Source organism: Phallusia mammillata, chromosome 5 (genome assembly GCF_965637545.1).
Source record: "Phallusia mammillata chromosome 5, kaPhaMamm4.hap1.1, whole genome shotgun sequence".
Lineage (NCBI taxonomy): Eukaryota > Metazoa > Chordata > Ascidiacea > Phlebobranchia > Ascidiidae > Phallusia > Phallusia mammillata.
Window position 1 is genome coordinate 1,333,264 of NC_137256.1, and position 71,017 is coordinate 1,404,280.

Genomic DNA, 71,017 nt, shown 5'->3' on the forward strand with positions numbered 1-71,017 from the left:
TTATTATTGACACAATATATCATTCATAGGGCTCTATCGCGTAACAATGGGTTAGACAACTTGTGTTTTGTATATATTTGGGTCGCAACTGTTCGGTTTTTGATTACCGGTATTGCATCACAATGATTAGATTGTGACACGAGGTACCAAGCTGTACTGCAAAACATGAGCAACATTGCGAACTAGAACATAAACGTATCAATTTTTTAGGTAATAAATTTAAACGCCAGTAAATTGAATTTATAGCGACCCCAGAAAAAGTTTAGGCGACCCCACTTGGGGTCGCGACCCACAGGTTGACGACCGGTCTACCTTGAAGACCACTGTTGTAGAGGTTGCGCTGTCAGTGAACTTTTCATTTTACATTATTTAGCCCGCTTTTTACTGTTGTAATTGGCCCATTGCCCAGTTATTGTTAATCGAAAACATTTAAGTGAAATAATTAGGTCGATATGGTGTGATGCTCAACACACCTCAAAACGTGTAAATTCTTTGGTAGGTCCCAAGTCATTTTACGGCAGCTGCAGGTTAGGTGCAGCTCTTGCTTCGGTTTTGCTTTAGATACTTCATGTATCTTTCGTTGAGACAAATGTATTAAACAATTTTTGTTGTGTCTTAGCTGAAGTTTTTTGGCAGTGATTTTTAATTAGCTCATTTCCCTTTTTAGAATAGGTTAGGTCAGGGGTGGCCAAACTTTTTTACCAGAGGGCAAAATTTGCAACTATCTTGCCACTGTGGAGGGCCGGATTAAATGAGATTTACGTAAAATTTGTCGTAACTGGTTGCCATCTTTATTAAAATATGTATTATTGTAGTAGAATAACAATAACAATAAGTAGGCCAGGATGTGAAAAAGAGCACATACAGCTATGTTAGCTACTTACGTCATGGTTGACAGACTGTTTTAAAAACAACGCTGCAAGGGTATTTATTCTAAAAATAACAACGCTTGCCACAAGCTACTGCTAGTAGCAGCCAGCGCTGTTGCACTGCTTGTTCACAGTGGTAAATATGGTGCTTGAAAAAAAACCAGGCAAGGTGTTTGGCGGGCCGGATGAAACAGGACTGTGGACCGGATGCGGCCCGCGGGCCGTAGTTTGGCCACCACTGGGTTATGACTATGTTCAGATTTTTGCCCTTCTGTTAGACTTTTGTACATTCTTTCGCTCTAGTTGGATTAGCCTACAGCCATATTTTAACTTTTTGTACAATAATGTGTAATTTAACTACTTGAATTCTTCATAGGTCAAAATTTTGATTTTTCAATTTGTAGGTCAAATTAATTTTTTCTTGGTCAAAAAATAATCGCCCTAGTTATAATATAATACTATATTACTTAACGCTACGCGCTCATGACACATATGACGCAAGCAGTGTTTTTTAAGGTGTTTTGGGGAACCGTTTTGGTCTTCTCTCCAGCGTTTTCCCAAAATTCCCCAAAAAACAAATATGGCTATTTTTTGGTATTTAAATGAAACACTTGTGGTCTCTTAAAACTACTTAGCGGTCACCCAAACCAAACCTAAAAAAAACTGGACGCAAGCAAGTTTTTGAAAATTGAATTGGTGCTTCATGGAAACGATATGAATCTTTAGGAAAGAGTGCACACAAAAATCCGCGAATTAGCCAATAAAATGGCCTAAAAATGTTTGTGAAAAACAATACAGTACTTTTTTCGCTTTAATTTTAATTACCCCTCTTACACATTTATCCAACAACGTTAATCAAGTAAATTCAATTAACACATAATTAACATTTTACTCACCGTTTCACATTCCCACCCGTCCTCCGTAATCTTGTTGGTTGTCGAACAGTCGATCTCGGCGCTCACAGTTCCACTGTAAACAATCACACCACCACTTACATTGTGTAGACATGGTAGAATCGAATTTGTCGATTACTGGGTTGACGCGAAACAATTTAAGCGTTCACTTTCTAAATGCGCGTTTGGCCATCGAGCGTTTTCTGCGTTTCCAGCTGCTCGGGTTTACGCAGGTCGCTCTGTGCACTCGTAATGTTCAGGTTTCGTGTAAGCAAAACCGTTTTTATTGAATACAACAGGAGTGTCAAACATGCGGCCCGCGAAGTAACTTTAAGAAGTTATGTGTTTTATTCAGGCGGAATACCCTGTCAAACCAATGAGTTTATATGATACATTCATTCTTTATTAGAGGTAAATGCAACGTTTTAAGGATGATCAAAAGTACCCATCCTTAGAATAAGCAATTGCGATTGTTGCGTCATTGTATGCCATTGTTTTACTCAAAGCATAGTTGATACACTCTGCTACAATGTATATCTGTTTGTTGTTTATTACAATACTAATATATTTTTTGATCTACTCAATAGTATTACTGAACATTTTACTCTTTAACCGTGCAATCTTTATTGTTGTCATGTTACATTGTTACAAATGTTTTGATAGTACGGCCCTCGACTTACTTAAAAGTTTATATTTGGCCCCCAAAGTTGTTTGAGTTTGACACTCCTGAAATACACCATGTTATCATGTAAATAATATATGTCAACGCAAATATATGCAAAAATAATATGTTAATGGATTTTATTTTGGTTCAATTTAAGTTGACCAAAGTGGTAGCAAGGTAAGGAAAGATAAAGCGACAATATTAGTCATTAATAGACGGACTAGTTCCGAAAAATACTCGTTTCAACCTACATTGAAAACGTTCCGCAACCTGTTGGTTGTTTTGTCTCACAAAGACACTCATCACTCATATCAGGACAATCGATGACGTCATTGCATACACTTGACCTTGAAATCACCGTGGGGTCATTTATGCATTGGAAGCACAAAGAGTGATTAAAGGTGACAGACGGCAAGCGGCGGATGTCTCTGCAGGGCAAAATTAAATTTGAAAACTATGGTTGAAACATCGGGCATTGTGAGCGCTCTAACATACCTGGGATCCGACTTCATCATTTCATCAACCGATGTGAAGCAGAGATCAGCGAAATTGTCGCAGTCTTGTACGGCGTCCCATAGCAACTGCTGGGGCAACGTGCAAGTTTTACCGTTTCTGGTGCACTTGAAGCCATGTCCGTTCGGTCGGGGCAGCGCGGGGCAGTTGTTGCAGGGATCGCCATCACACACCGATGAACGCTTCCAGCAAACCGATTCCGAACACCAGAAGTGGGAAGGGCAGAGATATTCGCACGGGGAATTTCCATCACAAGGCGCATGTGATTTGCAGACCTCATCTTTTGTTTTTGGACAGGAAGCGTTGGTTGGATCCATTATATTGCGACAAACTCCATGAATGTCGAAACAATCGCATCGTCCCGCTGAGCTGGGTTTAAAATAGTTACTCTATGGTTGCAACAATAACAATAGCTCCTAGAGTAGGCGCTGTTGCCCCGCGCGTTGACAATTAAAAGCAGCACATTTGGTAACATCTGCACATAAGAGTACTGAGTAAATGTTTTCATAATTTAACATGAATCCCGATGTTACACTGGTGTCAGTTTGTCCACCCTCAACCATTATTGAGATTTGGCCATATTAAGGATCACGTGTTTAAACCGTCAAGCTGTTAAAGCAATACAACAACAGGTTACAGATACGTTTGTTTAAAATAATTACTTTGTTGGAACAATCGTTTATTCACAAAAAAATCAAGTAAACCTACCGACGATAACGTTTTGATTTGTCACACATTTCGGGGACTTTCCCAGTACAATTACATTCGTCGCTCATATCAGGACAATCGATGACGTCATTACACACACTTGACCTTGAAACGATCATGGCGTCGTTTTTGCACTGGAAGCACAATTGATTGTTGAACGAGGCTTTGGAGGAACGACGGACTTCCCTGAAAACGAAATAAAGGTCATTCAAGTATCACATTACCTCAAGATAACAAAACAAACGTCAAATGACTTTTTACATGTTGCTCTCTGAAAACGTTGCACACCAAAAATCTAAAAATTGCAAGTTTCCTTTTTACCAATGTGTGTACGCTTGCATTATGGTTACCAAAACTTTTGTGTCTCTACGTTATCACTTTTTTACATTAGTCGCCTGTGTCTCGCATTTCTTATATTGTCTTTAATTTACTAGGCTAGTTTATCATAATTTGTTTTCTGTGTGTGTGCTTATTTGCCCAAAACGTGTTTATCTTAATTTCACGATGTGTCTTTTAATGTGTTTTACGTTAATCCCTTTTCACATCTTTTTGTCACGTTCACGTTTACCATTTTAACTGTTTGATTGCCTCTTATAAATTTATTTCCCGGCACACTTTGCGCTCACTACATCTTTGTAACTCCTATCCTGTCGTGACCTTTCGCAGCATTTCAGCTACAATTTCAGGTGTAACCAACTAAAGATAGCCGTTAGGGCGATGATAATTGGCCAGGGGGGTTTCGACCACGTGACTTGTTTTTTTATTAGTTGTTTTAAGTTTATTGCTGGTCACGTGCTGTTGTGAGAAGTTCTTCTCCGGCTGTCGTTGTCAACTTGTCTTAAATTTTGTGCTGCGCAGACCTTGCCAATATCTTACAGTTTTATTCAGTGTTTTTCAATAAAGACAGCAGTGCTCGAACGCGTCTAAACCTAGAGTTTTTCGTGGCTAGACGTTAGTGCATTTTTCGAAGAAAACCAATAAATTGGACGCCACAATAGTATTTAAAACTCAGCTGATGTATGAAGCACAACCGACCTAAAAACATATACATACCTCACATCGCCATTTTCGGGCGTGTAGCATAAGTCAGAGCCATTATCGCAATCTTGTACGCCGTCCCACACAAACATTTGCGGGAGTAAGCACGTACGGTTGTTCTTGACACATTTGAAGCCGTGACCGTTACTCCAGTGTTGAAAGGCAGGACAGTCATTACAGGGATCGCCATCACACACAGTTGAACGCTTCAAACAAGTCGAATCCGGGCACCGAAAGTGGGAGGGGCAACCGCCGTCGCATAGAGTTTTGTTCTGACAAGTGATTTCGCCCTTGCAATATTCCTGCCTCCGTAGCGCACACACTTTGTTTATTGCCCAAATATCATGTATGTTGTCGCAGCTGTGAAAGTGGAATCATTATATTTTGACTTTTATAAACACAAATTAAAGTGTAATCAGCAACCAACATTCTGAAGTTTGGCTGCGTGTTGTTGCTGGTAATTACCCACCCACATAAGGGTATTTCCCAGGGTAAACGACCAAAAGTATCTGTACTATCGGGTTAATAAGGAATTTTTTCATTAATGAAGTAATAAACGATAAATTATTACAACGCGTAAAATAGATAAGACTGGAATGAAGAAAAATATTGCTAGTTTTTCGCAAGTTTACACGCGTCGCGCAAACTGTGCTGTTTTATTTCACAGGTTAATCATGTTGTAGAATTTCGAAGCCAGATGCTGGAATACAACAACAACCACGTTTTTATAAAACTTTGTTCAGTGTTATATCTTCACTGTCAAACATTTAAAGCGACAAGTAGAGTAAACAACAACATAAACGTCATTTGATAACCGACAAAGTCCACCTGATATAGCTGGATGATAAGTTAGCAGGGTAGGTGGGAAATGTGGCCAGTTTCTCGTCGCTTCTGTCTCTGCAGCCAGGAATATCACTGCAAAAGTTCCTTGAGTCAACTATTCTCCCATCATCGCAGGTAAAATCTGCAATCAACAATCACAAACATATAATTGTGAGTCGTTTTATATTTGCGTCACAGTGACAGTTGACCAATGCGCTACAAGTGAACTATTTAAAATCACACCAGAATTTAAAAAAATACTAAAACCTTCATATATCTTAGTTAATGTTACTAATTAACTTAGTTTTAAATAAAGCGTTGGTTTGTTGTTTAATAATTAAACATTCAAACTTACTCATTGCTTGGCATGAAGCCGGTGCGATGAACCAAATCAAGGTTGCAGCGAAAATCATCATGATGAGGTTTCTGAAGGAACACAACAGGGGCGTTGTAAAGAAATACACTAGTGACAAACTTAAACCTGCGACTTCCCTGAGCGTGTGCTCATAATATACTTTATATGTAAGATAATTTGCTTACCTTTTCAAAAAGTGGTGCAACATTCTAATTTTTTTAGTCGAAGTTTTCTCAATAAACAACTAAAATTTCTAAACTTTCTAAACTGTGAATTACCTGAAAGAGGTAAACAGGATTAACCAGTTTGTTTAATTAACCCGAAATACTGAATTTCTGCGTTTGCGGTCAGAAAGGTTTCCAAACGTATTTTCCGCTTTCAGCAAACCAGGCAGATGATTGTCACTTCCCAAGCCCCGCACGTCAGCAAGACTTCCTGTTACGCATAATCAAATTGTTTCCAATATTTGTTCCGCTGTTTACATTCTCGGGCGAAATTAATACGCAAATTAATTTCTGTGCACAAAATATTTACGCCAAATGCCGCAGAAGTGATGGCTAATACTTTTTAAAGCAAAAAATAGTTTTGTAATTTTTTGTGGTAGGCAACTAGATTAAACTCAAAACACAGTTTGCAAACCAATTGTTGATTGCAGCAAAAATTTTGCAGCTTGAACTGACATTGATCACAACAATAAATTCACAGAAATCCCGCTATTGGTGATATTGATTGACGTTTTCTCGGCAGTATTTGCACACAAAAAATTCCAAATCCATTTTATTATTGATTTTATTTAAACGCATGTGTTAATAATAGAACATTAAAATAAAACGGATGCAAAATATAATAAAATACAACCAAGATTTCACAATTTAAACGCAGATCTTAATATTTTTTTAGAACTAAATGGAGAAAATTTTACCAGCTTTTTATCTTATTTGGAACATGTTCTCAATTTGAACCTGTTACAACATTTGAAGCACGATTTTTGTTGCGCAATACGAACACTTGTGACGTCACAAATAGGTTTTTGAAGCACAATTTCGTATTTATAGGTTCAATGCTTTTTGCCTTTGTTCATGTCCCAACTAACAATGTGAGGGAGTTTAGTTCGCAAATTCGCGCGAATCACAACCAAGCACAAACAAACGTTTCAGGTTTCGTCCTTCACTGCTCCACAAACCAGTCGTTGCCAAGAAAAGAAAAGTGTAGTATTTTTGTGGTGGTTGGTATAGCACAAATGTTTTTATAAAATGGCCCCGTTGCTTTTTGCCTACAAGGTTGGGAACGAGCGATCTAAAAACTGTTTTGCTTAATTAGACCTACTATACGTCCTCTTTTTGGAAGACATGTTTTACGCAAACGCAGGGCTGGGGAAAAATTAACAACAGTTTGCGCCCTACCAGGGTGGATCATGAAACTTTTCGGGCTATATGCAAAGCCGGTTTCCTCTGACCCACGAGCCTGGACCTTCATTGGAAATAGCGGTGTCCCTACTCTATTTCGTCTACACCGCGGCCAATGCAATGCGGTGGAGGCCATGTCAAGGCCGTGTTTCTAAACGCACCTTATTTTAGCTAAAGCCATTTAGCAACGCGCCACACCTAGCTAAAAATCGTTCTAAGCTAAAATCCCTACGTGGCGCGCGAATCCAAACGTACCCCACCTATGTTAGGCTAAATTTTACTAGAGCATATGCCTTGCTATTTTTAAATGCTTGGTGATCGGCTGATTTTGTATCACGCCTTCAATGGGCCTGGCGTACTGTGATTTATGTTTTGTTTAGCTAAAATATTGTAGGTTGCTGTGGAGTATCGTAAATGAATTCACCTATATCAACAACACAAGGTTCAATTGAAAACAGCCATCTGAAAAGGGGAATTAGATTCGGCTGAAATTTTAGGTCTTGTGGCTGAATATTCTGTTCAGCAATAATCTTTTATGTCTGTTCGGTGCATCACTACTTAAAACACTTTCTTTGAATTTCTACCTCTTGTATTGTCTCAAAGTCGTTCAACACAACCACCTCGTTTCTTCCAAGCCTCACACCCATTATCTTCCCGTACTTCTTGCTCCAATCACGGAAAGTTCTTGGAGGAAATTTTCCCAAAATGGGACCACTCCAAACACGGGTATTCCCCTGGGGCCACGGGGAAAACCCGGGGGTTTGGTACCAGTAGTGGGTCAATCTAAACACGACGAACCAAAGTAAAAAATCGGTTTGGTTTCATTTTAGAAAGTTAATTGTATCAATTATATTGTTACCAGCCAAATTCATTGCGCACTGTCAGTAATACCCCGTAAGCCCGCCAGAATATGTGTGAGAAATCAGATTATTTAAACATATGTCGTCGAACCTACATAAAACTCCTAACACCTGAAGTCATCTCGCCGGTTTTGCTCCTTTCCGAAACAATAAACTTTTGCAGTGCTCTACAGCTCATATAGTTTTGTGACCCCATTGAGGTCACCAGCACACGCAAATAGTTCGTTTAAAACAGTTGTTACATCGCCATTGTACATATTATTATGTTTTTTATTTTTCCCGCCAGTGGCCTTGATTTCTGTGTATGACGCAATGTTGTGCCACCTGGAACATTGTCTGTCACACTATCGGTGCTTATGTTGTCACAACCTTGGCATTGTTTTACCGAAGTCACGTCTTGTAAGCGGGGCTGCCTCGTGTTTATTAGTGACTGGAACTTACCGCGTCTGCATGCGTTTTTAACTGGTCAGTTATGTTTGTTTTTAAACGAACAGGAAAGTTATGCTGTTACAAACTGCACCGTCCAATGTGTGACTTGTACATTTAGTGACCGACGTGAAATCCGACGTCGTCCACCCATGTGTTTTTCTGAACGGAACTGTGTTATTCCGGTAAGATTATTGTTGCTTAAAGTTTGCCGTCCGTCACTAGTGTGATTAAGTGATGTGTATATGTGATGTTATTAGATGCTGTGTTTTCAGACCTTCTACTGATCGCTTGCATTTAAACGAGTCCAGTCCTTTAATAGTTTGGTAAGCGTAATGTCATTGAAATTCTGTCTCTTGCCTTGTCTTAATTTGAACCTGTTTGCAGAAACCGCCTTTTGAATCTTGTACTCGCCCTGCTGCCGAGCGCCATCATTCGGCCATATTGTAGAATAAAAGAGTTCGTTATATAGCTGCTGGCGTCTTGGAGTTTGAGCGCAAGGAAAGACGCGTTAAAGACAGTTTTGGGAACACAAGCGATCGCCCCTGCTGTGATGTCTGGAGGCGCATGGAGTCACGCCTTCCGATAATTAAGACAGCGCAACAACTGTTTCTAACACGAAAACTTTCTAACACGAAATGCAGGGTTGACAAACTGGTTTAGTGTGCAATCGTAAACTTTCATAGGATTTTTTCCATTAAAGTTGCCGTTTTTTAATCAACAAAATGTAGGGTATAGAAAATCACTTAACCAGGCAATAGCTTTAAGTAATAAAGTAAATAAGCTGACTAGTACTTAAGCCCTGAGTATATGGTATCTACAATCATTTGCTTGTGATTACACAGCCTAGATGTAATATGTTGCTTCCCAAGTGTTAAACTCTCCATTTCTTAATCCATTTAATAAATTCCAAATATGCATGCGATAAATAAACGAATACAAACAAATTTTCGGTTCACAAATTACATGTAAATATTCTGTGCAGGAAATACAAGGCAAAAAATCCACCTAACAACTCTTCCTCAAAACAAAATTGCCAAACAACATTTAAATGGAAAAATTGAAGCAGAAATTGCGTTCGTTTTCTTCAAGGTATATTAAAAGGTGGAAAACCATTAAATTGTACAAATTAATAACAAAAAAGTCATTTTAACCACTAGCGTAACTACGTTACAGAGTATTAATAGCAAGGTATTTGAATAGGCCAGTAGTTCTCAAACTGTGCGTCGCGACGCCCTGGTGCGTCGTTTCAATTTTCCAAGGGCGTCGCACAATATTCGTTTCGTGGCTTTTAGTTACTGTATCAATAAACACAACTTTATTAAAAAGCTTTCTGATTAACTTTTATTTGCTGGTGCGTCGCAAGTCAAGAAAACTTTTCCAGGGGCGTCGCAACAAAAAAAGTTTGAAAACCGCTGGAATAGGCAATAAAAAGAAGCACACACTTAAACTCACTGTTTCACAACCAACACATGTTGCGGATTCCGAATAAACTACTTCTTAGTTCACGGCACATTCTGCAGCCAAAACAAAAAAAGAACATGGTTAACTTAACAAGCTGCAACTGTAATGGATGAATATAAGTAAGGCAACAAACGTTTTGTTTTTAGGGCCTAAAACATGAAACGACAGTTGGAAACTTTAAAGTAGGATTTTGTTTCTAGTCACACTTGTGTTCCCTTAACGCAAGGGCACACCCATTAAACTGATGGACACATATGAGGGACACAACAATAACGTGACATCAAGTACAGCTTAGTCGGTTAATTTTAGTAAGGTGACACAAAAACAAAATTGTTTTATCGTTTCAGAAAAACAAACGAAATTTTCACCATATTTTTTCTTAAGGTATATTCTCAACAACTTTGATTTTCAAAAAACACATTGAATTTAAATGTCAGTGTCAACTTTATTTAACGATTTCAACCACTCTGTCGCCTTCTTGGTTTATCTCGGCGTTGTATCTCACTGCTAAATCCGATGAGCGATTTATGGATGCTCGCAGTAAAGATATTTTTTCCCCAACGAATTTCTTTGCTTTAGACAATTGATCTTCAACTGCCTTTGAGTAAAGCAAGGGATTGAGGGCGCTGTTGATTGGAAGCAACAGACAAGCACTTAACACGTAAGCATCTGGTGGCATCTTGATTCCTCCAACACTCAAATATCCCATGACACAAATTGGAATCCAGCAACAGAAGTCGGTCAAAATCAACCTTGAAATTCTCTTCTGCATCTTGGAGCTGACATCAGTGCTCCTGGACCCTTTCATGCTATTGCTCTGCTTGTAGATAAGAACATATGCAACCACCATGTAGATGAACATGAGAAAGTTGATTGTGATGAGGAATGTTGAATATTCCCAAGCAAACTCACTGGTTTTGGCAAACAAACGTGGCATACAGACACTTGTTTCTCCATAATATCCAAACTCTCCCTGAACAGTATTTCGCGGAAAGGCTGTTTTGATTGCTTGTTTTACTTCGCTCCAGCTTTCAGGCTTCACATTGGTAATTCTTTCTGCAAGTAGAGACATGTTTTTCCTTGAAACAAAATCACTTCCAAAGAAGTAGTTTGGAAACCAAACATCAGTTACAAAATATTCAGAAGTAACATTAAGCAAAGGAATGGTTGCCAATAGAATAGATGAAATCCAGCAAAACACTTCAGCAAGTAAAACTCTTCTCACATCAACACTTCGAATTACAAATGGTTTAAATGCTGATACAAGGCGAAATGTGGTCATGGTTGTCATAGTAAAGGCAGAAGCTTCTGAAGACAAAACTGCAAGCGCTCCAAGTCCTGAACACAAGCTACTTGATCTCCATTCCTTGTCAAACAAACAATACGAGCCAGAAAATCGAGTTCCTTGCACAATGACAACAAGCAGATAAATGCCCATTAGAAAATCAGAAACACTCAGATTCAGAATAAAAACGCTGGTGTTTATAAAAACGTTTTGGTCTTTTCTGGCTTTTTGTAGGCCGCGGATAGTTGCAACAAACACAAATGAATTTCCTCCCAATGCTAACAGTCCCATTATCCAGAAAATACCTCGATAAAACGAATTTGAAATCATTTCGTTGACGTCTGCAAACGCATCACCAGCCAGATTTACACATTCGTCACTTCCGTCCGAACAGTCCTGAATTCCATTCTGCACGAGTTTCAATTCAATCGACAAAGGCTCCTTGTTTGTGCAATAAAATCTTTTCTTTTCACAGCGGCATCTGCTTTCATCAGATTCATTGTCACAATCAATAATTCCGTCACAAAGAGTTTTTCTGTCAATTGATATCCACGAATCACTTTTGCAATAATATCGAGTTTTGTGACATAAAGCAGAAAATTCATCTGAACCGTCGTAACAGTCAACTTTTCCGTCGCATACCTCCGTGCTTTTCAAACTAAATCTAATAGTGGAAAAACAATAAAACGTATTTGGACAATTTATTTCGCCAAAATGCCCAAGTTTGTCGCGTGTAGATCCGTCACATATTGATTCCAACAAATATCGGGCTTTGTATCCTTGACTTAGGCCCCACTTAACCTTGGTTCTCAAACGCACATTGTCTGTTTTTGCACACTTAAATATTTCGTCAAGACCGAGGCCGTCAACGTTTTCTGGTAAACATTGGGTTTGTCGTGCTTCATCCGAAACGGAACAATATTTAGTGTTAATTTGATCGACACACTGTACACTAATGTTGCACAAAGTCTCTTCTTGGGAAATGCAAGTGGAACTATTGTGACAATGCATCTGATTTTTGGGACAATCTCCTCTTATTTTGTCACACAAACTCTGATTTGGACATAAACATTCATCAGAAATATCAAGGCAGTCCACTATTCCGTCACAAACTTGCTTGGGTGATATGATCAACTTTCTATCTAAGCACTGAAAACATTTGAACTGTCCATTAACAAAACAACGATCAGATTTGTCAGAACACTGAGCCTGTGAATCGTAAACGTTGGCTTGGGGCAAAACACAAACATCTTGTCTGGATGTTCCAGAGCATTTGAAGCCGAATCCTCCTTTGTTTTCGTCGCTTTTGTCATTGCAAACGCGAACCGAATTGACAATTCCATCGCAAAAGTAATCGTTCAACATCAGCTGTTCATCTTTGCAAACGAACATGTTGTGACAAAAATTAGAAGGATTTTTACATTGGGCGGTAACACAGATCACTTTCTCTGTTCCGCAACTGTTGATGTTATCAGCGCATGAACGTTGAACAACTGAATTGCACACAGCTGGGACTGTTGAATGTACAAGATACCTGGCAAGCTGTTCAACTTTACAAGTTATAGCAAGCATGGAGCAAGATCCACATGTGATGTTATGGAATGTGCAGAATTCGTCACTTCCATCGAAACAATCTTTAACGTTGTCACCTATCCAGTCAAAAGGTATGCATCTGCCAGTAGATGGGCAATGTTTGTTACCAGGATCACACGGACATCTTGCGTAAACTCCAGAGCAGTTACATGTGTGGTGTGTCTCGTCACTTCCATCAAAACAATCACGATTTCCATCACACAACAAAGATCGGTCAACACAACTTCCCTCTTTTCCAATACATTGTTTTGTTCCAACACACGCACATTCAAATTTATCAGCTGGACAAGTGCAATTAACCTCATCGCTCCAATCTTCGCAGTTTTTTAAACCATCACATCGCGTAACACTGGGAACTAAACCTTGACCAGGACAGTTCTTGTTTTTGTGACACAAGCATTGGATCTTATCAGTTGGATAGGTGCAGTCTTTTTCATCGCTCCAATCTCCACAGTCATTTCTTCCATTGCATTGTGCCTTTCTACTAATACAAACTTTCTTAATGGAAGAGCTACAGTTGTTTGTTTTGTAACAAGGGCATTCAAAGTTATAATCAAGATTGCAAGTAAAAGTGCAATTAAGTTCATCACTCCAATCTCCGCACTCATTATTCCCGTTACAAAAACGCGATTTTCCAATGCAATTAAAGCGATTACAGCTGTTTGTTTTGAAACAATCACATTTAAACTTTGTTGCTGGACAAGTACAATTAACTTCATCGCTCCAATCTCCACAATCGTTTTTTCCGTTACATTTGGCACCTTGGCCTATACAACCTCTGGCAAAAGTACAGTTTCTACTTTGGTAACAAAAACATTCAAACCTGTTAGCAGGACAAGTACAATTAACTTCATCGCTCCAGTCACCGCAGTCATTCTTACCATCACATCGCTTTATTTTCTTGATGCAGCTACTACGGGAAGTGCATTTGCCTGTTTTGTGACATTTACATTGAAATTTATCAGCTGGACAAGAGCAATTGACTTCATCACTCCTGTCTGGACAATCGATTTTTCTATCACATCGCAGGCTTTGAGTTAAACAACCATATCCACCTTTACAAGTGGTGTTAAAGCAATCACACCGAAATCTGCCTTCAGGACAAATGTCACCAAACTCGTCGCTCCAATCCTCGCATTCAGCCCATCCGCTATGTACCTTCGACATCTCAATGCATCCTGGTTTGCGTTCGCACCGACCGAACTTTTGACAAACGCATTCGAACATTGAAGAAGGACAGGTGCAGTTGGGATCACGATACGGTTCCTTGCACACCGTAAGATTTTCAGGTCCTGTAAAGTTGTTTTGTCAGTTGCGTTTGTGGTTCTAAAACAAGGTCTACTAAACTTTACGCCATTTTTAACCAATTATGTTTTCAAACAAACAAGGATTTAGGTACAAAAGTTTAATTTGTCAATATTTCAATCCTTACTTGTGAAAAGTCGAGGAGCAAGACTGAAATCCTCACCCGGACATTCACCTTCCGCGCATCCGAACACGAACCATAGAAACAATAACCACAACATTGTTGTTTATCTATGCAACTCTGAATGAAAACAACATTTGGATCAAACTTTTTCAGGCATCTAGATAGCATAAATCATTTTCGTATGAAGTATCTATCATTGATCAGTGGGCACAAACTTGAGTTACAGATATACGGATTGTATCACAGCAGTGGTATAGAAAAAACCAACCATTCAAATTTATTTAAATAAACTCAAATGCTTCAAAACGGCAGACCACGAGAGATTCCGCAAAGAAACTTTTGGGCCTACACCCATATTTGGAGATGTCCTAAATCAGGTGTGGGCAACCTTTGTAACTGTGGGGTCAAATACAACTGCGATAATTAGATCGCGGGTCGCACCTTTTTATAACGCAAGGTGATTTTACTTCGTTGCATACCAAAAATGCTTTACTACAAGAAAAATTCGCATTTGATTCTCGCAGCATATTGTCAGGTTGCAGAAAAATAGCACAAGGCGCACTAACCTGCTCAAAAATATGTAATAATTGGCCTTGTTTGCCAGTACTTTTGAAGTCCAAGTGTCTCTGCGGGCCGCGCAACCTTTAATCAAGGGCCGCATGTTGCCCACCCCCGAGACAATAGATGATAAGCTGCAGACAGTGCAAACTGTTTCGACCAATAAGGTCTCATCAGTGCAGCTGGTGACGAGAGATCGGCCGTATTGGCTAATGTCATCCAACGGCACTTCAGTTTGTGAAAACTGTTTCACAATGGCCAAGCAACTGTTTGGGACCCAAAGTAAAGTTTCCTCTGTGCTGTATGGCCAGTTGTGGCACCGAACAGAATAGGTGAGGAAATGGGTTTTTACCCTGTTGCTCCCAACAAACTGGAGTGCCGTTAGATGGCTACACTAGCCAAAACGGCCTATCTTTCGTAACCAGCTGCACTGATCGGCCTACCTTTCGTAACCAGCTGCACTGACCTGAAAAGTTTCGACGTACCACAGTTTGAGAACCACTGGTCTAAATTCTATAACAACCTAAAATCGGAACAATCAAACATCATCTTACGATACATCGGTCGTTGAGCACTGCGCTTGACGTTAAGGAACAACCGACATTTTTCAAAAGTGCAACTTAACACCAATCACCCCATTTGCCTGGTGATCTATCAGCGGTATATTATTTTTAGCAATTCAGACCTCAATCTACAAACAACATATCACTTTATAACAAAGTATTGCTCATCCAGCAGTTTTTATTATAAATAATCGACGTTTCGACGTCCTATACAAGACGCCTTCATACAGTATGCCTGGCAGCAATAGCCTATTTCAACATATCACTTTGTTGAAACAAACGCATTACTAAAACCTACATATAAACAAAAATGCAATGGGAATAGAATAAACGGCGCCATGCTTCTAGATCAGTGATTCCCAACGTGGGCGATACCGCCCCCTGGCGGGCGGTGGTGTGTAGCAAGGGGCGTTGTGATTTCTTTTTTGATTTGAGGGGCGCCGAACGTTCGAAGGGGGCGTTATTTATAACATAAAGTCCTAAAAAAATCATGAAAGCTGTACTGTGTAGATAACACTAAAATACAATTCTGTGTACTGTTTATCCAAAAACACTAGCCAACATGTCAACTATAGTGAACGATCGTTGCGTATATTACGTCATTAAACGATTTTTGCGTAAAAATGTCTTATTTTAGTCAAAGTTGGTACGGTTATGCAGTAACTAATTGCCAGGTTGCGCTTTTGTCGCCGAATCGGGCTACTTTGGACGTCGAGTTGCTTTTTTCATGAGTTGCGGGTTGCGCCTTTTTGGGCGGGTTTGTGAATGGCATTTTCCACCCTATGACGAGTAATGATTGCATTATTATTGTGACGTCAAAACCGTTGTAAGTTGAATTTTGACAAAAGAACTAATGAAACTGCCCAGAGCATCGGAGATTCAACATCCAGCTAAGCAAAAGAATGCTTTCAGCCCAGGCAATGTAACGTTCATTTTTCAAACAAAGAAATTAAACTTTACTTTCTAGCTTATATATGGCTGAGCGCGGTTTTAGTGCAGTCACTCAGCTTTTAACAAAGCAACGAAACCGTTTGGAAATCACTAAAAGAGGAGATTTGAGAATCCTTCTTAGCAATATCGAACCAAGAGTAAAAGACTTGGCCGCTAAACACCAAATTCAGCAATCTCATTAGATATTTGCTTTTATGTGCAGCGAAGTGTGCATTTAAGCACAGCATCACAGAAAAAAAGTGTTCTTCACTCATGCCTCTGTTTTTATTCCTGTACATTTTTGTTAATACGGTGTTTGACATTTCTTGCTGAGAAACGATTGTTTTGCAATGCGTTCATTTGCATTAAAAACATTGCTTACATCAACATTTTGTGTGTATTTTAATTTATGACAAAATGACATCAAACTCTACGTTGGCTTTTTAAAAAAATCGGCAATGATTGTTGGACCTGGGGGGCGTTGTAAAAAAATCGAAAGCGCAAGTGGGCGTTAGTACAAAAAAGTTTGGGAAACACTGTTCTAGATACTACCCTTATTATTGATTCAAATTTATTAAATCATTAAGATGAGCTAATGAATCAATAAACATTAGGTCAGATGCAGTCTTCATCTACCAAGCAATCAGCTGGGAGATTCTGGTTTATAATTAAATATACTGTATTACCCTTAATATTGCTGAAACTGCTTAAGCGACGTTTAGGTTATGAAAGCTGCTTTTTCAACCGTTTGTATATCGAGTTCAGGGAGCAAAACCAATATACAAGTCACTTTATTGTTCGTACGCTTTCATAACGAGAAATCATTACAGATATAGTAGCGTTTTTCAACGATTGAGCAGAGAATGTGTTGCTACATTGTGTAAAAAAGGCTAAACTTACGGCTAGTCGGGTTCAAACAGATACACCAAATCTAAATTATTTAAAGCAATGATAAACTGCACAAACCTAAAAAGACCTTCCTAACTGAAAGGGGTTTACTTTTACAAGCGACAAAGTGATGCCACAATCCCACACACGCTATAAACAAATTCATCAGCATTATCCCTGTATTCGACCAAACAACTGACTCTTTCACTGCAATAGAGACTCTGACTTTAACTCCAAAACAGTGAGGGTTTTTATAATGATTTGTGGGGTTTTTAACCGGGAAAATAAGAAGAATAAGTTTCGAAAACGTGAATTGTTACAACAAACTACAAAGCATGGATACACGAAATGCGCTTGATGGAACTTTATTCGTGAAAGTGCCTTAATGGAGTTTCGCAACGCATTGTAGTGTTTAAGCATTGTCCGCATTATGAGACACAGCAAAACGGAAATTCTATAAAGAAACTTTATCCACAATCCACGGACGCACAAATCCCGTGTATTGAATTCCAAGGATCAAAACTGTCACGTTGTGCAGGGAGCAAAATTCACGCAATTGTTAATTATCTCCTTGCTTATCGATGCGCTGCAAACCTTCCGCTCATAAAAGATTCGCGATTAAAAGCATTTTACTCGCATAATGACAGGATAAGCGTTTTGCACCCTAATGCAAATGCTTTTCCTAAATCAAAATTCTTAAAGTTAGGTATAAATAAGCCCATTATAAGCAAAATGGTTTGAGTTCTGGACCGAATCTGTCAACTTTTCACTTAAGTCAGAAAATTCCCGGAAAAACCTGGCCTGACTTAAAAGAGTTCTTGCACAAAGGCCATCGATATTATATTTAGATTTTGATCCGCTAACCTGTGACAAGACCTCCAATAATCACTTTCCAGTTGATGGGCGTAACAATTGTCTATGATTGGATGTCATTTAACATTAGTAGTCTTGAATCCTAAAATTAAGCAAGTATGAAAATATACATGGCAAAACACATACATGCAATACATTCTATGATAGACTTGTCTTATTTTTATTTTGTATTTTTATTAACAACTTTAATCTTCTGTTAATTTTTCGATTAGCCTTATTTAAAAAAAAAAACAGAATAAAAAACTTGCATCTATCACAAAAATATGGAATTTTTTTCACAAACCTGGTTACTGAGGACCTACCATTTTGTATATCCGGGTTATCATTTGTCTTTCTATCAATTAATCCACCAACGTTGTGCTTGATCTACTGAACAGGACATTTTGTATTGGGAACTTTTTCCACTTTGATTTGCAGTTGTAGTGTTTCTTCATGAGTTTACTTAACTGTACTAGACATATTTTTATCAAAATCTTAGCTTTAAATCCATGTAGTTAGAAACGGTAACTTAACCAATTAGCCTCATTTCTGTCTAACCCACAGTGCACAGTGTAACTGTCGACATTTTTATCATCATCAAAACAAACTGTGCAACTTGAACACCTAAAATGTCAACTGCCTGCTTTACTACAACGCTGTAAGCAATCAAGTAAATAAAACTGCAGCTTGCCAGGAATAATCTTTAAACTTAAATCGCTCTCCTCAATTATTCTTTTTTTCTTTACACACGTCGCAAGTTTTCTTTACACACGTCGCATCACACAAACTTAAATCATTTGACAAAGTGACAACAACTGCGTTCGAAAGTTACTGATTTTCTTTTTTAGTAGAAATCTGCTGGCTAAGAAAGTTTTATCGTTTTTTCATGTGGTTTGAACACAGGACCCTCCCGCGCCTTGCATTATTCGGCCAAGATCCTGCACTTGCCCAATTTTACGGTTTACTGCGGCACCCCCGGCTTCATCTTGCGACACACCGGATGTGGAGCACTGCGCTTGACGTTAGGGTTTCAAGCAACTTTACGCCAATCAGCAATTTGCCTGGCGAGCTATCAGTGATACAGTATGATTATCAGTGCAGGCTTCTACACATGGCGTTGGCATCTGTTAGGCAAATCGCTTTATATAACCAAGTATAGGTTGAGATTATTTCGCCTAGTGAAACATATCTTATATCAGCGTTAAAATTTTTACCAAGCCAGAAATACCTGCAATGTTAAAACATTATCAATCGCGACTAATTACAAATGTGTAAAGCGTCCTGCACGACGCTATAAGATCGCTAGCAAACCGCATTATACTAAACCCTACAGATCAACGTAAAAGGCCATGGGAATTGAATTTACGGCGCCATGTTCTTAGATACCACGTTTATTAATGGTTCAAGTTTATTAAATCGTCAATGACTTAATGTAAAAGCATAGAGCCAATAAATGATAAGCTGAGATTTCATCTGTGCTGTATGCCCAGTTGTGGCATCGCACTGACTCGGTGATGCATGGGGTTGTACACTGTTGCTCACCACAAACTGGAGTGCCGTTGGATGGCTACACTAGCCAATACGGCCGATCTCTCGTCACCAGCTGCACTGATGAGACCTTATAGGTCGAAACAGTGTGCACTGTCTGCAGCTTGTCAATCACTTAGATTTTTCAAATTTATTAAATCATCAAAGCATAAGATTCAAATTTAAATTATAATCTTTATCCTCCAAGCAACCAGCTGGGAGATTCTGGTTTAAAGTTTAAATATACTGTACTACCCTTATATTGCTTAAGCGACATTTAAGTTATAGAAGGTCGGTAACTGCACTTTCAAGCGTCCGTATATTGAGAGCTGGAAGCAAAACCATTAGACGAGTCACTTTATTGTTGGCACGCTTTCATAACGAGAAATCATTACAGATATAGAGGCGTTTTTCAACGATTGAGCAGAGAATGCGTTGCTACATTGTGTAAAAAGATTATCCTTATGGCTAGTCGGGCTAAAATAGATACACAGCCAAAACTCAATTATTCAAAGCAATGGTAAACTGCACAAAACTTAAAACTACCTAACTAAAAGGGGATCAACTTTTACAAGCGACAAAGTGATGCCACAATCCCACACACGCTATAAACAAATTCCTCATAATTCCCGATTCGACCAAACAACTGACTCTTTCACTGCAATGGAGACTCTGACTTTAATGCCAAAACAGCCAGGGCTTATAACGATTTAAAGGAGTTTTGAACCGGGAAATAAGAAGAATAAGTTTCGAAAACGTGGATTGTTACAACAAACCACAAAGTCCCGCGTATTGAATTTCAATGATTAAAACTGTCACGTTGTGCATGCAGGGAGCAAAATTCACGCAATTGTTAATTATCTCCTTGCTTGACGCCGCGCTGCAAAACTTACGCTCATAAAAGATTCGCGATTAAAAGCGTTTTACTCGCATAATGACAGGATAAGCGTTTTGCACCCTAAAGCACATGCTTTTCCTAAATCAAAATTCTTAAAGTTGGGTATAAAAAAGCCCATTATAAGCAAAATGGTTTGAGTTCTGGACCGAATCTGTCAACTTTTTACTTAAGTCAGAAAATTACCGGAAAAGCCTGGCCTGACTTAAAAGAGTTCTTGCACAAAGGCCATCGATATTATAGTTAGATTTTGATCCGCTAACCTGTGACAAGACCTCCAATAATCACTTTCCAGTTGATGGGCGTAACAATTGTCTATGATTGGATGTCATTTAACATTAGTAGTCTTGAATCCTAAAATTAAGCAAGTATGAAAATATACATGGCAAAACACATACATGCAATACATTCTATGATAGACCTATCTTATTTTATTTTGTATTTTTATTAACAACTTTAATCTTCTGTTAATTTTTCGATTAGCCTTATTTATAAACTTGCACCTATGACAAAAATAGGGATTTTTTTACAAACCTGGTTAATGAGGACCTACCCTTTTGTATTTCCGGGTTATCATTTGTCTTCCTATCAATTAATCCACATTTCCAACGTTGTGCTTGATCTACTGACCAGGTCATTTGCATTGTGCACTTTTCCACTTTGATTTGCAGTTGTAGTGTTTCTTCATGAGTTTACTTAACTGTACTAGACATATTTTTATCAAAATCTTAGCTTTAAATCCATGTAGTTACAAATGGTAACTTTAACCAATTAGCCTCATTTCTGTCTAACCCACAGTGCACAGTGTACCTGTCAACATTTTTATCATCATCAAAACAAACTGTGCAACTTGAACACCTAAAATGTCAACTGCCTGCTTTACTACAACGCTGTAAGCAATCAGCAGGACAGCGCTTTTCCATCGCTGAACAAAAACGCCTCTAGCATTCCAGAAACAGCTCAGATGTGTTATCTGGCTGGTGAAATCAGGGTTGCCAGGCGGTGTGGACTGGATTCGGACAACATTTGCCAAAAAATCGGACATTTTAGGACAAAAAAAAACTAGAGCGTATAATTGCAAATAAGGTATCAATTTCGAGGTGTCAACAGCCATTTTTGTGCGCTTACGTTCCCCACACTCATAAGAGCGAGTTTTACAAAAATACAAAGTGGTGGACGTAAAACATAACAAACTTCCTATGTTTGACAAAAAAACGACATGTTTAAAATAATATTTAGTCGGCAATTGCAACACGTTGCTCTAGCGCAGGGGTTTTTAACCTGGGGTGCGAGAACTGTTCCTAGGGGGAATCATTACGGTTGGTTAGGTCTATTCTATTTAGGGAATTACAAAAGGGGGAGCGAAAATTGGTTAGTGATTTGAAAGGGGGTGCGAAAATTGGTTGGTGATTTGAAAGGGGTGCAGCAAGGAAAAAAGGTTAAGAACCACTGCTCTAGCGTTTATCATTGATTTAGCAACGTTAAAAAATGTTTCGTTTGCATTGTACACAACAATGGCCAGACATTCACTGGCAGAATTATGTGTTTGACGTCATAAACAAGGCACTAACCAAAACAAGTTGCAGTTTTAAGCCACGTTTTGTCGTAAAAAAGGTTTGCAACCTTAAAAAAATGGGATTTTCGGACATATAGCAAAATTCGGACATATTAGGACAAAAAACTAAATGTCCTAATGATTTTTAGGCGTCGGACACAGCATGTGAAATTAGGCCAATTTATCGTTTTTTGTCCGAATTTTCGGCCACCTGGCAACCCTGGGTGAAATAACCTTTTACAAATTAATTAGTTCAAAAGTCAAATACATAACTAGTTAGCAAACGAACTCCTACCAAAATGCAAATCATTTAGTTCTAATGATATAAAGATAACAGTTACTAAAACATAAAACTAGTTAACAATCATTGAATCACCCCTGAAACGTTTCTGCAAAACAATTTAATTATTATTCCCATCAAATAGTTGTTCAATTTCAAATATCGAACATTTTTGCTTAATGTTATTTTAGAACAGCGGTTCCCAAACTGGGGTCCGCGGTCCTTTAGGGGTCCGTGAGGCAATTTTTGGGGGACCGCGAAGCGGTTGAAGTAATTCTATAATCTTATTTGGCGTCAGTTTGTGCCACTAAATAAGTTTAAATCAAAGTAGCATTGAGAATCGACTGTCTCCATTGCTAAACAATGACCTTTATTAAATGACAACTAACAAAAATACAATTGTTCGCGCATAATCGTAATGTTTTTGTCCTGTTTGTGATGTCACATCCTGTCTTTGGATGATTGTTATGCGCAATTTTGCATAACTGGCTAAAATCCTGCAATCAACTTTCGTTTTTATGAAATACACATTTAGGCTTAAGGACCGCGAGCCCTTTGAAAAAATGGCAAAGGGACCGTTTTGAAAAAAATATGAAAAAGTTTGGGAACTACTGTTTTAGAACAAAGACAGTGCCAGTTTTGCTTTTGATTGATTGTAACTGTGATGTCATAGTTCAGCAGACAGACGCAACTAATTGATTTAACAATATCGGCGAATGTTTTTTGGCAATAGGTAACCAAAACCGGAGTTTTATATTATCCACATATGAAACTAAACCTGTGCTGGGCTTCTTAAAATTATTTTTTTGATTTTCTTACAATGCTGCAGTGCTGAACACCGAAACTTGCTTCGTTACACAGTTTATTGCACAATGCAAAGCGAGATAGAAAACACAATAAAAACAACAAAATGTCAAAACTTTCAACCAACAGAGATTATCAACAAATATTACCAATATTAATATTGCGGAATCAGGATGGATTCGGATAAAATAGACCAAATACGAATTGCGTACGAGATAAAGATTGTTAGTTACTGAACATAGAGCCCTTCTGCCAATTGTATTGATACATTTGCCAGAAGAGCTCTTTAAACTTGATATTATATGTCTGGCAGAAATAGCTTAAATATTTGATAGAGAATATTTTGATTGGAAAGTTTAGTGCATGATTTTGTAGCACTTGAAATACACAATCACTTATTGCGTGTCTTCTGGCATTTGAGTTTTGATTACAACAATAAACGGTGGGGATGGGCCAAAACTGCAAATGTTCTGTTTGGTCGAGCACCGAGCATCTCTCTTTCCGAGCATCTCTCGGTGCATTATGACGTCACAAAAAATCCCCTTTCTACGTTTTTGCTCTACAAGGCCTCTTACGTCAAGTACGCGTTTTCCACCATCTAGTGCATTTGAAAAATCATTCGTTGTAGTTTATAGACACCCTTTAGAACACTAGTTACATATGTTAGCAGGGCATGAATATGCAAATTTAACGCTCGGGTCAGTTTGTGCAACTGCTCGGCCGAGCACCGAGCATCAAAACAGCGATGCTCGGTACCGAGTACTCGGGTTCTGGCTCGGCTCGGCCCATCCCCAATAAACGGCACACTTGTGTAGAAATACACACGCAGCATAATCGCATATAAAAGCTTGGCGAATTGTTTTTGTATTTACTCAGCTTTTTCCGGATTATTTAAAAATTCAAAGTTTGCTTCTAAAAGTTCCATAAAAGTTGTGTTAGTTTGAAACAGAGTTTACATAATACTTTTGCTGATGTTTGAAAGTCCTAAACAGCGATACAAAACAAACAGCCAAATGATTCGTAAAACCACTTAAAAATTTAATATGACACCCGTGAATTAAAACCGATAATTTGCTACACCAAGAAATACTAACTTTTCCATAATTTTTGTTCTAAACGGGTCGGGATTAAACAAGGCTTATTGTCTTAAAGAGTCTTGAGGAGTGATACAACAAATGGTAAAATGAGTCATAAAACTTTTTAAATATGGCACCCATGATTCACAACTGACCATTTGCTACTACAGTATATTTCTACTTTTTGCCATGATTGCGCTTGCGACAGTTTGCACATCAAACGCTTCATGATTTCGCCATTGACTTTTATACAAAGGGCGCAGGGCCTGTATACACACACCTCTTGATAAAACTGGTCCCTCCGTTTAAACCTCTATATAACACCGTTACGTCACCGCTAATGACGTCATAATCAACGAACAATCACGCGCTATCTGTCACGATACCGACGTCACGTGGCTGCAGCTTGCGCATGCGCACTAGCGCATCTTGACACCAGCGCGACGCGATTCGTCGGGGCTAAACTGGAGGATGGTTGTTATGGCAACGAGGATGCGTTGGCGCGCTGTGGCGTCGCTAGTGGTGAGATATTGGAAGAGGATGTTCTTGAGATATTCCATGTTGGCGCTCTCGCGTAATCTGAAGCGAGAATAGAATAACATGACGTGGCAGAAACAACATTACAAAGGAAATTTAAAGTAGAGACTCATATCTTGTATTGGCACAAAAAAGCGTTTTTTAACTGTTATTTTGTTAGCTTGTTAATTCTCTGCGAAACAATTACACTGTACAGTATTGGTGAGGATAAAGCTACTCACGTTGTCCGCTCGTATTCCATCATGGCTTCCTTAAGTTTGGCGACCTCCTGTGAATATTTCTCGTCTCTGAATTAAAATATACATTTTTTAAGGTTTTTTAAACAAACATTATAAAGAGGGTGCTTAACCTAAAATAAACGACCCCCAAGAAGTGCAAAAACAATCAACCAGCACCAGTCTTGTGAAATATTATACTTACTTTTCAGAAAACTACTACAAGAGGTGTGAGAACTGTGTGATGAATTTTAAATTGAGAGTCGCTGTCCAAAAGTATTCGGTTTAAACGTAGGGGGTGAGTGCTGTGCCTAGAGCAGTGATTGTGCCACGAAATGTACGTTATTTTAAAAATGGAAATATTCCATGCTGTTTTAGGACCAAATGACGAAATGCGATCATGCATAATAAAGTTTAGAAGCTGATCTGTTTCTTAGTGGTTATAAAAACAAACAATCGGTTTTACCAACACAAAGTTGCAAGTATGTTTTATTAAACTTTGATATGTTGCCCTGCAAAGTGTGTCACGGAAAAAAAGTTTAGTTTGTTGTCGACTACATGCTTGAAGAGTTTAGGAACCACTGTGCATAGAGAGTGAAAAAAAGCTGATACATATGACTGACAGAACATTACTTACTGTCCAATAAACAGAACAGCGGGTAATAAAACTGTAATGGGTGTATAAAAGGTTGAGAATCACTGCATATTAGGATTAAACCTACTTCATGATACCGGCCCCTTGAAGTTGTCTGATTTGAAGTTCAAGTTGCTTCTTGTGACGTCTGATACTGTTGATTGTGACGTCTTTCCTCGCAAGCTGCTCCACATAATGGATCATGTTCGAATCGTTGATGGAACCCTGATAGTTGTTGTATTAGAAATATGTTTCATGTGAATTAACCATGAGCAGACTACGGTACAAAACTGCCAGAATTCCCATGTTCTTTCAGCCAGATCCTAATTTGTTCTTTTTTATTTTCTAATACCACTAGGCATACAAAAGAATGTTTTGTACTGAAAGCTCGATAATCAAAGGTTTGAGAAATTGTAATCCTGACAATTATGCCAAAAGTGTACAATCTTTTGGCTTTTGGTCCTTCCAGGTGCTTATTTCTCCAACGGCCGCCTCTATGGCAATTTAGTTTTTGATTAAGCTAAATTTCATGTCTGTGTCATACGTTCCCCTGAAAGTGTAACGATACAAAACCATTTCTTTCCTAACATTTTTCCAATTGTGTGAAATTCCTTTTAAGGTTTCACATAGAAATCTTACTTTGTTCATAATTTCCGACACCGATTCTTCAGTCGGATCTTGTACGTCATCCGTTCCGCTTGACCGACGTGGTACGTACTCAGGCACGTGACCGACTGTCTGGTATTCACTGAAATAAAAAGAACAGATATTTAAACAAGAATGAATAAAATCACTGTGTGGTTTTCTGTTTGCTTATTCATGTCCAAAACTCAAAGGGCTTAAATGAGTCTGTGAAAGGTTTTGTGAGTCCGCAACTAAATCACGAAATTATAAGTTATGAGTCTGTGAAAGGTTTTGTGTTCACGAAAAATATATCTCAGCACTTTTTACTGTTTACGTTACTTCGTATATTTCTCTTCGAACGTAAATCGGGACAAACTTTGGACTCGGCATGAATGTTGCCGCATTTTTATCAACTATCGGGTTCGGGCTTTGTTTTATTTTGTAAAAAACAGGGTTAATCAGGGGCCAAGTATCAGGCCTTCATACAAATCTATCAAAAACACTCCAAGAAAGAGGTTTTAAAGGAAAGAAAGCAAAGTGTGGGTTTGCTTTTGGAAGCCACAAAGAAAGCAACCTACCTACTGAAGGCCGAAGTATAAGCTTTAAGATGTTTAATCTCTTTGTCTTTATCAGCCAACATTGCAACCGTCCGTTCACGTTGTGATCGGATCTCGCGTTCCACTTCAGTGATTCGACGATTGTGTTTCTCCTGTTGACTCTCTAGCTCAGCCCTGTGGACGGCAGCCAGCTTCTCCAGCTCCCTCTGATGTTCAACCACCTTCACAAAAAAATGCACTATGAGACTTACATGTGACATCTAGTATAAGGCACTCATACAAAACTAAACTGAGGTTAAAATTTGACGAAAAATGTTTTTTGCTCTTCAGTCACTACCAATGATTACAAAATGTGATTTTTGTAGATAGTTTGCCACAAGATTGATAAACATGCCATTGAAACAGGAAAAATATTCCACTGTTTTGTGACCCCCAGTCACATACCGCCTCGTAATACGGTGTAGCTGCAGCGCGTATAATCATAATCCACCAATTGTGCCCTTCACTCTTTAGCGCTCCATAACGTTACAACGTTGCGCAGCTATTTCCGTCTTGGTGATTGTTCAGTGCAGTAATCTTTAACCGGTATCCGTTAGTAGTTCCGCAAGAAAATTATTAGCTTAATTATTTTTTTGGAACACCGGGGGTAATAAGCTTTTCTTTCAAATAATTATCAAATATTACCAGTTTGATATTCTATCGTTATTTACTTTATTTTTTGTTGTGCAATAAAAAGAATGTATTTGGGTGGGCATGTTGCTACACACTACAGTAGCTGAGCGTGAGCTTGTTTACTTTATTGCATATTTCTAAAATTTCGTTTGTGGTTTCGCAATCATTGGCGCCGAACACGGGTATGCCGGGTATGCCAGGCCGGACGAAATCCTCGGGTATGCCGCATACCCGAAAATCGGACCATTGTTAGTCATGCGTTATATGCTTTGTGAAAATTATTCTGATACGAACCAATACGTGACATACACAATTGATTTCAATCGCGTTTATTGTTTTACAACCTATGAATTGTTTGCATTCATTACAATTGTGACAATTTTAACGTCTTCAAGAAGCATGGAAATTAAACAAATACGGTGGCAAAAAGCACAACACAGGTATGTATTGGCGCTTGCTTACGGGAGGAGGGAAAACACCGCAGCCTCGGGTTATACGTCAACAACCACGTGACAAAAAAAGTTTTGCGTTTGTGAACTAAATTATGAGAATACAGCTCACTATTTGTTCTGACTGCCTCTGCCGCAAGGACAACGACTGTCAAGTTTCAACCGAAAAAACAACAACGCTTAATGTTACTTCACAAACGTACATTTACAAAATTAACTTGTTAGCTTGTCGAAAGTTTCTTGCAGTTTAAGACATCGTTTGAAGTACACCAAACTTTAAAGTTAATAATGCGTCACATACAACTCACTGGGTTAAATAGGCGACACGTTGTAAACGAAACAAGCGACTTAAAAGCGTATGAAATGATTTTTGCGATGACTAGGCCAGAAGTATGTGTGCTGAGTTGCGTAAAAACAAAGCATTTTAGTAATATTTATTACATACAAAATAAATGTTAGACATTATAGTAATTTGTGACGTAAGGTGACGTCTGAGCTAAATCTTTTTTATCCTAATTGTTCCGCCTCCCCGTAATTTCGGCAAGTGGTTCCCATTTTTGGTAATGTGCAACGCGCACAAACATGTATTGCTGCGCACAAACATGTATTGAATTGCAACAATAGCATAAGGGCCTGGTGGTGGAATTACGTTGTGAAATCTTATATACTGCAAGTTGTAACGTAGTCTAACCATATGTAGCGACATGAAATGAATTTGCTATTTCATGACGTCATATAATATGGCACACCCGGGAAAAAATTAAAGTCGGCGCCTATGTTCGCAATACGGTATTATTATTATAGATAAAAAATTTTATACATGTTTCGTGGCTCAAAAAAGGTTGAAAAACACTAGTTTGGTGCGATGCGAAATAAACGCAATGTTTTCAGCGTGCTACAGGCACCTGCTCACAGATCAGAGGCACAATTCGTTATCGTGCTGTGTTTTCCTTGCGTTGTGACGTGCTTGCGTTTAAATCTTTTTTCCTTTGTTTATCGTGAATGTACTACGCGCATTCAGTGACATTTACCCTGATGAAGACGACCTGTATATAAATACAATTGCCAGAAAATTTGTATTATTTAAAACTCAATCGAACTTACAAGTTGGGCCGACTTTTCTTGCGCATCATCACAAGTGGCTCGGAGATGAAAATGTCGCTCCCTCGCCTCCTGGAGTTGTCTCTTCAGCTCCTCCTGCTCTCTGTTGCATCCAGCTCCTCCTCCGGATAAGGAGTGGCCTCCCTTCATGTTCTTCAGGACGTTCTGAGCTCTTGTCTAAAATCATGTTTATGTAAAACAAATCCAACATATCAGCTATTCACAAATTGGCCTTTCAATCGTAGATTATGCATTTGCATCAACAAGTATGGCCATTTTTAAAGTTACATGTTTTGGGAGCCTGTGGGTAAATCACTGGGTCAGCCGAGGTTGAAGTTAAGAAGGATAAACTTTGTGTAAATATCTAAAAATTTTGTAAATTTGAAAAAGTTTGAATCTTTTTTGTTTTTTTGTTAACTATATGGGAAAGTGTTTTTTGACTAAATGGGAAAGTTTTTGTTGACTAAATGGGTGAAACAACCAAAAAAGTATGATGGAAAATAATATATGTCCTCCTTCAGCAAAAGAAAAGCCTTAAAAAACTGATACAGTACATGGTTGCTTCCTAATAGGGAACCATGTTCCATGCTCAGGGACCAATAAAATTGAACTTATTAAAACTTAAGTCGTAATTCACCTTGTATCTTTCAAATTCCTCCTTAAGTTGAAGCAATTCTTGTTGAGATTCAAGATAAAGTTTTTGGTAATCCTCAGATTGAAACGACATCACTACATCTAAAGTGATGATGTGTGATTACAAAATTGGGTTCGTGGAAAATTAATATTACTTTATAGATCAAGTCATCATTTATTGCCAAAAAGATAATTTCACTTTCATTAAAAAATTGTTCTTGGTATATTGTAACGTTTAGAGTTTATAATTCCTTGTTTCTTTGGGAAGTTTATTATTTGTTTATTGATGAAGTTAAACACAAGAATAAAGTTTGGTTTCTTGCTTTTAAAAGTTTTAAAAATTATTCATTCTTATACTAGTCAGGGTAAGAAAATGGGCATATTCATGTGTCTATTTTTTCAAACAGAGGTTAGGTTAGGTGGTACGCAGCGATAAAGAAAGTTGCCAGGTGGCATGATTTCCGTATAAGAATCAGAACCACTGCTCTATATTATGACCACAATTGAGAATCCAATCTTGTTATTAACCTGTGAGATCAACTGGTTCGTTGCTTTTTGCTGCCGCCTCTTTCAGAAGTTGTTGATATCTCACAAGTTGCTCTTTCAATCCATCAATATCCAGAGCTTCTTCCAGTTTGGATTTTAACGATGACAAACTCATATCTTCCTTCTTGCTTAGTTTAAATGCATCGAGCTGTTTCCATAACAAGGTGTTTTCCACACCCAGTTGTGATATTCTGTCTTTCAGTTTTCTGTGATTTTTAACAGCAAATGTTTTAGGTGGGCATAATAATTCGTTGAGAGGGATGTCTACTGCCCAATGTACATAAAGCTATTCAATACTATTTTCAAACTAGTCAATTTTTGATTGTAGTTTATTTTAGGTTTCTTCTGGCAATTAATGTTTTTAAATGCAAAAGTTGATCCACTATAATAGATAAAGGCAAGAACAGTTTAATAGCGAACATCCAACAAGTTTCGCATTTTAAATAGATTAGTTGTGTTGCCATAGGAATACCTGATTTTTAAAGCGTATTATCAATGGTACAAACTTGAAAGTGTAATTTCCTATGACACTTTTCACTGTTTTTTAATGCAAACAACTCAACCTTTAAAAAACAAAAGCAGGGACACTTGAATTGCAAACACCAAACAAATTTAACAATTGATCAGTCGCGTTGGATCAACTCAAAAATTTTACCAATTGCTGAACTTACTGTATCGAGAGTTGGTCCTTCTGTCTTGATCCGTCGTACATTCCAAGTTTGTTTGAAATTTGCACGAGTCGGTTTTTAAGGTCGGCCACTCGCTCTTCCTCGTTCTTTGCAATTTGTCTTTCTCTCATCTCCACCTCTTCCACATGGTGCCGCTCTAACTCCAGCTGCCGTTTGTGTTCAAGCTACAAAAACAAAAAAAATGCTGTATTAGAATTTTTTACATAGATGTAATAAATTTTTAATATGTTGTTGTAAATGCATCAAGAATTGCATCAGCACATCAAAAAATCAATTTATTAGTTTGTTCCAACGAAATTCTGAGCCATTATTAGTGGTGCGAAGGCAGAAAACAGTAAACTCAAGGTGTAATAAGTACTTTTGCAAAAAGTTATTTTAAAGCATATGCAACTGATAAAAGTGTCTGTTTAGGCCATTGAAGGTGTTATGTCAGGTCTCCCAAGGATATCAAGGCATTGAGCGGGAAAATCCAGTCCGCAAAGGATTTAAACCCCCCTAGAGGCGTGGTGTAGTATGGTTCATTAATAGTTATGCTAAGATTGCTGATCTGCATGAATGCTTCAGGACTCGCCCCTGTATAGAATGTATGTTTATCTTTTAGCCTAAGTGTCTGCTAGATAATGAAATACAAGAATAAATTGTATTTTTGTTCCTATTCTGTGGCTTTTATAACGTTTATCTATTAGCAGTAACATATACTATACAACATACAATGACTTTAACCTTCAGGTTTTTCTTATCAGCTTGGTATGTTGCCACAATCTTTACTTTTTCTTTAGTGACAGTTGACAATGATGTAGTTAGTGTGAAGATTTGTGATCTGAGATGCTGGATTTGAGAATCTGCATTTTTTTCTTCAACATGAGAACTTTCATCGTCAGCTGAAACATAAAAAAATAAAGAGTTAGAAAACACGCTAAAGCTGGCAGTGGTGTTTTAGCATAAGCAAAAAGCTTGCTTGTTAAACCTAGAAATCCATTTCAAGTGATGCACTAAAGCAGTGGATTTTTTTAGCTTGAGGGGAGGAATTTACTTCAATTTATTCATGTGGTTTATAAATAGACACTACACCTCTGAAAAAGTAACCTGTGGTGGGATTCAGCTGGTTCGCACAGGTTCTATAGATCCATCTCACAAAATTTTATGAGATCAGCGAACTGGTTAGCATTACTAGTTACTGTCAATGGACGTTTGAATATTATCTGATACACCGATTTTTGAAATCCGACTGAAAAGTATGACTTTTGTGATAGAACTGGCTGACAAAAAAAATGAATCGCACCACTAGATATAACCTGTGAAGTGGATAAAATATCCGCTTTCAAATGATCTTTGTATAGTTTAGCATTTACTATGTAGTCTATGGGGGAGGAATGAAAACGTTTTAAATTATTAAATCAGGATTTTGTTGATTAAGGTTGGGAACCACTGCACCACAGTTACTTGAAAAAAGCACAAATTCACAATTTTACCATAGAAACCATGTACCTTGTTCGCTGCTGGATTCTGCATTGCTTTGATCTTCACTTCCAGATCCTTCATCATTTGAGCTCTGTATAATAAAAGCACAATTATCTGTTTTTCAAAACTTCTATCGTGTTCAATAAAAGCTAAAAAGGCGAAATATAACTGTCAGCCTTTGCAACTACAGGTTGACTACATCTTTAAATACAGTAAACGCTCCGTAAAACATATTCTGTTAATCCAGATTTCACACAAAACTCGAGGAACAAAATTGTAATGTGGTAAGGCTTGAACTAATCGACATCGGTTAATCCGGATCAATTTTTTTAGTCCAAATGGATCTGAATTAACCATGGTTCACTGTACAAGCTAAACTAAGTAAATAGTTACTTTATTTTGGTGAAAGGTTTACATAATAGTGTAAAACATATCTGATGCTGGTGCTTACATAGTACAAGATAAAGAATGTCCATAGCAGTTTTAACAATCATGAAAAAAAAGCTTTTTATGAGTAAAGTCACAATTTCAAACACTTTTTCTGCTGTATTGCATGTTACATCATTACAAAAACTATACAAAACATTAACTACCCGCTGCGTCTTGTCATTTTGTGACTTTTTCAATCTCTCTGAACTTTTCGCGGCAGTCGAAGTCAAAGCTTTCATCCCAACTTCAATAGCATCTTTTTCATTTTGCTAACTTTTGTAAGCTTGCACAATATCTGCGAAAAAATCATATTGACAATGTACAGAAAACATTAAAAAGGGAATTGATATTGTCAAGTTGCATTTTGAAATATATTTCGTAAAAAGAAATAGCTTTTTTAACTTGGTTAGAATGTCATCATAAAGCTAACATTGTGTCATTGAGTTTTCGAACTATAACAAACTGTATGATTTTCTGTGTTTTACTTTTTGGTGTAAAACTTAGTCGTAAAAAACTTCATAGGTGTCTTGTCAAATCAGTTTTGGGTTTTTATTAAGACGTAAAACATATTGACCACATTAAGTTTATCTGAAATTTACACAGCAAAACAAAAATCCAACTTTTTTACCTCTTAGTTGACTTTCATAACGTGAAGTTTGATCTTTTTGTTTTTCAACTGTAGACAACAAATCTTCGTTTCTGCTGAACTAAAACATTTTAAATCGACCATTCTTTGACCAAGAAAGACTTCCTTTTACGGATCCTCCTCGGCAAAGAATAGGTCACTCACCCTAGCGCCAGTTAACATAAGTTAGGCCTAACAGTTCCGCAAACCCGGTTGACCCACGACAGACTCCTATGTTTACATACAAGTAAATATTTGAAGTTGAGGAACGTTGGTTGATGGATGAGAATTGAGTTGAACGAAATCGTTCGGCAGACGAGGTGATTTGAATCTGTCAATAAAAAGCACATTATATATACGACATCAGTACTACGTTTTAAGGAAAGTATTGTATCATTGAAAAACAACAAAGGTTTCTTTGCACCCGAAGCCAGCAACACCTCTGCAGGCAAAAAGCACACGAGACGCGATGTTCTAAATCAGCGCCTTCGAAAAAAGCGTTTTTGTTACGTCACAGAAAAGCGTGCGTGGATAAACTTGCCACGTACAGTTAACGCTTTAGTGACTTGGTTTTGTAGTTGACAGCCAAGTTAAACATTGTTTGCCAGTTTAAACAACACTTAACGTTAAATATGTTAAGTTAACTTTAAATTAATATCACTGAGTTGATGGATAGTTTAATCTTTCTTCTTTAATGTGCATAAGAACTGATTAATTTTATTCAATGTTTGTAAATATCGGCATACACAAAATTTATGAACTACCGGTACCGTAGCTAGTAGTAGTTAAGTAGTACATAACTGTAACACTTGCCCTAATGAACTTGCTTTAATTTCCTTTGTAACAAATTTTAACACTTTCCTAATACAAGTGTCAATGTGTATCAGTAATATCCAACAGTTATTTAGGAAGAACAAATACATTGACACTCACCTTATAACACCGCCAGCCTTCCACCTCCGCACGCCACCAACTCCACAAAGCAAATGACTTAGCAAGGAAAGGATTGACTTTGGCGCGGGAGAAGCTCGAAAGCTGATTGGTTGTGACATCACAGAAATTATTGAAGTGTTTTAGGGTGCAAAAAGGGTAATTTTAATTTAATTAAACTTGTATTGAACGCAAAAAAAGATAATGCTAATTTTAATATTTACTGCACTAAAATGAGTTCCAGGTTAAGTTTTGGCCAAGTCCAAACGCCACCCGGTCACATGATGTAGAGATTGGCTAACACTCAACAGCTGCAGACGCACAAACGTTATGGGAGGTCCGTGGCGGTTCAGTACGGTCATCATTCACAAAACCGCTTGTATTGTTGCTCGACCAACCATAAATACAAGGTCAAGTCGCAAGTTCACGCGATGCAGGTTCAAGTTACCACAAAGCTTTTGGATTTTGTACAAATGGTCAATATTCAAACATTTAAATTGAAAACAACTAATGAGCACAACTCGCGTTTTTTATTGTTATGTCATAATGTTATATTGCCAAACGAAACACTTTTTTTCATGTCCTATTGACTCACGTATTACATGTAAAAAAGTAAAGATTGAGAACTACATTTTTAACATAGTAATTATGTGGGCAATACAAGACAATATTTAACATAGTGTAAAAGCAGTGGTCGGATTAATTTTTTTGTCAGCCGGTTCTGTTACAAAAATCCATTGACAGTAACCAGTAATGCTAACAAGTTCGCTGATCTCATAAAATTTCCTGAGACGGTTCTATAAGACCGGGGTTATCCGGCTAAATCACGCCACTGTGTAAAATGTTTTTCAAGTCTTTAAGTGCCTATAATGTACGAGATCGGAGATCCTTTGCTACAAACAGTTTTACCCTAATGAAAGCTATAGAGTATATATAGCGTCATCTACTGTCTGTTGTTCTCACAAAGCCATATTTCAAAGCAGTTTGTTGATATTCCATCCTTCCTAAATTCAAGGCAGATTATTGGCAGTATTTTTATTCCGACGTTTGACGTCCTATACAGGTCGCCTTCATCAGGGTAAATAACACTGAATGCTACTAGTACAGTGCACGATAAACCAACGGAAAAAAGAAACGCAAGTACGTTACAACGCAACGAAAATACCGTGCGATAATAAATGATTGGGCCTGATGAAGGCGACCTGCGTCACCAAACTACCCGGGTTACTATAGCGACGACATGAATTGCACGTGGTCTGTGAATAATTATTACGCGGGTTACGACATCGAGTTAAATGTGGACGATCTCGCGCTCAGCTCACACGACAAAGTTCAGCTGTACGACGCACACCGCCACCTGCTGGCGACCTTCACAGGTTACAGCAGCTACACTTCGCCGATTCGGACCACTACATCCCGCATGTACGTGGAATTTTCGTCCGACTCGAGTCGCGGTTTCAAATTCCGCGTGCGCGCGACTCCCGTTGCCATGACGACCGACCGGCCAGAGACGACGGGAGCGCCCAGCACCGCGGCTTGTTTGAACGGACAGCACCTGGACATTTTTTAGGGCTACGGATGTATAACTTCCCTAATTACCCGTGGAACTATCCCGACGACCAGCAGTGCTCGTGGACGGTTCACAGTCACAACGGCTACAACATAAAACTTACTGTGTATGACATGCAACTTGCCTCTGGTGATAATGTCACAGTTTTTGACGATTCCTCGCAGTACTCTGATGTCTTGGGAGTTTACCGGGGAAGCTACTATAACACAGTACCTCTCTACTCAAGCGGGAACTACATGCTTATCAGCTTCTGGTCGGACCGCTACTACACAAGCACAGGTTTTCAACCAAGATACGAAACTTTCTACCCTGTCGAGGAGACCACAGAAATACCGGATGACCCCACCGTCCCATCATCCAATATCACACATTGCGATTTATCTCACCACCAACAAGGCCCTGGGAAGCTTTTCTTCGCGCAATTACCCAACTAGTTATCCTAATCGCTGGAGCGAATGCTGGTACTTTCCCGAAAATTACGATCACATTCATTTGACCTTCAACATTTTCAGCACCCAACAGAACGTGGATATCTTGTTGTATTCTCATGATAATTTCCAGCAGTCTTGGTCAGGAACTTATTCTTCCACCCTTTCTATTTATCCCCCTGGCTGTAGCTCATGCGGTTTATGGATGGTGTTTACATCGGATGATTCCATTACCTATCCGGGGTTCAACATTTCCTACTCTTTACATTAACTCCAACAGATTAGAATGTTTACCAATAATTCATTTCAGTTTTAATTCAGTTTCGTGCAGTTTTAATTCATTAATAGTATTTAAACTTTAGTTACAAGACATCAGAATCGCTTACAAAAAACCGCTTGTAATTTGCTGTTTAGCACAATTTTTAAACAACATTGTTACGATTGAATGCATGAAGCTGGTTCAGAAACCCGCTTGTGGCACTGCGCAATAAATCTTGATTAGATTTAAACGTAATTTTCATGATTTAATCTTATGTGTTTTGTGCGTTGGGAATAATTGGCATTTTGTAGTAGGCGGATTCATTTTACGGCTTAAAGTTACTAGTAGGCGGATTCTAGATTGAAGGTTTTCAAAACTTGATGTTAGTCTGCCAAACATTACAACTGATCGGCTAAAAACATTGTTGTCGTTGCCCTTTTAAATAAGTGTAGCGTGTGAATTAATAATTGTGGCTGTATTATTTGTACTGATTGTGTTTAATATGTGGCTTTGGGTAGTGACATAATTGTACGAACGCCTCGAAATACAAACTAATTCCGACATTTGTGCTAAGGTTAGTGATTATCGCAGTTTGGTGAGTCTTGATCCTTTCACGGCGAATGTTTGTGTGTGATTGTCATTTAGAAACTTATCATTTTGTTGTCGGTTATTATGCAGGTTATGTGCAACTAATAATCGTGAATAGAAACTAAACCTACGACTCAAACCTGGCAGCTTAAAAACTTGCCAGGTGTTAAAAGAGTTTAAACTTGTTTTCTTAAACCCAAGCCCGATTCGAATAGTCCGGCTCGCCGTACAACGCCAACTATAGCCTTTTGATTTTAATGTCTCTTCAGTTTACTGCGCCAAACTTTGCCGATGTATGCTTTACTGCAGCGGTTCTCGAACTGGGTCCTTTTGGGGTCCGTAAGGCAAACTTGGGGGGACCGCGAAAAGGTTGAAGTAATTCTATAATCTTATTTTGCGTCAGTTTGTGCCACTAAATAAGTTTAAATCAAAGTAGAATCGACTGTCTCCATTGCTAACAATGGCCTTTATTCCACGAAACTAACAAAAATGCAATTGTTCGCGCACAATCGAAATTGTTATGCGCAATTTTGCATAACTAGCTAAAATCCTGCAATCAACTTTCGTTTTTATGAAATACCTATTTAGGCTTAAGGCCCCCGAGCCTTCGAAATAATGGCAAAAGGGACCGTTTTGAAAAAATAATGAATAAGTTTGAGAACCACTGCTTTACTGCATTGTATGATTGTTTCAAAATAAGGTTATGATGAAAATTAAACAACGCGAACCCCCATTTAATGTAAACACCTGCCTCAAATCCCGGCATTTCATTAAAATTAATCGGGATTTCCCGGGTTGCCAACGATAAATGCCAATTCCCAGCAGACACATTGTAACAAAATTATGCACAAAACAAAAACATGTATTTGACCCTTAGTTTTACACAAAATAGCAAAAAGGATCAAAGAACCACGAAACTGCGAAACATTCGCAAACTAGTAAAAATAACAATAAATATGTACATGTCGCACAAGATGTGGTTTTGCGGTTTAGCCGCTTGACATGTCAATCATGTGTGTCGCTTGTCGTTTAATTGTCAGAGGGCGGCTTCAGCCACAACTGCCACGTTAACTCGTCGGTTGTCATGTGGCTGTTGACGTCGTCCAACGTCACGTAAACGCTTCCGAACTCGATCGTAGAGCATTTTCGGGGCGTTGGAGTAGATGAGAGGGTTAAGAGAGCTGTTGATGGGAAGCAGGATTATTGCTGACACCGCGTAAATCACTGGAGGCACAGTTGTTCCACCGAAGTTTAGGAAAGCCATGATTGAGATTGGCACCCAGCAGAAGAAATCAGTAAAGACCAGCCGGATGATTTTCTTTTGCATTTCTGCAACAAACACCAGAAGTAGGAGCAAAATTTAAGTTGCGCTTATCGGATTTACCTTGGTTCTGCTTTTCAGCTCTCGCATTTCGGGCCCTCTCATTCACTTGCCTGCCACTGGCAGCCGATCTCTTGTAAATCCAAACGTACGCCACAGCAACAAACATAAAAGCCACGAAGTTTAGAGTGATGATGCCAAGTGAATATGGCCAAGCCGTGTCGGTCGGTGTCACGTAAAGTTTACTGATGCAAACACTGTTGGTGCTGTAGTACCTGAGATAAACATTCAGTTACAGCAACAATTACTATAATCCCATTTGCTTGCAGCTACATACCCTAAATATCCTGTAATGTCAAACAGTTCAGTGTAGTTATAATCTTCAAGAATATCCACAAAGTCCGCCCAAGAATAAACATTTTGTACCCCCAGAAGTGCGCCATCGAGTGTCTGGGAATCGTTGATGGTAAAATTGTGTCGAAACTTTACAAACCGTTTCATGAAAGTGTCCATGCCTGCAAGAAAACGCAAGATGGATAAAAACGGTTAAATATGCACATGTGTTACAATTGCTCACTTGAAAAGTCAACGACATGACTCTTGAAGAACGGGTTTTCTTTCATCCACGCTTTGGTTTCAAACAAATGTTGAAATTGAGACGTAAGAGGAATAAAAGCCAGTGTTAATGAAATTGTCCAAGATAAGATGATAGCAAGGATAATAATCTTCACTTTGGGGAAATATGGCGCATTAAACGGCTGCAAAACATAAGTTGCTTGCTGCAAACACTAGAGCACATATACATTAAAAAATACTCACGTTTTTCACAGCGTAAAGTCGGAATGCTGTCAGCAGGACCATTGTAATTACTGATGTTTCGCTGGAAAGCAAAACCAAAATACCCATTGAAATGCACCTCTGGCCTGACCTCCAAACAAGGTCGTTGGCACAGTAGTCTCCAGAATATTGAACACCAGCAACGCCGAGCATGAGCAGATAAACTCCCATGAGCAGGTCAGAAATTGACAGATTCAAGACAAGAAGATGGTTGGTTTGAAAAGAGGCTGATTGCGATTCTGTCGTCACCAACAGTTTCATCTCAGTAACCACGACGACCTGCAAACAAAGGAAGCCAAAAAACTATTTGCAAAACCACCTAGTTTGTCGGAACTTAGAACCACGTGTTTTGTTTCAGCATTACAAATATACCAGATTTCCAAAGATTGCGAGGAACGCCATTATCCACACAACAGTTCGTAACACCGGGTTAGCGATCAGCTCGTATCGCGAGGAGAAAACGTTTTCATTTGCTCTGCTGGACTTCGTTGGGCATTCGTCGCTCCAGTCAGAACAGTCTCCGAATCCATTGAACATCTAATAGTGGCAAATTTTGTTAAAAACTGCCATGAAAGAAAATTATATAGAATAATTTATAACCTTTTCCTCCTTCACAAACAAAGGTTGATTGTTTTCGCAATAGAACCTCCCGTCACTCGTGCAGTTAGTTTCGTCGCTTTTATCATCACAGTTTATCGTAAAATCACAGATCTCTGATTTACTTATGGAAACCTAAACACATTAACCTATCACACAAGGTTCTCAAACTAGGGTCCGCGGTCATTTAGGGGTCCGTGAAGCAATTTTGCGGGGACCGCGAAAAGGTTGAAGTACTTGTATAATTGTTTTTTTGCGTCGATTTATGCCACTAAAAAAAGTGTAAATCAAAGTAGCATTTGAAGATCGACTGTCTCCGTATAGCCTTTATTGCGTGACAAAGAAGCACTTGTTCGCGCACAATCGTAATGTTTCTTGTCTTGTTTGTGATGTCATAAACAATTTTTGGATTATTGTTAAACGTAATTTTGCACAAGTAACTTAAAATTCTTCAATCAATTTTCGTTTTGCTAAAATACACATTCCATCTAAAGGCCCACGAGCCCTTGAAACAATGACAACGAGACCGTCTTGAAAAAATAATGAAAAAGTTTGAGACCACTGCTTACAGAGTAAGGATGTTATTATAATCCACAGATGCTAACATACCTTAGCTCCATTTAACGCGGAACAATTGACCCTTCCTTGTTTTGTGCAAGTTTCCGAATATTCGTCACTTCCGTCTTTGCAATCTATAAAACCGTTGCAAATTTTTGAACGAAACTTTCCAGGGATTTCTACCACGGTTTCGTCACTTCCGTCTTTGCAATCGGCAACGCCATCGCAAACTTTGGATTGAGGAATGTTGAGACGATCGTTTGTTGTTTGGCAATGTTTACGATGCGCGCAGAGACTAGGATCCTCATCGTGGATGAACCTCCGTCGATCAACATTGCGAATTTGACCCGGACAATCTTGTTTCCCGTCGCACAACAGCTCGTTGCTGAAAGGCCGCCACTAAACGACAAATACTAATATTAAATTGATTGTTCGTACATTATGTTTATGAATGGTTCACACGTACAGTTTGCATAGAAACGAAAAACAAGATATCGCGTTAGTCAAACAAAATATCACACATGTCAGGTCTGTTTCGTTCTATGGATAGTAATAACTTACCGGCTATTGTTGGTTGTTCACACGTACAGTTTGTGGACACATGCAAAACAAGATATCGCATTAGTTAAACAAAATATCACACATGCCAGGTCTGTTTGCTTCTATGGATAGTAATAACTTACCTCCTATTGTTGGTTGTTCACACGTACAGTTTGTGGACACATGCAAAACAAGATATCGCATTAGTTAAACAAAATATCACACATTCCAGGTCTGTTTGCTTCTATGGATAGTAATAACTTACCGGCTATTGTTGGTTGTTCACACGTACAGTTTGTGGACACATGCAAAACAAGATATCGCATTAGTTAAACAAAATATCAAACATGTCAGGTATGTTTCGTTCTATGAATAGTAATAACTTACGCCCTATTGTTGGTTGTTCACACGTACAGTTTGTGGACACATGCAAAACAAGATATCGCATTAGTTAAACAAAATATCAAACATGTCAGGTATGTTTCGTTCTATGGATAGTAATAACTTACGCCCTATTGTTGGTTGTTCACACGTACAGTTTGTGGACACATGCAAAACAAGATATCGCATTAGTTAAACAAAATATCAAACATGTCAGGTATGTTTCGTTCTATGGATAGTAATAACTAGGGCAACTCTTGCAACTTTTTTACAGCTTCCGGCAGCTTCCTAAATACTCAGAATTTATCTAGTATGCTGTTATAAGCGGTTTGTAGGAATTTTATGTTGCAACTTTTTCCAACTTTTTTCTATTTTTCATGCAACTTTTATCAAGTATTGCGGAAAATGTAAAGAATTGATTGAATAAACATGCTATAAAACTATTTCTAGTATTTCTAGGTTCTATTTAGTGATGTACCGAATCGGCTAAATTTCGATTCGGCCGAAACCAAATATTCGGCGGCCGAATAAATTCGGCCGAATCAACCGAATCATTTATGACGTCACGCGAGGTCGTACCCTACGCGTTTGACATAAAAACATAAGTTTATCTACCTGGCTATTAGAACAGAATGGTTGTGTTTCGTCCTTATTTCAGTTCTGTGGGGTTTAAAATTACTTCAAGCATGATTGGCAACCTGCCAATGAATTGCTAATTTTTTTGACTACAGTGGGAAAAACGATAATGTGTTGAAAAAGATAAAAGTTGACGCGATTTCGTTATGTTCGGGCTTTTGAAAGATCTGCGTGGTACCTTAAGCTGAAAAGATACGTTTAACGCTTTAAAATTGTTATCGTAAAAGATTCGGTTTCGGCCGAATAATTTGAAACCGAATCTTTGCAAAAGTGGCCCATTCGGCCGAATAAATCCGGCAAATCGAATATGCGGTACATCTCTAGTTCTATTCTCTTTGATTTGCATAACAAAGAGCTACGTGATGGATTAGCTGCATCTCAATGTTATCATTGACGCAACAGTTGGCTTGCAAGCTAGAAGGTCAACCAACCCAGCCAATTTAATTCACTGTCGTTTAAATTTGAGGTCCTTTCCCATTTCACGGACGCCCAGGCGGGACCGCCAAAAATTACATTTTCACTTAGTCACCTTTTTCAGGCTATTGATTTTGTTAAAGTCGCCAACACTGTGTTTTGCTGCAATGGCTTGGATGAAGTTTGCAGACCTAGGGGTTTGGGGTGTGGCATTTGACTTGTTTTGGGGAAAGGGGGGGATTGGGTTATCGCTTTGCTGTTTGGCTTTTTGCGGAAAATTATTTCTGCATTGCGTTATTTTCTTGCTGCGTACCAGCAAAAAATGTAATTTTTGGCAGTCTCGCCTGGGCGTCAGTGAAACGGGAAAGTACTAAATTTGACAGCTCAGCAGGAGCTGAGAACGAAATGCTGTAATGCAGGTTTAAAACCTAAAGAACATAAAAATGTACGCATGATCGATTGAATAGCGAAAAAAGAAACGGAACAAGCAGACACCCTGAAAATCTTAAACTGTTGGGTTATACGACGGAACCTTTCGAGCATCTCATACCCTAATAATATTAAAAAAATTGTGCATAAATGCAACTTTTTACTGCAACTTTTGTTAAAATTAAGTGCAACTTTGTCAGAATTTTAGTGCAACAAAACAAAATATCACACATGTCAAGTCTGTTTCGTTCTATGGATAGTAATAACTTACCGTCTATTGTTGGTTGTTCACACGTACAGTTTGTGGACACATGCAAAACAAGATATCGCGTTAGTTAAACAAAATATCACACATGTCAGGTCTGTTTCGTTTTATGGATAGTAATAACTTACCAGCTATTGTTGGTTATTCACACGTACAGTTTGTGAACACATGCAAACAAGATATCGCGTTAGTTAAACAAATATCACACAAGTCAGGTCTGTTTCGTTTTGTGGATAGTAATAACTTACCGACTATTGTTGGTTGTTCACACGTACAGTTTGTAGGCACATGAAAAACAAGATATCGCGTTAGTTAAACAAAATATCACACAAGTCAGGTCTGTTTCGTTCTATGGATAGTAATAACTTACCACCTATTGTTGGTTGTTTGCACGTACAGTTTGTGGACACATGCAAAATAAGATATCGCGTTAAATAAACAAAATATCACCCATGTCAGGTCTGTTTCGTTCTATGGATAGTAATAACTTACCGGCTATTGTTGGTTGTTTACACGTACAGTTTGCGGACACATGCAAAACAAGATATCGCGTTAGTTAAACAAAACATCACACAAGTCAGGTCTGTTTCGTTTTGTGGATAGTAATAACTTACCGCCTATTGTTGGTTGTTCACACGAACAGTTTGTAGGCACATGAAAAACAAGATATCGCGTTAGTTAAACAAAATATCACACAAGTCAGGTCTGTTTCGTTCTATGGATAGTAATAACTTACGTTCTATTGTTGGTTGTTTACACGTACAGTTTGCGGACACATGCAAAACAAGATATCGCGTTAGTTAAACAAAACATCACACAAGTCAGGTCTGTTTCGTTTTGTGGATAGTAATAACTTACCGGCTATTGTTGGTTGTTTACACGTACAGTTTGTAGGCACATGAAAAACAAGATATCGCGTTAGTTAAACAAAATATCACACAAGTCAGGTCTGTTTCGTTCTTTGGATAGTAATAACTTACCCGCTATTGTTGGTTGTTTACACCCACAGTTTGTGGACACATGCAAAACAAGATATCCCATTAGTTAAACAAAATATCACAAAGTCAGTTTTGTTTTTTTCACATGTCAGGAAGATATCGTATAATATGAGCGATTTTTTTGACTTGTCTGGGTCAAAAATAGATCAAAGCTGCATTTGTCGTGTGTTGTAAAAGAGTGGTCTTCAACCGTTTTTCCAAGCGCCCCCAATTTGAAAGAAATTGAAATCAGGATTTACATGTGGTCCCGTTGTTTTCCGATGGGGAGAAAAATGTTTTAAGTAATGCCGAAACTGAAGCTTTTTTCATGTAAATATGGCAGCCTAATTTTCAAGTAGACTTTAAATATTAGCATTCACGCCATTCAGCGTGTATTATTACGCTTAAATGTTAAAACCCAAAAGTTTCATCTTATTTTGCAGGTCTAATTTGCATTAAAGCCCACCAGTTTGTAGAAAACAGTTAATTTATGCATTTTTTCCTGTACCACATGTGTTATTATTGACACAATATATCATTCATAGGGCTCTATCGCGTAACAATGGGTTAGACAACTTGTGTTTTCTATAGATTTGGGTCGCAACTGTTCGGTTTTTGATTACCGGTATTGCATCACAATGATTAGATTGTGACACGAGGTACCAAGCTGTACTGCAAAACATGAGCAACATTGCGAACTAGAACATAAACGTATCAATTTTTTAGGTAATAAATTTAAACGCCAGTAAATTGAATTTATAGCGACCCCAGAAAAAGTTTAGGCGACCTCACTTGGGGTCGCGACCCACAGGTTGACGACCGGTCCTTGAAGACCACTGTTGTAGAGGTTGCACTGTCAGTGAACTTTTCATTTTACATTATTTAGCCCGCTTTTTACTGTTGTAATTGGCCCATTGCCCAGTTATTGTTAATCGAAAACATTTAAGTGAAATAATTAGGTCGATATGGTGTGATGCTCAACACACCTCAAAACGTGTAAATTCTTTGGTAGGTCCCAAGTCATTTTACGGCAGCTGCAGGTTAGGTGCAGCTCTTGCTTCGGTTTTGCTTTAGATACTTCATGTATCTTTCGTTGAGACAAATGTATTAAACAATTTTTGTTGTGTCTTAGCTAAAGATTTTTGGCAGTGATTTTTAATTAGCTCATTTCCCTTTTTAGAATAGGTTAGGTCTGTGTTCAGATTTTTGCCCTTCTGTTAGACTTTTGTACATTCTTTCGCTTTAGTTAGATTAGCCTTCATATTTTAACTTTTTGTACAATAATGTGTAATTTAACTACTTGAATTCTTCATAGGTCAAAATTTTGATTTTCAATTTGTAAGTCAAATTAATTTTTTCTTGGTAAAAAATAATCGCCCTAGTTATAATATAATACTATATTACTTAACGCTACGCGCTCATGACACATATGACGCAAGCAGTGTTTTTTTAAGGTGTTTTGGGGGGCCGTTTTGGTCTTTTCTCCAGCGTTTTCCCAAAATTCCCCAAAAAACAAATATGGCTATTTTTTGGTATTTAAATGAAACACTTGCGGTCTCTTAAAACTGCTTAGCGGTCACCCAAACCAAACCTTAAAAAAATCTGGACGCAAGCAAGTTTTTGAAAATTGAATTGGTGCTTCATGGAAACGATATAAATCCTTAGGAAAGAGTGCACACAAAAATCCGCGAATTAGCCAATAAAATTGCCTAAAAATGTTTGTGAAAAACAATACTGTGCCTTTTTCGCTTTAATTTTAATTACCCCTCTTACACATTTATCCAACAATGTTAATCAAGTAAATTCAATTAACACATAATTAACATTTTACTCACCGTTCTACATTCCCACCCGTCTTCCGTAATCTTGTTGGTTGTGGAACAGTCGATCTCGGCACTCACATTCCCACTGTAAACAATCACACCACCACTTACATTGTATAGGTATGGTAGAATCGAATTTGTGGATTACTGGGTTGACGCGAACAATTTAAGCGTTCAATTTCTAAATGCGCGTTTAGCCATCGAGCGTTTCCTGCGTTTCCAGCTGCTCGGGTTTACGCAGGTCGATCTGTGCACTCGTAATGTTCAGGTTTCGTGTAAGCAAAACCGTTTTTATTGAATACAACAGGAGTGTCAAACATGCGGCCCGCGAAGTAACTTTAAGAAGTTATGTGTTTTGCTCAGTCAGAATACCCTGTCAGACCAGTGAGTTCACATGATACAATTCAATCATTCTTAGTGGTAGGTATGCAACGTTTTGAGGATGATCAAAAGTACCCATCCTTAAAATCAGCAATTGCGATTGTTGCGTCATTGTATGCCATTGTTTTACTCAAAGCATAGTTGGTACTTCGACTCTGCTACAATGTATATCTGTTTGTTATTTATTGCAATACTAATATAATTTGTGAAATACTCAATAGTAGAGATGCACCGAAGTTTCGGTTGGCCGAAACATTTCGGCCGAATACGCTGTTTTCCAATGTTTCGGTTTCCGCCCGAAATTTTTTGAAAATTCGGCCGAAACCGAACTTTTTTATTGCATGGAATTAATACTTAAACTATCATTTTCGCCCATACGAAACATCTTAAGTTAACTATTTGTGGCATCTATAAAATACGAGCCACGTTGTCTGCAAAATGTTACAAGTTTAGTAAAGCTTTCGCATTGTGAAAGTGATTTTGGTTTGTCATAATTGAGTTTATGTGCATCAACAACACAAGGTTTAGTTAAGGGGTGTCCAACACGTGGCACGCGTACCAAAAGTGGCACGCAGAGCACATGGAAATTGCACACAAGCTTTTGCACATTTAGATGATAAACATTAGGATTAGTCACGCGATTAAACTTGCTTCTATTGATTTTCTCCGCCTTTATGCTTCACTTCTTTTAGTTATAACTTCAGTAAAGATTTTCAGTAGTAAAGTTACACAACCCACTAATTAAATGGTTCGTTTTTTGACAAAACTGACGTCCCGTTGCAAACTATTTATATCTTTTGTCGCATAAACAGAATAAAATGTTTTTGGAGTATCATAAACAAGTTTACTCGCATTTGACGACATATTTTTGTCTAACCATATAAAAGGGTTCTACATATTGGTAAAATATTCGGATTCAGCCCGTACCGTTAAGACGTTTGAGACATGGTTTGGAAAAAGTACCAAACATTGGCACGCAAGTATATTTTGAAGCCAAAATTGGCACGACGGTGCTTTCGAGTTGGACACCCCTGGTTTAGTTGAAAACGTCCATAAGAAAGGGGAGTTTAGGTTCGGCCTGATTCGGCAGAAATTATTCGGCCATATTCGGTTTCGGCCTACACCTTTTTTGGCGGGTTCGGTGCATCACTACTCAATAGTATTACTGAACATTTTACACTCGAATTATGCATTTTGGTTGTTGTCATGTTGCACTGTAACAAATGTTTGCAAAGTGCGGCCCTTGACTTACTTAAAAGTTTGTATTTGGCCCCCAAAGTTGTTTGAGTTTGACACCCCTGGAATACACTATGTTATCATGTAAATAATATATGTCAACGTATAATATATGAAATAATAATGTGTTGATGGGTTTTATTTTGGTTCAATTTAAGTTGACCAAAGTGGTAGCAAGGTAAGGAAAGATAAAGCGACGATATTAGTACATTGATAGACGGACTAGTTCCGAAAAATACTCGTTTCAACCTACATTAAAAACTTTCCGCAACCTGTTGGTTGTTTTGTCTCACAAAGACACTCATCACTCATATCAGGACAATCGATGACGTCATTGCACACACTTGACCTTGAAATCACCGTGGGGTCATTTATGCATTGGAAGCACAAAGAGTGATTAAAGGAGACAGACGGCAAGCGGGGGATGTCACTGCAGGGGAAATATTAAATTTGAAAACTACGGTTTAAACATCGGGCATTGTGAGCGCTCTAACATACCTGGGATCTGATTTCATCATTTCATCAACCGATGTGAAGCAGAGATCAGCGGAATTGTCGCAGTCTTGTACGGCGTCCCACAGCAACTGCTGGGGCAACGTGCAAGTTTTACCGTTTCTGATGCACTTGAAGCCGTGTCCGTTCGGTCGGGGCAGCGCAGGGCAGTTGTTGCAGGGATCACCATCACACACCGATGAACGCTCCCAGCAAACCGATTCCGAACACCAGAAGTGGGAGGGGCAGAGATGTTCGCACGGGGAATTTCCATCACAAGGTGCATATGATTTGCAGACCTCATCTTTTGTTTTTGGACAGGAAGCGTTGGTTGGATCGATTATATTGCGACAAACTCCATGAATGTCGAAACAATCGCATCGTCCCGCTGAGCTGTGTTTAAAATAGTTACTCCATGGTTGCAACAAAACAATAGTAGTAAACAATAGTCTATAGTGGGCGCCGGTGCCCCGCGGGTTGACAAATAAACAAGGCAAATTTGGTAACATCTGCACATGAGAGTACTGGGTAAATGTTTTTATAATTTAACATGAATCCCGATGTTACACTGGTGTCAGTTTGTCCACTCTTAACCATTATTGAGATTTGGCCATATTGCAGATCGCGTTTTAAACCGTCAAGCTGTTAAAGCAATACAACAACAGGTTGCAGATACCTTTGTTTAAAATAATTACTTTGTTGGAACAATCGTTTATTCACAAAAAAATCAAGTAAACCTACCGACGATAACGTTTTGATTTGTCACACATTTCGGGGACTTTCCCAGTACAATTACATTCGTCGCTCATATCAGGACAATCAATGACGTCATTACACACACTTGACCTTGAAACGATCATTGAGTCGTTTTTTCACTGGAAGCACAATTGACTGTTGAACGAGGCTTTGGAGGAACGACGGGTGTCTCTGAAAACGAAATATATGTCATTATTAAACCTATCACATCATCACAAATTAACCAAAAAACGCATAAAATTATTTTTTACTTGTTGCCTTTAAAACGTTGCACAAAAAAACTAATAATAGCAAGTGTTATTTCGTTTTAAGGCATAACCAAAGTGTGTTCGCTTGCATTAGTGTTACCAAAACTTTTGTATCTCTACGTTGCCTTTTTTATATTAATCACCTGTGTCGCGCAGTCCTTATATTGTCTTTAATTTACAAAGTTTTTTATCATAATTTGTTTTCTGTGTGTGTGCTTATTTGCCCAAAACGTGTTTATCTTAATTTCACGATGTGTCTCAAATGTTTTTGGCGTTAATTCCTCATCACATCTTTTTGTCACGTTCACGTTTATCATTTTAACTGTTTGATTGCCTCTTATAAATTTATTCCCCGGCACACTTTGCGCTCATTACACCCTTTTAACTCCTCCCCGTTCGTTATGTTTCGCAGCATTTCAGCTACAATTTCAGGTGTAACCAACTAAAGATTAGGGCGATGATAATTGGCCAGGGGGGTTTCGACCACGTGACTTGTGTTTTTAAGTCCTTTTGCAGGTCACGTGCTGTTGTGAGGAGTTCTTCTCCGGCTGTCGTTGTCAACTTGTTTTAAATTTTGAGCTGCACAGTGACCTTGCCAATATCTTACAGTTTTTTTTAGTGTTTTTAAATAAAGACAGCAGTGCTCGAACGCGTCTAAACCTAGGGTTTTTCGTGGCTAGACGTTAGTGCATTTTTCGAAGGAAAACCAATAAATTGGGCGCCACATTAGTATTTAAAACCCAACTCATGTATGAAGCACATCCGACCTAAAAACATATACATACCTCACATCACCATTTTCGGGCGTGTAGCATAAGTCAGAGCCATTATCGCAGTCTTGTACGCCGTCCCACACGAACATTTGCGGAAGTAAGCACGTCCGGTTGTTCTTGACACATTTAAATCCGTGACCGTTACTCCAGTGTTGAAAGGCAGGACAGTCATTACAGGGATCGCCGTCACACACAGTTGAACGCTTCCGACAGGTCAAATCTGGACACCGAAAGTGGGAGGGGCAACCGCCGTCACAAGGAGTTTTATCTCGACAAGAGATTTCACCCTTGCAATATTCCTGCCTCCGTAGCGCACACACTTTGTTTGATGACAGACCGTCAAGTGTGTTGTCGCAGCTGTGAAAGTGGCATTATTATATTTTGGCTGTTTTAAACACAAATTAAAGTGTAATCAACAACCAACATTGTGAAGTTTGGCTGCGTGTTGTTGCTGGTAATTACCCACCCTCATAAGGGTATTTCCCAGGGTAAACGACCAAATGTTTTGTACTATCGGGTTAATAAGGAATTTTTTTCATTAATGAAGTAATAAACGATAAATTATTACAACGCGTAAATTAGATAAGACTAGAATGAAGAAAATTGTTGCTAGTTTTTTGCAAGTTTACACGCGTCGCGCAAACACTGCTGCTATATTCACAGGTTAAGCATGCTGTAGAATTTCGAAGCCAGATGCTGGATTACAACAACAACCACGTTTTTATAAAACTTGTTTAGTTTTTATTTCTTCACTGTCAAGCACTTAAAGCGACAAGTAGAGTAAATAACACCATAAACGTCATTTGATAACCGACAAAGTTTACCCGATATAGCCGGATAATAGGTTAGCAGGGTAGGTGGGAAATGTGACCCGTTTCTCGTCGCTTCTGTCTCTGCAGTCAGGATCATTATCGCAAAAGTACCTTGATCTAACCACTCTCCCATCATCGCAAGTAAATCCTACAATCACCAATCACAAACATATAATTGTTGGTCGTTTTATATTTGCGTCACAGTGACAGTTGACCAATGCGCTATCAATTCAACAATTTAAAATCACAGCGGAATTAAAAAGGATTAAAACCTTTAAGTAAAATAACCTAATTTATTTAAAGCGGTAGTTTGTAGTTCATTGATAAAACCATCAATTAAACTTACTTCCTGCTTGGCATGAAGCCGGTGCGATGAACCAAATCAAGGTTGCAGCGAAAATCATCACGATGAGGTTTCTGAAGAAACACAACAGCGGCGTTGTAAAGAAATACACTAGTGACAAACTTGAACCTGCGTCTTCCCTGAGCGTAATCTTATAATATACTTTATATGTAAGATAATTTGCTTACCTTTTCACGAAGTGGTGCATCATTCTTCCTAAATCTTTTAGTCGATGTTTTCTTAATAAACAACTAAAATTTCTAAACTTTCTAAACTGTGAATTATCTGAAAGAGGTAAAAAAGGATTAACCAGTTTGTTTAATTAACCCGAAATACTAAACTTCTAATGGTTTCCAAACGTATTTTCCGCTTTCAGCAAACCAGGCAGATGATTGTCACTTCCCAAGCCCCGCACGTCAGCAAGACTTCCTGTTACGCATAATCAAACTGTTTTCAATATTTGTTCCGCTGTTTACATTCTCGGGCGAAATTAATACGCAAATTAATTTCTGCGCACAAAATATTTACGCCAAATGCCGCAGAAGTGATGGCTAATACTTTTTAAAGCAAAAAATATTTTTGTAAGTTTTTGTGGTAGGCAACTAGATTAAACACAAAACACAGTTTGCAAACCAATTGTTGATTGCAGCAAAAATTTTGCAGCTCGAACTGACATTGATCACAACAATAAATTCACAGAAATCCCGCTAGTGTTGACATTGATTGACGTTTGCTCAGCAGTTATTGCACAACAAAAATTCCAAATCCATTTTATTATTGATTTTATTTAAACGCATGTGTTAATAATAGAACATTAAAATAAAACTGATGCAAAATATAATAAAATACAACCAAGACTTTACAATTTAAACAGAAATCATAGGATTTTTTCTAGAATTGAATGGAGACAATTTTAACAGCTTTTTGTCTTATTTGGAACATGTTCTCAATTTGAACCGGTTACAACATTTGAAGCACGATTTTTTGTTGCGCAATACGAACACCTGTGACATCACAAATAGGTTTTTTGAAGTACAATTTCGTTTTTACAGGTTCAATGCGTTTTGCTTTTGTTTATGCCCCAACTAACAATGTGAGGGAGTTTAGTTCGCAAATTCGCGCAAATCACAACCAAGCACAAACAAACGTTCCAGGTTTCGTCCTTTTCTGCTCTACAAACTAGTCGTTGCCAAGAAAAGAAAAGTGCAAGTATTCTAGTGGTGGTTTGTATAGCACAAATGTTTTTATAAAATCGTCCCGTTGCTTTTTGCCTCCAAGCTTGGGAACAAGCGATCTAAAAACTGTTTTGCTTAAGTAGACCTACTATTACGTCCTCTTTTTGGAAGACTTGTTTTACGCAAACGCAGGGCTGGGAAAAAATTAACATCAGTTTGCGCCCTACCAGGGTGGATCACGAAACTTTTCGGGCTATATGCAAAGCCGGTTTCCTCTGACCCACGAGCCTGGACCTTCATTGGAAATAGCGGTGTCCCTACTCTATTTCGTCTACACCGCGGCCAATGCAATGCGGTGGAGGCCATGTCAAGGCCGTGTTTCTAAACGCACCTTATTTTAGCTAAAGCTATTTAGCAACGCGCCACACCTAGCTAAAAATTGTTCTAAGCTAAAATCCCTACGTGGCGCGCGAATCCAAACGTACCCCACCTATGTTATGCTAAATTTTACTAGAGCATATGCCTTGTTATTTTTAAATGCTTGGTGATCGGCTGATTTTGTATCACGCCTTCAATGGGCCTGGCGTACTGTGATTTATGTTTTGTTTAGCTAAAATATTGTAGGTTGCTGTGGAGTATCGTAAATGAATTCACCTGTATCAGCGACCCAAGGTTCAATTGAAAACAGCCATCTGAAAAGGGGATTTACTGAAAATCGACTGAAATTTTAGGTCTTGTGGCTGAATATTCTGTTTAGCAATAATCTTTTATGTCTGTTCGGTGCATCACTACTTAAAACACTTTCTTTGACTTTCTACCTCTTGTATTGTCTCAAAGTCGTTCAACACAACCACCTAGTTTCTTCCAAGCCCCACACCCATTTTCTTCCCGTACTTCCTGCTCCAATCACGGAAAGTTCTTGGAGGAAATTTTCCCTGGGACCACTCCAAACACGGGTATTCCCCTGAGGCCAGGGGGAAAACTGGGAGGGGGGTTTGGTACCAGTAGTGGGTCAATATAAACACGACGAACCAAAGTAAAAAATCGCTTTGGTTCCATTTTAGAAAGTTAATTGTATCAATTATGTTGTTACCAGCAAAATTCATTGCGCACTGTCAGATACCCCGTAAGCCCGCCTGAATCAGTATGAGAAATCAGATTATTTAAACATATGTCGTCGAACCTACATAAAACTCCTAACACCTGAAGTCATCTCGCCGGTTTTGCTGCTTTCCGAAACAATAAACTTTTGCCGAGCTCTACAGCTCATATAGTTTTGTGACCCCATTGAGGTCACCAGCACACGCAAATAGTTCGTTTAAAACAGTTGTTACATCGCCATTGTACATATTATATATTATGTTTTTTATGTTTCCCGCCAGTGGCCTTGATTCCTGTGTATGGCGCAGTGTTGTGCCACCTGAAACATTGTCTGTCACACTATCGGTGCTTATGATGTCACAACCTTGGCATTGTTTTACCGAAGTCACGTCTTGTAAGCGGGACTGCCTCGTGTTTATTAGTGACTGGAACTTACCGCGTCTGCATGCGTTTTTAACTGGTCAGTTATGTTTGTTTTTAAACGAACAGGAAAGTTATGCTGTTACAAACTGCACCGTCCAATGTGTGACTTGTACATTTAGTGACCGACGTAAAATCCGCCGTCGTCCACCCATGTGTTTTTCTGAACCGAACTGTGTTATTCCGGTAAGATTATCGTTGCTTAAAGTTTGCCGTCCGTCACTAGTGTGATTAAGTGATGTGTATATGTGATGTTATCAGATGCTGTGTTTACAGACCTTCTACTGATCGCTTGCATTTAAACGAGTCCAGTCCTTTAATAGTTTGGTAAGCGTAATGTCATTGAAATTCTGTCTCTTGCCTTGTCTTAATTTGAACCTGTTTGCAGAAACCGCCTTTTGAATCTTGTACTCGCCGTGCTGCCCTACTCTCGAGCGCCATCTTTCGGCCATATTGTAGAATAAAAGAGTTCGTTATATAGCTGCTGGCGTCTTGGAGTTTGAGCGCAAGGAAAGACGCGTTAAAGACAGTTTTGGGAACACAAGCGATCGCCCCTGCTGTGATGTCTGGAGGCGCATGGAGTCACGCCATCCGATAATTAAGACAGCGCAACAACAGTACTTCTCAAACTTTTTCATATTTTTTTTAAAAAACCATTATTTCGAGGGCACTCGGTCCTTAAGCTGGATTGTGTATTTCAGAAAAACGAAAGTTGATTGCAGAACTTAAGCTAGTTATGCAAAATCGCACATTTGATTAAAACTGATTCAGTGGCACGAATTGACCCCCAATAAGATTGTGGAAAAACTTCAACCGATTCACGGTCCATCCCAAATTGCCTCGCGGACCCCTAAGGGACCGCGGACGCCAGTTTGAGGACCGCTAGTTTGAAACAATCGTTCCACAAACGCAATTTGATGAACATAAATTCATAACTGGAATTCTCTAGCCTACGCCTTGCCATATGGTGGTGAATGCTTGGTAACTGGCTGATTCGGTATAGCGCCTTCAATGGGCCTGGCGTACTGTGATTTACAAACGCAATTTGTTAAGTATTTTAAAAAACGCTTTTTTCTAACACGAAATGCAGGGTTGACAAACTGGTTTAGTGTGAAATCGTAAACTTTCAAAGGTTTTTTTCCATTAAAGTTGTTCGTTTTTTAATCAACAAAATGTAGGGTATAGAAAATCACTTAACCAGGCAATAGCTTTAAGTAATAAAGTAAATAAGCTGACTAGTGCTTAAGCCCATAGTAGATGGTATCTAATCTTTTGCTTGTGACACAGCCTAGATGTAATATGTTGCTTCCCAAGTGTTAAACTCTCCATTTCTTAATCCATTTAATAAATTCCAAATAAACATGCGATAAATAAACGAATATAAAAAAAATGTTCACAAAATACATGCAAATATTCTGCACAAGAAATACAAGGCAAAAAATCCACCTAACAACTCTGCTCAAAACAAAATTGCCAAACAACATTTAAATGGAAAGATTGAAGCAGAAATTGCGTTTGTTTTCTTCAAGGTGTGGTATATAAAAAAGGTGGTAAATCATTGTACAAATTATACAAATTAATAACAATAAAGTCCTTTTAACAAGTAGCCTAACTACGTTACAGAGTATTAATAGCAAGGTATTTAAATATGCAACAAAGAGAGAACAGTCGAACAATAAAAAGACGCACACACTTAAACTCAGTGTTATACAACCAACGTAAGTTGCGGATTCCTAACAAACTACTTTTCAATTTACGGCACATTTTGAAGCCAAAACAAAAACGAAAATGGTTAACTTAACAAGCTGCAACTGTAATGGATGAATATAAGTAAGGCAACAAACGTTTTGTTTTTAGGCCCTATATAACATGAAACGACAGTTGTAAAGTATGATTTTGTTTCGAGCCTCACTTGTGTTACCTTTAGGGCACACCCACTAAACTGATGGACACATATGAGGGACACAACAATAACGGGAATATCAAGTATAGCTTAGTCGGTTAATTCTAATAAGGGGAGACAAAAACAAAAATGTTTTATCGTTTCAGAAAAACAAACATAATGTTCACCATATTTATTCTTAAGGTATATTCTCAACAACTTTGATTTTCACAAAACACAATAAATTTAAAAGTCAGTGTCAACTTTATCCAGCGATTTCAACCACTCTGTCACCTTCTTGGTTCATTTCGGCGTTGTATGTCACTGCTAAATCCGATGAGCGATTTATAAAAGCTCGCAATGAGGATATCTTTTCCCCAACATATTTCTTTACTTTAGACAATTGATCTTCAATTGACTTTGAGTAAAGCAAGGGATTGAGGGCGCTGTTGATTGGAAGCAACAGACAAGCACTCAACACGTAAGCATCTGGTGGCATCTTGATTCCTCCAACACTCAAATATCCCATAACACAAATTGGAATCCAGCAACAGAAGTCGGTCAAAATCAATCTCGAGATTCTCTTTTGCATCTTGGAGCTGACATCATTGCTTCTGGATCCTTTCATGCGGTTGCTTTGTTTGTAGATGAGAACATATGCAACAACCATGTAGATGAACATGAGGAAGTTAATTGTGATGAGAAATGTTGAATATTCCCAAGCAAACTCACTGGTCTTGGCAAACAAACGTGGCATGCAGACACTGGTTTCTCCATAATATCCAAACTCTCCCTGAACAGTATTTCGCGGAAAGGCTGTTTTGATTGCTTTTTTTACTTTGCTCCAGCTTTCAGGCTTCACATTGGTAATTCTTTCTGCAAGTAGAGACATGTTTTTCCTTGAAACAAAATCACTTCCAAAGAAGTAGTTTGGAAACCAAACATCAGTTACAAAATATGCAGAAGTAGCATTAAGCAAAGGAATGGTTGCCAATAGAATGGATAAAATCCAGCAAACCACTTCAGCAAGTAAAACTCTTCTCACGCCAACACTTCGAATTGTAAATGGTTTAAATGCTGACACAAGACGAAATGTGGTCATGGTTGTCATAGTAAAGGCAGAAGCTTCTGAAGACAAAACTGCAAGCGCTCCAAGTCCTGAACACAAGTTACTTGATCTCCATTCCTTATCAAACAAGCAATACCAGCCAGAAAATCGAGTTCCTTGCACAATGACAACAAGCAGATAAATCCCCATTAGAAAATCAGAAACACTCAGATTTAGAATGAAAACGCTGGTGTTGATAAAAACGTTTTGGTCTTTTTTGGCTTTTTGTAGGCTGCGGATAGTTGCAACAAACACAAATGAATTTCCTCCCAATGCCAACAGTCCCATTATCCAGAAAATTGCACGATAAAACGGATTTGAAATCATTTCGTTGACATCTGCGAATGCATTGCCAGCCAAGTTCACACATTCGTCACTTCCGTCCGAACAATCCCGAATTCCATTCTGAACAAGTTTCAATTCAATCGACAAAGGCTCCTTGTTTGTGCAGTAAAATCTTTTCTTTTCACAGCGGCATTTGCTTTCATCAGATTCATTGTCACAATCAATAATTCCGTCACAAAGCGTTTTTCTGTCTATTGATATCCACGAATCACTTTTGCAATAATATCGAGTTTTGTGACATAAAGCGGATAATTCGTCAGAACCATCGTAACAATCAACTTTTCCATCGCATACCTCAGTGCTTTTCAAACTAAACCCGAAAGCGGAAAAACAATAAAACGTATTTGGACAATTTGTTTCGCCCAAAAGACCAAAGTTGTCGCGTGTAGATCCGTCACATAATAAATCTAACAAATATCGGGCTTTGTATCCTTGACGTAGGCTATATTGAAACCGATCTCTTAATCGCACATTGCCTGTTTTTGCACACTTAAATATTTTTTCCAGACCTAGACCTTCAACGTTTTCTGGTAAACATTGGCTTTGTCGTACTTCATCTGCGACGGAACAATATTTGGTGTTAATTTGATCAACGCACTGTACGCTAATGTTGCACAAAGTCTCTTCTTGGGAAATGCATGTAGAACTATTGTTACAATGTACCTGATTTGGGGAACAGTCTCCTCTTATTTTACTACACAAACTCTGATTTGGACACAGACATTCATCTGACATATCAAAGCAATCCACTATTCCGTCACAAACTTGCTTGGGCGATATGATCAACTTTTTATCCAAACATTGAAAACATCTGAACTGTCCGTTGACAAAACAAAGATCAGAATTATCAGAACATTGAGCCACTGAATCGTAGACGTTGGCTTGAGGTAAAACACAAGCATCCTTTCTCGATGATCCAGAGCATTTAAAGCCGAATCCTTCTTTGTTTTCGTCGCTTTTGTCATTGCAACCGCGAACCGAATTGCCAATTCCGTCGCAAAAGTAGTCGTTCAATATCAGCTGTTCATTTTTGCAAATAAACAAATTGTGACAAAAAATAGAAGGATTTTCACTTCGGGCGGTAACACAGATCACTTTCTCTGTTCCGCAACTCTTGATGTCAACAGCACATAAAGGTTGAACAATTGAATTGCACACTGCTGGAACTGTTGAATGTACAAGATACCTGGCAAGTTGTTCACTCTTACAAGTTACAGCAAGCATGGAGCAAGATCCACATGTGATGTGTTGGTATGTACAAAGTTCGTCTCTTCCATCAGAACAGTCTTCAATATTGTCACCTATCCAGTCAAAACGTATGCATCTGCCAGTCGATGGGCAATGTTTGTTACCAGGATCACACGGACATCTTGCATAAACTCCAGAGCAGTTACATGAGTTTTCTAACTCGTCACTACCATCAAAACAATCAAGATTTCCATCACACAACAATGATCGGTCAATACAACTTCCCTCTATTCCAATGCATTGTTTTGTTCCAACACATGCGCATTCAAATTTATCAGCTGGGCAAGTGCAGTTTGTTTCATCGCTCCAATCTTCGCAGTTTTTTAAACCATTGCATTGCCTATGCTTGGGCATTAAACCTTGACCAGTACAGTTCTTGTTTTTGTGACACAGGCATTGGAACTTATCAGTTGGATAGGTGCAGTTTATTTCGTCACTCCAATCTCCACAGTCGTTTCTTCCATCGCACTGTTTCTTTTTACTAATACAACTTTTTTTAATGGAAGAGCTGCAGGTGTTTGTTTTGTAACAAGCGCATTCAAAAGTATAATCAAGATTACATGTAAAAGTGCAATTAACTTCGTCACTCCAATCTCCGCAGTCATTTTTTCCGTTGCAGACCCGTGTTTTTCCAATGCAATTATTATAACGAGGGCAGTTCTTGGTTTTGAAACAATCACATTCGAACTTTGTAGTCGGACAAGTGCAATTAACTTCATCACTCCAATCTCCACACTTATTCCTTCCATCACATTGTTCAACTTTACCGATGCAACCACTTCTCGATATACAGTTTCCACTTTGGTAACAATCGCATTCGAACTTGTGAGAAGGACAAGTACAATTAACTTCATCGCTCCAGTCACCGCAGTCATTGTGTCCATTACATAGCTGCTTTTTCTTAATGCAGCTACTACGGGAAGTGCAGTTGTTGGTTTTGTGACATTTACACTCAATTTTATCAGCTGGACAAGTGCAAGTTTCATCACTGCCATCTGGGCAATCCATTTTTCCATTACATCGCCAGGTCTCAGGTACACAACCAAATCCATTTTTACAAGTGGTGTTGAAACAGTTACACTGAATGTGGTTGTTGGGACAAATGTCGCCAAACTCGTCGCTCCAATCATCACATTCAGCGTTTTTATTATTTACCTCCGACATCTCAATGCATCCTGGTTTGCGTTCGCACCGACCAAACTTTTGACAAGCACATTCGAACATTGAAGAAGGACAGGTGCAGTTGGGATCACGATATGGTTCCTTGCAGACCGTAAGATTTTCAGGTCCTGTGAAATTGTTTTTGTCAGTTGCAGCAACTGCTGTTTGAAACAAGGTTTGCTAGACTCTACCTCAGTGGTTCTTAACTCGTTTCAGGCCATGGCCACCGGCCCAGTAAAAATACCATCGTGGACCATTTCATTTTTGAGCAAGTTTAAAGTAAGCATACGAAACAACTCTTGGGCTTGATAAATTCGATTTTTAAAAAGTGAGATACAATTATTAGCAACATTTTGATACTCTTTTAACATGTAATATGCAATCATATCTAGTTTATTACTTAATTTTGTGGACGTCCTGTGGACCACCCAAAAAGTCATCATAGACCACCAGTTGAGAACCACTGCTCTACGTCAGTTTTAACCAATTGTGTTTTCAAACAAACAAAGATTTAGGCGCAAATGTTTAATTTGTCAATATTTTAATCCTCACTTGTACTGGGTCGAGGAGCGAGACTAAGATCCTCACCCGGACATTCTCCTTGCACGCATCCAAACACGACCCATAGAAACAATAACCACAACATTGTTGTTTATCTATGCAACTCTGAATGAAAACAACATTTGGATCAAACTTTTTCAGGCATCTAGATAGCATAAATCATTTTCGTATAAAGTATCTATCATCGACCAGTGGGCACAAACTTGAGTTTCAGATATACGGATTGTATCACAACAGTGGCATGGAACAGAACCGTCAGTAAAATTTATTTAAATAAACTCAAATGCTTCAAAACGGCAGATCACGAGAAATTCCGCAAAGAAACTTTTGGGCCTACACCCATATTTGGAGATGCCCTAAATCAGGTGTGGGCAACCTTTGTAACTGTGGGGTCAAATACAATTGCGATAATTAGATCGCGGGCCGCACCTTTTTATAACGCAAAGTGATTTTAATTTATTGCATACCAAAAATGCTTTACTACAAGAAAAATTCGCATTTGATTCTCGCCGTATTATTGTCAGGTTGCAGAAAAATGGCACAAGGCGCACTAACCTGCTCAAAAATATATAATAATTGGCCTTGTTTGCCAGTACTTTTGAAGTCCAAGTGTCTCTGCGGGCCGCACAACCTTTAATCAAGGGCCGCATGTTGCCCACCCCTGCCCTAAATTAAAAACCAGAACATTCTTAACGTCGCCTCCAAAAAATTAAAACACCATACAGCATTTAATCAACACTGTTGATCAAATTCTACTCTCCAACCAGCTGTTTTGAGCCTTAATAAAACAACAGATTTTATGTAAAATCATCGAGACAATAAATGATAAGCTGCAGACAGTGCAAACTGTTTCGACCAATAAGGTCTCATCAGTGCAGCTGGTGACGAGAGATCGGCCGTATTGGCTAATGTCATCCAACGGCACTTCAGTTTGTGAAAACTGTTTCACAATGGCCAAGCAACTGTTTGGGAACCAAAGTAAAGTTTCCTCTGTGCTGTATGGCCAGTTGTGGTACCGAACAGAATAGGTGAGGAAATGGGTTTTTACCCTGTTGCTCCCAACAAACTGGAGTGCCGTTAGATGGCTACACTAGCCAAAACGGCCTATCTTTCGTAACCAGCTGCACTGATCGGCCTACCTTTCGTAACCAGCTGCACTGACCTGAAAAGTTTCGACGTACCACAGTTTGAGAATCACTGGTCTAAATTCTATTACAACCTAATATCGGAACAATCAAACATCATCTTACGATACATCGGTCGTTGAGCACTGCGCTTGACGTTAAGGAACAACCGACATTTTTCAAAAGTGCAACTTAACACCAATCACCCCATTTGCCTGGTGATCTATCAGCGGTATATTATTTTTAGCAATTCAGACCTCAATCTACAAACAACATATCACTTTGTTGAAACAAACGCATTACTAAAACCTACATATAAACAAAAATGCAATGGGAATAGAATAAACGGCGCCATGCTTCTAGATCAGTGATTCCCAACGTGGGCGATACCGCCCCCTGGTGGGCGGTGGTGTGTAGCAAGGGGCGTTGTGATTTCTTTTTTGATTTGAGGGGCGCCGAACGTTCGAAGGGGGCGTTATTTATAACATAAAGTCCTAAAAAAATCATGAAAGCTGTACTGTGTAGATAACACTAAAATACAATTCTGTGTACTGTTCATCCAAAAACACTAGCCAACATGTCAACTATAGTGAACGATCGTTGCGTATATTACGTCATTAAACGATTTTGCGTAAAAATGTCTTATTTTAGTCAAAGTTGGTACGGTTATGCAGTAACTAATTGCCAGGTTGCGCTTTTGTCGCCGAATCGGGCTACTTTGGACGTCGAGTTGCTTTTTTCATGAGTTGCGGGTTGCGCCTTTTTGGGCGGGTGTGTGAATGGCATTTTCCACCCTATGACGAGTAATGATTGCGTTATTATTGTGACGTCAAAAACGTTGTAAGTTGAATTTTGATAAAAGAACTAATGAAACTGCCCAGAGCATCGGAGATTCAACATCCAGCTAAGCAAAAGAATGCTTTCAGCCCAGGCAATGTAACGTTCATTTTTCAAACAAAGAAATTAAACTTTACTTTCTAGCTTATATATGGCTGAGCGCGGTTTTAGTGCAGTCACTCAGCTTTTAACAAAGCAACGAAACCGTTTGCAAATCACTAAAAGAGGAGATTTGAGAATCCTTCTTAGCAATATCGAACCAAGAGTAAAAGACTTGGCCGCTAAACACCAAATTCAGCAATCTCATTAGATATTTGCTTTTATGTGCAGCGAAGTGTGCATTTAAGCACAGCATCACAGAAAAAATGTTTTCTTCACGCATGCCTCTGTTTTTGTTCCTGTACATTTTTGTTAATACGGTGTTTGACATTTCTTGCTGAGAAACGATTGTTTTGCAATGCTTTCATTTGCATTAAAAACATTGCTTACATCAACATTTTGTGTGTATTTTAATTTATGACAAAATGACATCAAACTCTACGTTGGCTTTTTAAAAAAATCGGCAATGATTGTTGGACCTGGGGGGCGTTGTAAAAAAATCGAAAGCGCAAGTGGGCGTTAGTACAAAAAAGGTTGGGAAACACTGTTCTAGATACTACCCTTATTATTGATTCAAATTTATTAAATCATTAAGATGAGCTAATGAATCAATAAACATTAGGTCCGATGGAGTCTTCATCTACCAAGCAATCAGCTGGGAGATTCTGGTTTATAATTAAATATACTGTATTACCCTTAATATTGATGAAACTGCTTAAGCGACGTTTAGGTTATGAAAGCTGCTTTTTCAACCGTTTGTATATTGAGTTCAGGGAGCAAAACCAATATACAAGTCACTTTATTGTTGGAACGCTTTGATAACAAGAAACCATTACAAATACAGTGGCGTTTTCAACGATTGAGCCGATAATGTGTTGCTACATTGTGTAAAAATGGCTAAACTTACGGCTAGTCGGGCTTAAACAGATACACCAAATCTAAATTATTTAAAGCAATGATAAACTGCACAAACCTAAAAAAACATTCCTAACTAAAAGGGGTTTACTTTTACAAGCGACAAAGTGATGTCACAATCCCACACACGCTATAAACAAATCTTCCCTGTATTCGATCAAACAACCGACTCTTTCACTGCAATGGTGACTCTGACTTAATGCCAAAACAGCCAGGGCTTATATAACGATTTGATGGAGTTTTTAACCGGGAAATAAGAAGAATAAGTTTCGAAAACCTGGATTGTTACAACAAACAACTAAGCACGGATGCACGAAATGCGCATGATGGAATTTTATTCGTGAAAGTGTCTTAAAGGAGTTTCGCAACGCATTGTAGTGTTTTAGTATTGTTCGCATTACGAGCGCAGCAAAACGGAAATTCTACAAAGAAACTTTATCCACAATCCACGGACGCACAAATCCCGCGTATTGAATTTCAATGATTAAAACTGTCACGTTGTGCATGCAGGGAGCAAAATTCACGCAATTGTTAATTATCTCCTTGCTTGACGCCGCGCTGCAAAACTTACGCTCATAAAAAATTCGCGATTAAAAGCGTTTTACTCGCATAATGACAGGATAAGCGTTTTGCACCCTAAAGCACATGCTTTTCCTAAATCAAAATTCTTAAAGTTGGGTATAAAAAAGCCCATTATAAGCAAAATGGTTTGAGTTCTGGACCGAATCTGTCAACTTTTTACTTAAGTCAGAAAATTACCGGAAAAGCCTGGCCTGACTTAAAAGAGTTCTTGCACAAAGGCCATCGATATTATAGTTAGATTTTGATCCGCTAACCTGTGACAAGACCTCCAATAATCACTTTCCAGTTGAAGGGCGTAACAATTGTCCATGATTGGATGTCATTTAACATTAGTAGTCTTGAATCCTAAAATTAAGCAAGTATGAAAATATACATGGCAAAACACATACATGCAATACATTCTATGATAGACCTATCTTATTTTATTTTGTATTTTTATTAACAACTTTAATCTTCTGTTAATTTTTCGATTAGCCTTATTTATAAACTTGCACCTATGACAAAAATATGGATTTTTTCACAAACCTGGTTACTGAGGACCTACCATTTTGTATTTCCGGGTTATCATTTGTCTTCCTATCAATTAATCCACATTTCCAACGTTGTGTTTGATCTACTGACCAGGTCATTTGCATTGTGCACTTTTTCCACTTTGATTTGCAGTTGTAGTGTTTCTTCATGAGTTTACTTAACTGTACTAGACCTAGTTTTATTAAAATCTTAGCTTTAAATCCATGTAGTTAGAAATTGTCACTGTTAACCAATCAGTTCCATTTCTGTCTAACCCGCAGTGCACAGTGTAACTGCCAAATTTTCAACATCATCAACACAAACTGTGGAAATTGAACTCTTAAAATGTCAACTGCCTGCTTTACTACAACGCTGTAAGCAATCAGCAGGACAGCGCTTTTCCATCGCTGAACAAAAACGCCCCTAGCATTCCAGAAACAGCTCAGATGTGTTATCTGGCTGGTGAAACAACCTTTTACAAATTAATTAGTTCAAAAGTCAAATACATAACTAGTTAGCAAACGAACTCCTACCAAAATGCAAATCATTTAGTTCTAATGATATAAAGATAACAGTTACTAAAACATAAAACTAGTTAACAATCATTGAATCACCCCTGAAACGTTTCTGCAAAACAATTTAATTATTATTCCCATCAAATAGTTGTTCAATTTCAAATATCGAACATTTTTGCTTAATGTTATTTTAGAACAGCGGTTCCCAAACTGGGGTCCGCGGTCCTTTAGGGGTCCGTGGGGCAATTTTTGGGGGACCGCGAAGCGGTTGAAGTAATTCTATAATCTTATTTGGCGTCAGTTTGTGCCACTAAATAAGTTTAAATCAAAGTAGCATTGAGAATCGACTGTCTCCATTGCTAAACAATGACCTTTATTAAATGACAACTAACAAAAATACAATTGTTCGCGCATAATCGTAATGTTTTTGTCCTGTTTGTGATGTCACATCCTGTCTTTGGATGATTGTTATGCGCAATTTTGCATAACTGGCTAAAATCATGCAATCAACTTTCGTTTTTATGAAATACACATTCAGGCTTAAGGACCGCGAGCCCTTTGAAAAAATGGCAAAGGGACCGTTTTGAAAAAAATATGAAAAAGTTTGGGAACTACTGTTTTAGAACAAAGACAGTGCCAGTTTTGCTTTTGATTGATTGTAACTGTGATGTCATAGTTCAGCAGACAGACGCAACTAATTGATTTAACAATATCGGCGAATGTTTTTTGGCAATAGGTAACCAAAACCGGAGTTTTATATTATCCACATATGAAACTAAACCTGTGCTGGGCTTCTTAAAATTATTTTTTTGATTTTCTTACAATACTGCAGTGCTAAACACCAAAACTTGCTTCGTTACACAGTTTATTGCACAATGCAAAGCGAGATAGAAACACAATAAAACAACAAAATGTCAAAACTTTCAACCAACAGAGATTATCAACAAATATTACCAATATTAATATTGCGAAATCAGGATGGATTCGGATAAAATAGACCAAATACGAATTGCGTACGAGATAAAGATTGTTAGTTACTGAACATAGAGTTCTTCTGCCAATTGTATTGATACATTTGCCAGAAGAGCTCTTTAAACTTGATATTATATGTCTGGCAGAAATAGCTTAAATATTTGATAGAGAATATTTTGATTGGAAAGTTTAGTGCATGATTTTGTAGCACTTGAAATACACAATCACTTATTGCGTGTCTTCTGGCATTTGAGTTTTGATTACAACAATAAACGGTGGGGATGTGCCAAAACTGCAAGTGTTTTGCTTGGTCGAGCACCGAGCATCTCTCTTTAATGCTCGGTGCTCGGCCGAGCACGCTCGGTGCTTTATGACGTCACAAAAAATCCCCTTTCTACGTTTTTGCTCTACAAGGCCTCTTACGTCACCGGCGGTGTTTTATTAAGCTGTACATGCCCATTAAGTAAGCGTTTTCCACCATCTAGTGCATTTCAAAAATCATTCGTTTTTGTTCATAGACACCCTTTAGAACACTAGTTTCGTATGTTAGCAGGGCATGAATATGCAAATTTAACGCTCGGGTCAGTTTGTGCAACTGCTCGGCCGAGCACCGAGCATCAAAACAGCGATGCTCGGTACCGAGTACTCGGGTTCTGGCTCGGCTCGGCCCATCCCCAATAAACGGCACACTTGTGTAGAAATACACACGCTGCGTAATCGCATAAAAAAGCTTGGCGAATTGTTTGTGTATTCACTCAGCTTTTTCCGGATTATTTAAAAATTCAAAGTTTGCTTCTAAAAGTTCCATAAAAGTTGTGTTAGTTTGAAACACAGTTTACATAATACTTTTGCTGATGTTTGAAAGTCCTAAACAGCGATACAAAACAAACAGCCAAATGATTCGTAAAACCACTTAAAAATTTAATATGACACCCGTGAATTAAAACCGATAATTTGCTACACCAAGAAATACTAACTTTTCCATAATTTTTGTTCCAAACGGGTCGGGATTAAAAGAGTCTTGAGGAGTGATACAACAAATGGTAAAATGAGTCATAAAACTTTTTAAATATGGCACCCATGATTCACAACTGACCATTTGCTACTACAGTATATTTCTACTTTTTGCCATGATTGCGCTTGCGACAGTTTGCACATCAAACGCTTCATGATTTCGCCATTGACTTTTATACAAAGGGCGCAGGGCCTGTATACACACACCTCTTGATAAAACTTGTTCCTCCGTTTAAACCTCTACATAACACCGTTACGTCACCGCTAATGACGTCATAATCAACGAACAATCACGCGCTATCTGTCACGATACCGACGTCACGTGGCTGCAGCTTGCGCATGCGCACTAGCGCATCTTGACACCAGCGCGACGCGATTCGTCGGGGCTAAACTGGAGGATGGTTGTTATGGCAACGAGGATGCGTTGGCGCGCTGTGGCGTCGCTAGTGGTGAGATAATGGAAGAGGATGTTCTTGAGATATTCCATGTTGGCGCTCTCGCGTAATCTGAAGCGAGAATAGAATAACATGACGTGGCAGTCAACATTACAAAGGAAATTTAAAGTAGAGACTCATATCTTGTATTGGCACAAAAAAGCGTTTTTTAACTGTTATTTTGTTAGCTTGTTAATTCTCTGCGAAACAATTACACTGTACAGTATTGGTGAGGATAAAGCTACTCACGTTGTCCGCTCGTATTCCATCATGGCTTCCTTAAGTTTGGCGACCTCCTGTGAATATTTCTCGTCTCTGAATTAAAATATACATTTTTTAAGGTTTTTTAAACAAACATTATGAAGAGGGTGCTTAACCTAAAATAAACGACCCCCAAGAAGTGCAAAAACAATCAACCAGCACCAGTCTTATGAAATATTATACTTACTTTTCAGAAAACTACTACAAGAGGTGTGAGAACTGTGTGATGAATTTTAAATTGAGAGTCGCTGTCCAAAAGTATTCGGTTTAAACGTAGGGGGTGAGTGCTGTGCCTAGAGCAGTGATTGTGCCACGAAATGTACGTTATTTTAAAAATGGAAATATTCCATGCTGTTTTAGGATCTAATGACGAAATGCGATCATGCATAATAAAGTTTAGAAGCTGATCTGTTTCTTAGTGGTTATAAAAACAAACAATCGGTTTTACCAACACAAAGTTGCAAGTATGTTTTATTAAACTTTGATATGTTGCCCTGCAAAGTGTGTCACGGAAAAAAAGTTTAGTTTGTTGTCGACTACATGCTTGAAGAGTTTAGGAACCACTGTGCATAGAGAGTGAAAAAAAGCTGATACATATGACTGACAGAACATTACTTACTGTCCAATAAACAGAACAGCGGGTAATAAAACTGTAATGGGTGTATAAAAGGTTGAGAATCACTGCATATTAGGATTAAACCTACTTCATGATACCGGCCCCTTGAAGTTGTCTGATTTGAAGTTCAAGTTGCTTCTTGTGACGTCTGATACTGTTGATTGTGACGTCTTTCCTCGCAAGCTGCTCCACATAATGGATCATGTTCGAATCGTTGATGGAACCCTGAAAGTTGTTGTATTAGAAATATGTTTCATGTGAATTAACCATGAGCAGACTACGGTACAAAACTGCCATTCCCATGTTCTTTCAGCCAGATCCTAATTTGTTCTTTTTTATTTTCTAATACCACTAGGCATACAAAAGAATGTTTTGTACTGAAAGGTCCGTACTGAAGATTTGAGAAATTGTATAACCCTGACAATTATGCCAAAAGTGTACAATCTTTTGGCTTTTGGTCCTTCCAGGTGCTTATTTCTCCAACGGCCGCCTCTATGGCAATTTAGTTTTTGATTAAGCTAAATTTCATGTCTGTGTCATACGTTCCCCTGAAAGTGTAACGATACAAAACCATTTCTTTCCTAACATTTTTCCAATTGTGTGAAATTCCTTTTATGGTTTCACATAGAAATCTTACTTTGTTCATAATTTCCGACACCGATTCTTCAGTCGGATCTTGTACGTCATCCGTTCCGCTTGACCGACGTGGTACGTACTCAGGCACGTGACCGACTGTCTGGTATTCACTGAAATAAAAAGAACAGATATTTAAACAAGAATGAATAAAATCACTGTGTGGTTTTCTGTTTGCTTATTCATGTCCAAAACTCAAAGGGCTTAAATGAGTCTGTGAAAAGTTTTGTGAGTCCGCAACTAAATCACGAAATTATATGAGTCTGTGAAAGGTTTTGTGTTCACGAAAAATATATCTCAGCACTTTTTACTGTTTACGTTACTTCGTATATTTCTCCGCGAATAATTTTTTCGGAGGTCTAAGCCCATAAACCTACACAGGTTGAGAAGTACTTTTCGAACGTAAATCGGGACAAACTTTGGACTCGGCATGATTTTTCCGCATTTTTATCAACTATCGGGTTCGGGCTTTGTTTTATTTTGTAAAAAACAGGGTTAATCAGGGGCCAAGTATCAGGCCTTCATACAAATCTATCAAAAACACTCCAAGAAAGAGGTTTTAAAGGAAAGAAAGCAAAGTGTGGGTTTGCTTTTGGAAGCCACAAATAAAGCAACCTACCTACTGAAGGCCGAAGTATAAGCTTTAAGATGTTTAATCTCTTTGTCTTTATCAGCCAACATTGCAACCGTCCGTTCACGTTGTGAGCGGATCTCGCGTTCCACTTCAGTGATTCGACGATTGTGTTTCTCCTGTTGACTCTCTAGCTCAGCCCTGTGGACGGCAGCCAGCTTCTCCAGCTCCCTCTGATGTTCAACCACCTTCACAAAAAAATGCACTATGAGACTTACATGTGACATCTAGTATAAGGCACTCATACAAAACTGAACTGAGGTTAAAACTTGACGAAAAATGTTTTTTGCTCTTCAGTCACTACCAAAGATTACAAATGTGATTTTTGTAGATAGTTTGCCACAAGATTGATAAACATGCCATTAAAACAAGAAAAATATTCCACTGTTTTGTGACCCCCAAACACATACCGCCTCGTAATACGGTGTAGCTGCAGCGCGTATAATCATAATCCACCAATTGTACCCTTCACTCTTTAGCGCTCCATAACGTTACAACGTTGCGCAGCTATTTCCGGCTTGGTGATTGTTTAGTGCAGTAATCTTTAACCGGTATTCGTCAGTAGTTCCGCAAGAAAATTATTAGCTTAATTATTTTTTTGGAACACCGGGGGTAATAAGCTTTTCTTTCAAATAATTATCAAATATTACCAGTTTGATATTCTATCGTTATTTACTTTATTTTTTGTTGTGCAATAAAAAGAATGTATTTGGGTGGGCATGTTGCTACACACTACAGTAGCTGAGCGTGAGCTTGTTTACTTTATTGCATATTTCTAAAATTTCGTTTGTGGTTTCGCAATCATTGGCGCCGAACACGGGTATGCCGGGTATGCCGGGTATGCCAGGCATACCCGGACGAAATCCTCGGGTATGCCGCATACCCGAAAATCGGACCATTGTTAGTCATGCGTTATATGCTTTGTGAAAATTATTCTGATACGAACCAATACGTGACATACACAATTGATTTCAATCGCGTTTATTGTTTTACAACCTATGAATTGTTTGCATTCATTACAATTGTGACAATTTTAACGTCTTCAAGAAGCATGGAATTTAAACAAATACGGTGGCAAAAAGCACAACACAGGTATGTATTGGCGCTTGCTTACGGGAGGAGGGAAAACACCGCAGCCTCGGGTTATACGTCAACAACCACGTGACAAAAAAAGTTTTGCGTTTGTGAACTAAATTATGAGAATACAGCTCACTATTTGTTCTGACTGCCTCTGCCGCAAGGACAACGACTGTCAAGTTTCAACCGAAAAAACAACAACGCTTAATGTTACTTCACAAACGTACATTTACAAAATTAACTTGTTAGCTTGTCGAAAGTTTCTTGCAGTTTAAGACATCGTTTGAAGTACACCAAACTTTAAAGTTAATAATGCGTCACATACAACTCACTGGGTTAAATAGGCGACACGTTGTAAACGAAACAAGCGACTTAAAAGCGTATGAAATGATTTTTGCGATGACTAGGCCAGAAGTATGTGTGCTGAGTTGCGTAAAAACAAAGCATTTTAGTAATATTTATTACATACAAAATAAATGTTAGACATTATAGTAATTTGTGACGTAAGGTGACGTCTGAGCTAAATCTTTTTTATCCTAATTGTTCCGCCTCCCCGTAATTTCGGCAAGTGGTTCCCATTTTTGGTAATGTGCAACGCGCACAAACATGTATTGCTGCGCACAAACATGTATTGAATTGCAACAATAGCATAAGGGCCTGGTGGTGGAATTACGTTGTGAAATCTTATATACTGCAAGTTGTAACGTAGTCTAACCATATGTAGCGACATGAAATGAATTTGCTATTTCATGACGTCATATAATATGGCACACCCGG

The 71,017-nt window shown here is 38.4% G+C and overlaps 6 protein-coding genes and 1 long non-coding RNA gene across 14 annotated transcripts in view; 2 read left to right on the top strand and 5 right to left on the bottom strand.

The window, feature by feature from the left end:
- Positions 1–9,482: 9,482 nt before the first annotated feature.
- LOC145230092 (uncharacterized) lies at positions 9,483–18,768 on the bottom strand. Its single transcript, XM_080095467.1, has 4 exons — positions 18,440–18,768; positions 18,129–18,219; positions 14,329–14,442; positions 9,483–14,188 (listed from the first exon to the last, which is right to left on the bottom strand). Exons 3-4 carry the CDS (start codon positions 14,420–14,422, stop codon positions 10,464–10,466), a joined length of 3,819 nt encoding a protein of 1,272 aa, XP_079951593.1. The 5' UTR covers positions 14,423–14,442; positions 18,129–18,219; positions 18,440–18,768; the 3' UTR covers positions 9,483–10,463.
- A 4,450-nt stretch (positions 18,769–23,218) lies between these two features.
- Positions 23,219–34,428, bottom strand: LOC145229036 (GRIP and coiled-coil domain-containing protein 1-like). Of its 3 annotated transcripts, none has more exons than XM_080094287.1 (15): positions 34,359–34,428; positions 33,591–33,756; positions 33,429–33,499; positions 32,965–33,095; positions 32,399–32,462; positions 31,634–31,791; positions 30,893–31,074; positions 30,204–30,427; positions 29,680–29,777; positions 29,046–29,219; positions 26,842–27,041; positions 26,279–26,387; positions 25,728–25,864; positions 25,012–25,077; positions 23,219–24,832 (listed from the first exon to the last, which is right to left on the bottom strand). In XM_080094287.1, the coding sequence occupies exons 4-15, from the start codon at positions 33,037–33,039 to the stop codon at positions 24,673–24,675; spliced, it is 1,647 nt and encodes a 548-aa protein (XP_079950413.1). In that variant the 5' UTR covers positions 33,040–33,095; positions 33,429–33,499; positions 33,591–33,756; positions 34,359–34,428; the 3' UTR covers positions 23,219–24,672. The 3 variants fall into 3 exon arrangements, with proteins under 3 accessions (XP_079950413.1, XP_079950414.1, XP_079950415.1); XM_080094288.1 differs by having other exon boundaries at positions 33,429–33,507; XM_080094289.1 differs by lacking the exon at positions 31,634–31,791 and having other exon boundaries at positions 33,429–33,756.
- A 24-nt stretch (positions 34,429–34,452) lies between these two features.
- Positions 34,453–34,986, top strand: LOC145229038 (uncharacterized). The gene is made up of 2 exons (XR_013860341.1): positions 34,453–34,514; positions 34,600–34,986. It is a non-coding gene; the product is annotated as an uncharacterized LOC145229038 (long non-coding RNA).
- Positions 34,987–35,933: 947 nt separating this feature from the next.
- Positions 35,934–36,359, top strand: LOC145228021 (tumor necrosis factor-inducible gene 6 protein-like). The gene has a single exon (XM_080092991.1). It carries the CDS (start codon positions 35,934–35,936, stop codon positions 36,357–36,359), a length of 426 nt encoding a protein of 141 aa, XP_079949117.1.
- A 1,699-nt stretch (positions 36,360–38,058) lies between these two features.
- On the bottom strand, positions 38,059–41,164 carry LOC145229166 (G-protein coupled receptor GRL101-like). Of its 2 annotated transcripts, XM_080094456.1 has the most exons (9): positions 41,075–41,164; positions 40,565–40,912; positions 39,959–40,090; positions 39,731–39,895; positions 39,341–39,637; positions 39,099–39,279; positions 38,859–39,036; positions 38,585–38,796; positions 38,059–38,529 (listed from the first exon to the last, which is right to left on the bottom strand). In XM_080094456.1, the coding sequence occupies exons 4-9, from the start codon at positions 39,893–39,895 to the stop codon at positions 38,237–38,239; spliced, it is 1,326 nt and encodes a 441-aa protein (XP_079950582.1). In that variant the 5' UTR covers positions 39,959–40,090; positions 40,565–40,912; positions 41,075–41,164; the 3' UTR covers positions 38,059–38,236. The 2 variants fall into 2 exon arrangements, with proteins under 2 accessions (XP_079950582.1, XP_079950583.1); XM_080094457.1 differs by lacking the exon at positions 39,959–40,090.
- Positions 41,165–55,212: 14,048 nt separating this feature from the next.
- Positions 55,213–60,105, bottom strand: LOC145228022 (uncharacterized). The gene is made up of 2 exons (XM_080092992.1): positions 60,012–60,105; positions 55,213–59,587 (listed from the first exon to the last, which is right to left on the bottom strand). Exons 1-2 carry the CDS (start codon positions 60,103–60,105, stop codon positions 55,863–55,865), a joined length of 3,819 nt encoding a protein of 1,272 aa, XP_079949118.1. The 3' UTR covers positions 55,213–55,862.
- A 5,345-nt stretch (positions 60,106–65,450) lies between these two features.
- LOC145228342 (GRIP and coiled-coil domain-containing protein 1-like) overlaps positions 65,451–71,017 on the bottom strand; it is an 11,301-nt gene continuing 5,734 nt past the window's right edge. For all 5 annotated transcript variants that reach the window (XM_080093381.1, XM_080093378.1, XM_080093379.1 and 2 more), the window contains 5 exons: positions 69,152–69,351; positions 68,537–68,645; positions 67,988–68,124; positions 67,272–67,337; positions 65,451–67,094 (listed from right to left, as the gene is read on the bottom strand). In XM_080093381.1, the coding sequence (XP_079949507.1) occupies positions 66,935–67,094; positions 67,272–67,337; positions 67,988–68,124; positions 68,537–68,645; positions 69,152–69,351 (672 nt within the window). In that variant the 3' untranslated portion in view covers positions 65,451–66,934. The remainder of the gene's footprint in view (positions 67,095–67,271; positions 67,338–67,987; positions 68,125–68,536; positions 68,646–69,151; positions 69,352–71,017) is intronic.

Coding starts and splice junctions, on each gene's coding strand:
- LOC145228021 (XM_080092991.1), top strand. CDS start 35,934: ATGTATAACTTCCCTAATTACCCGTGGAACTATCCCGACGACCAGCAG.
- LOC145228022 (XM_080092992.1), bottom strand. CDS start 60,105: ATGTTGTGGTTATTGTTTCTATGGGTCGTGTTTGGATGCGTGCAAGGA. Junction 59,588..60,011: donor CGCTCCTCGACCCAGTACAA/GTGAGGATTAAA, acceptor ACAATTTCACAG/GACCTGAAAATCTTACGGTC.
- LOC145229036 (XM_080094287.1), bottom strand. CDS start 33,039: ATGAAAGCTTTGACTTCGACTGCCGCGAAAAGTTCAGAGAGATTGAAA. Junction 32,463..32,964: donor AAAATGACAAGACGCAGCGG/GTAGTTAATGTT, acceptor TTTATTATACAG/AGCTCAAATGATGAAGGATC. Junction 24,833..25,011: donor ATGGAATACGAGCGGACAAC/GTGAGTAGCTTT, acceptor TTCTCGCTTCAG/ATTACGCGAGAGCGCCAACA.
- LOC145230092 (XM_080095467.1), bottom strand. CDS start 14,422: ATGTTGTGGTTATTGTTTCTATGGTTCGTGTTCGGATGCGCGGAAGGT. Junction 14,189..14,328: donor TGCTCCTCGACTTTTCACAA/GTAAGGATTGAA, acceptor ACAACTTTACAG/GACCTGAAAATCTTACGGTG.
- LOC145229166 (XM_080094457.1), bottom strand. CDS start 39,895: ATGTTCAATGGATTCGGAGACTGTTCTGACTGGAGCGACGAATGCCCA. Junction 39,638..39,730: donor TCGCAATCTTTGGAAATCTG/GTATATTTGTAA, acceptor CTTTGTTTGCAG/GTCGTCGTGGTTACTGAGAT. Junction 39,037..39,098: donor TCATGTCGTTGACTTTTCAA/GTGAGCAATTGT, acceptor GTTTTCTTGCAG/GCATGGACACTTTCATGAAA.